This window comes from Cavia porcellus, unplaced genomic scaffold (genome assembly GCF_034190915.1).
Source record: "Cavia porcellus strain 051 isolate PalLab524CR breed Dunkin Hartley unplaced genomic scaffold, mCavPor4.1 scaffold_1, whole genome shotgun sequence".
NCBI lineage: Eukaryota > Metazoa > Chordata > Mammalia > Rodentia > Caviidae > Cavia > Cavia porcellus.
In genome coordinates this window covers 194,674,878-194,736,331 of record NW_026947484.1, presented here as the reverse complement: position 1 = coordinate 194,736,331, position 61,454 = coordinate 194,674,878, and the positions used below count along the sequence as shown (strand labels likewise).

At 46.4% G+C, this 61,454-nt stretch overlaps 1 protein-coding gene across 1 annotated transcript; it reads right to left on the bottom strand.

Annotated features, from left to right (window-relative positions):
- Nucleotides 1–10,027: 10,027 nt before the first annotated feature.
- B4galt1 (beta-1,4-galactosyltransferase 1) lies at nt 10,028–60,093 on the bottom strand. Its single transcript, XM_063226640.1, has 6 exons — nt 59,524–60,093; nt 31,018–31,253; nt 18,097–18,284; nt 15,250–15,372; nt 13,050–13,154; nt 10,028–12,839 (listed from the first exon to the last, which is right to left on the bottom strand). Exons 1-6 carry the CDS (start codon nt 59,948–59,950, stop codon nt 12,707–12,709), a joined length of 1,212 nt encoding a protein of 403 aa, XP_063082710.1. The 5' UTR covers nt 59,951–60,093; the 3' UTR covers nt 10,028–12,706.
- Between the last annotated feature and the right edge of the window lie 1,361 nt (nt 60,094–61,454).

Here is a 61,454-nt window from a genome sequence, read left to right as displayed (position 1 = left end):
TCACCAAAAAGTATATAAGCCAATAAGTAGTAGGATTACATTTTTGAAGTACTGAAGGAAAAATAACTAAAATTTGGGGTGAGGGTGTAGCCTAGTGGTAGACTGCTGGTCTTTCATGTGTGAGGCCCTGGATTTAATCCCCAGTGCTGCAAAACAAAACAAAACATCTGCACAATTTAATTTCTATATCCTGCAAGACTACCCTTCATGAATAGGACTCAGAATTTTAAAAACTGCTAAGTAGAAGCTGTAATTCAACGGTAGGGCATTTGCTTAGCATGCAGGACACTCTGTTGTTTGATCTTCAGCACTAAAATATGGACCTGGGTTCAATTCCCAGCACCAAAATAGAATAGGTTATAAAGTCTTCTGATTGGTAAGCCATAGACTCACCATCAGTCAAAATGTCAACAAATAGAATCAAGGTGGCAAGTGCGGGGCGGGGGGAGGTGTTGATGAGTTTTCTATTTAGATGGAAAGAAGTGTCCACCGTGTTGCCCAGATTAGTCTCAGACTCATGAGCTGAGCAATCCTCCTGCCTCAGCCTCCTTGAGTAGCAGGGACTACAGGCATGTGCCATCACATCTGACATTTTTTTGGGTGTGGATCTTGGCAAGCTAATTATGAAGTTCATTTAGAATCACAATAGACTAGACACTCATAAAGAGAAGATTCATTAAGAATCTACACTTGGGTCCAGGGATTTAGCTCATGGCATAAGCGCCTGCCTTGCAAGCTCATGGTTGTGAGTTCAATCCCTGGTACCAAAAAAAAAAAAAAAAAAAAAAAAAAAAGAATCTACACTTAATATAGTATGGTAGTGCCACAAGGATGGCTTGATAGATGATTGAGATATAGATAAATGATAGAGATTGATTGATTGACTGATTGATTGAAAATGAACTAGAATAAAGTCCAGAAATATCCCATCATAGTGATACAAGGGAATGAAATTCCTAACCTACTATGTCCGGTACAAGTTCATGTTCTCTAAAATCTAAGAATGACTTTTAGGAACAAAAGAGGTTAAGAGCCGAATATATTTCCTGAGAGAAAGAAAGTTTCTGTCTGAGAAAGAGACCGAAGGCGTCTGGAGTGCATTGCCAAGGACCCTGTCTTTTCCAGAGACTTTTATAGAGTAAAATCATGATGTTAGATGGGTCAAAGGTGAGGAAAAATGGGAATTTGCAAAGTAGGTATAAGGCAGGACAGAACTGTGGTTAACCAATAAGATTAAGAGCTCAGGTAAAATTGAATTAAGAGCAAATGGGAGGAAGTCACACAGTAAGCGGGCCTGCTTAACGGCAGTGACTCTTCCTTCCTGTAGGGGGCGGGATGCTGACTCCTGACTTCTCAGGGTGACACAGAACTCTCTGGACCGTGGATCCCTAGGATGTGGCTGTATTTGCTTTGCCTTTTGTCTTGAGATCTGGCCCAGAGCAGGTGACTGCCTCTTCCAAGGCTGCAGGGTATCTGGACCTCTGCTCCGACTCCTTTGAGGGCTCAGCCCTGTCTGACCACCTATAATATTCCTAACCGGTTCAGCTGCTTTTAACAGTAGGTGTACACACTTGCTTTATGACAAAGCTGGCCCTTTATCATAACAGTGGGGAAAAATTGACAGTCTTTTTGATTAATGGCACTGGCATAGCTGGGTGACTGCATAGAGAAAGCCATTTGCCCAGGGTCCCACAGTGGGTCTGGGATGAAGCCAGGCTTGGGAACCCAAATATGTCTGGCTTTAAAGTCCGTACCCTTTATACTCTGGTACCTGCCTTGTGATCTCCAGAAGCTATTGTGAGTACATACACACACACACACACACACACACACACACACACAGCATTATAGAAGTGACAATAGGGCCTTGACCAATCCCCTCAAGGCCCAGGCAGGTCACCTTGTCTCTTGAAGTGCCTAAGCACCTAGTCACCTTGGAAAACAGTGACCCCTGGCTGCCTCCAGGTGCGGCCTTGTGCAAGAGACTGCCTTTTCAGCCCAGATGCTCAGTAGCACAGTAGGAGAGGCATGTGCTGAGGTCCTCTGGGGTCTGCCTCAGGCCATGTTTAGGAGGAAGCAGGAGCCAGGCCACCAGAGATCCTCAGGACAAGTTTGATATCCACTTTTAAGCTGAACTTTATGTTTTGGCAGCTGTAGTCTAGGGTGAGGCGGACTGAGGGAAAAAAAGCAATAGACCCTTCCAGGAAAACTTGCAGCAAAGGTCTAGTTCCTTTTAGATTCTGTGTCATGCCCTTAGGGGTCCCTCCAAACAGCTAGGGACTGTCCCTTCAGCCCCTCCACCCAGCCTTGATTTCCTGCATTGGTAATAAAGACCTTTGTTTGTGGACTTGAGGTCTCAGGGAAGGTAGGAGTCCTAGCTTAGGCCTCCAACATTGACTTTAAACTGGCTCAGAGGCTGGAGGACTGAAGATCAAAAACACCCCGAAGAGCTTTCTTAGAATTACAAACTGGCAGCTTGGAAAGTGCCTCATATCCTCTCCACCCAGTTTCTAGAGCAGAATCTGAGGAGATGGTCTGACCATGGGCACTCAGGATCAGCCTGAGTCAAGGGCTTTCTACAGCTTTCTTCCAGAGTGAAGCTGCTCGAACAGTGCACTAGTCTGTGCCCTTGCCTCGGTGGAGAGGAGCTGGAGAAGGGCCTGGCAAGCCTTGATTTCCACGAAGAAAAGCCCTGAACAATCTCCTGGAAGTTGTGGGCAGTAAATCTGCAAAAGAGTGGGTGTAAAACAGAGGATGTCTGTGGCCACTGGGACAAGCAGGTCTGCTGTCCATCAACGAAACACATAGCCAGCCACGTGGACCCAGGGCCTGGGAGAAACTCGTAGCATAGAGTTAGATTCAGTGTTTGGAGCAGGCCGCTGGAGTCTGAGATCTTTGTGCAACGAAAAAATGGGTCATAGGAGAGACTTTTCCTGTCCTCAGCATGCAGGTCCTCCCTCTTAATTCCACAGCTTCATTGTGGCTAGGTAAATGTCTATCCAGACCGAACCACATGAGACATTCATTACTGAGGTCTGGAGTTGATGAAATTAGACCTATTAGCCTGTTTTCTGAGCTCTTGGTTCAGTCTGTCTAAAAATCATGAATCAGCAAACCAAACCACAGCCCCTGGTTTCACTTATGAAACTGCCATTGGCTGAAAACCACTGGGGCTGGGGGTAGTGTGCCAATCACCCCCCTTTTGAAAGGGAGGAAAAGTATCCAGAAGGTGAGGGAGAGCTGAGCAGGGATCTAGGTGGCCGTAGAGCTGCCTGTCTCCCGGCCTGTCTTTGCAGCCACAAGAGGATACTAAGCAGAGCCCTCAGGACGTGCGTGTTGGCCAGAGGCAGAGAGGCCGGGGAAGAGGGAGGAGCTGTGTGGTCTGTGAGTCTGGCACTGGGGTTGCTACAGACTCTTCCAGAGGCAGAAGGCTCCATTTTCCAGGTCCAGAGGTCCTCAGCCCTGAGGAGACTCACATGTTTCAGGATAAGTTCAGTTGCCTGTCTTTCTGGCAGAAGCATCATTAATGCCCCAGGACAGGTGATGCTGCCAAGTTACCTGGTTCCCAAGACCTCTAAAACCATAAAAGGAAAGCAAAACCCCTACCTGGGTGTGGTGTCACACTCTGGTTATCCCAGCATGCTGGGAGGCTGAGGCCAGGTGGAGGAGCACAAATTGGAAACCCAGTCTGAGCAATTTAGTGACTTAGCGAGTTCCTGTCACAAGAAAATAAAAAGGGCTGGGGAGGTAGCTGGAACCAGGGTTCCTCTGATCCTTTTGGCATCCATGCTGTGCTGTGGAGAGGGACAGTAAGACTAGACCAGGAGCAGGGTTAGTGGCCAGAGCCCTGGGCTAGATCTCTAGATGTCCAGATCAGATGCTAAACTTGTGCAACTGGGCAAATCAGGTAACCTCCTTCAGCCTAGGCTTCTAGTGCTGAGATTCTTGTAATGAATAACGCAGAAGAAGTAGGAAAATTCTGAGTGTTAAGGAAAGGAGTAAACTCGAGCAAGAGACTACAATTGTCAGCAGCTCAGAGTCTTTCTGCATCTTCCCTCCCTCAAGCTTTCCCTTCAGTTAAGTAGGGACCTAGAGACGTGGAGCCTTGGAGCTGGCCTATCTCTTCCTGCTGTCATCAAGAAGATCCAAAGGTGCTACAGGTGGGCTGGGGGTGGTGGCACTTACCTGTCATCCCAGTACTCAGGAGGCTGAGGCAAGAGGAGCACCTTGAGTTCAAGGTCAGCCTGAACTACAAATAGAGATCCTGTCTCAAAAATAAAGAAAAAAACAAAAACAAAAAACCATGAAGACGGAGAAAAACAAGAACAGCAAAACAAAGGTGCCACAGCCACAGTAATGTGGTGCCTTCACAGGCATGGAACACTCTGAAGGCCCCTCTGTTGGCTCAGTGGCCCTGACAGGATAACCTACTGTGACTCACCCTGTCTAATGCTCTCAGCAAAGGCAGCTCCAGCTGGCTGGGGCTCAAGAAACTGGTGGGGCAGAACTGGGCACACAGCCCTTGGCACCCCATCAGACAGGACTGAAGGACAGAAGCATGCACTCATGCTGGTCATCGCCTGGCACATGCCTTCCAGGCAAGGAACAGGTCCAGAAGCACAGGCCGATTGTCCAGTACTCACATCTGGCCCGGAAATGAGTCTTCAGCAGTGCCAGGCTCAAAGCTATATTAAAATCCAGATGTCAGGGCTTCCCTGGAAAGAATCCAGAGCTCCTGGACTCTGGAGCCAAAGCCCACTGGCAGTGAAGTCCATCTCACTTCCTCCTAGGCTTCTGTTCTTTCTAGGGCCCTGGTTAGGTGCCTCCAGCCAAACTTGCCCCTTCAGAGCCAGGGCAGAGTACTCCATTCTCAGCCTTTTCTATTCTTTAATGTTTTTATTATGCAAGGATAACAGGTACAGTATGAGGCTTCAGCTGAACTCAGAAAAGAGTGGCAAGAAATATCAGAACTTTTTTAAATCTGAAAAAACTACTAGATCCCTACATCCCGCCCCCTAGTCCTTGTTGAACTCCTGTTCAGCTTCCTCCACCACCATTGCCTCATGGGAGGAAGTCCTCGGGAGCAACCCAGGTCTCTCTCTCTCTGTCTCTCTCTGATGGGGATCAAACCCAAGCTTTGAGTCCTGCTGAGCCATATCCTCAGCCCCTCCACTGGTTCTTCCAAAGAGCCCAATACTCTCTATCAAGGCCTCAGCCCTCAGGCAGCTGCTGAAACCCTGAAAGTTGTGTTTCAGGGTTTCACTGCAGGGCAGCACAGCAAAAACTACACTCCAGACTGTGCAGAGAAATGAAAGATCATTCTCATATTTTCATTCATGGACTTGCTTCTAAAATAATTATAATGCCTATACTAAATTATTCATCAATTTCCCTGCCATGTATGAAAATTTCATTCCATAGATTACTTTTTCCCTTATACCTCTTTCCAATCAATAAATGTAGATCCACTTCCCCTCAGTGGTTGCATAGTACTTGTTTGAATGTAGCTCATGTTACTTAGCACAGCCTCCTGTTAATGGTGGCTTCTCATTTTTTCAGGGTTATGGGCAGCACCAGGGTAAGTGCTGCTGCCTATTCATATGAAGGCAGGGAATAGATTGTTTTCTTAGACTAAATTCCTAGAAGCTAAGTGGGAGCTGAGCAAAGATCCACTTTTAAGATTTAACCCTCTGCAATCTCTTCTCAGAAAGGTTTACAATGTGGCCACACCCTTACCAACTCCAAGTCATGGTGCCATGTATGTAGGGTGTCCTGTCCACCCTACAGGGCCTGACGCAGACCTAGGCTGTCCCTGCCGATACCAGGGAGCCCTCCTCTCCATCTTCACACAGTTTGACTCTCCGTTTTCACTCCCGGGTATAATTTGTGCCCAGCTTGATCATTTCTTCCTTTCAATAGTCTCCAGCCCAATCCTTAGTTTCTACCAACAATAAATGCGAACCATCTTGGGAATAAGTGACATCTTGCTCTACTAAGGTCCTACTTGAGTGCAGGTTTCTTCTTCTTAGGTCCCACAAGGGCCTAAGGGGTATTTGTGCCTACGTCATATCTTCACCATAGCCCAGTCTTCCTAGGAGAGGCCTTTTGTCTTGGGAAAATATAGTAACTGAAAAGCCATCCCTGGCAGTGTTAGCTGGATTCAGCAACCAGGATGAGTCCCTGTTGATGAGTTGTCAGATGGTATGTCTCAAACAGCCAGCCCTCCTCCCTTAAATCTCTTGGTAGTCTCAGACTAACTGCCGATCTCTGCTACCTCCGGATTAGAACAGATAACAACAAGCCTTGACCACAGGGAGCGTTTATTTGATTTTTTAAAATTGTGATAAAATGTATATGTAGCATAAAAGTTATCATTTTAACCATTTTTAAGATATAGTTCAATGCCATTGAGTAATTCATCTTGTTGACCTACCAGTACCACCCTCATCTCCCCTAACTAGAACCTTGCACTCGTGTAACACTAGACCCCTGTTCTCCTCTTCCCCAGCCCCTGGCTACTACCATTCTATTTTCTATGAGTTTGACTACTCTAGGTAACTCATGTACAGCATCCTACAGTCTTTTTTAAAAATCTCTTTGTGACTTTCTTTGCTTAGCATAATGTCCTGAACAACCATCCATTGATAAGACCCTTGGTATGTTCTCTTGCAGCTATTGTGAACAAGGCTACTACAATGATCTGTTCAGGTCCTGCTTTTGTTTGAGGGCATATATCTAGAACTGTTGGATCATATGGTAATTGTTTAATTTTTCATGCCATTTTCCAGGGGCAGTGTACCAGTTCACATCCCCACCAGCACAGGATTCCAATTTAGGCACATCTTTGCCAACAAGTAGTTCTGTTAATAATAGCCATCTTGATGGAAATATACCTTTGTTTTTAATTCTGTATTTCTATTGGGAGTCTTGTTTTCCTCCCCTTGAGGCGAGGGCTTCTTAAAGTTGAGAAAATCCAAATCCTTTTGAAGTAGGGCGGATGGTCCATCTGAAAAGGCCTTGCATATGGATGTGACTCCAACACCATCCTTAATCCTACCTCCTTCTCCCAGGAACTGAGCAGAGACTCGGCCACCCTCATCCTTCTGCTTCTCCAGGTCTCCTGGGTGTTCTGGAGCCCCTTGAGCTTGGGGGAAGATCAACAAGTCTCAGTTTTAACCCAAGGGAGAACAGGTGAAAGGAAAAAGAATGGAGACAAAGATGTGCCTCCAACGGGCAGCAGTCAGCCGGCGGGGAAAGTCCTTCCAATGGAAGAGGGTGAGGGCATCAGCACCATCCAGCCTCCTTTGTCAGGTGGAACTGATTGTTCACCCTTTGGTACCCAGGGAAGCCCTGGGAAGGAAAGAAGGAGCTTGCAGGGCCCGTCCTGCTATTTTACAAATGGAGACCCAGAGATACGTGACCACCTTCAGATCACAGGAAAGTTTAGCCTAGGGGTCAAGAGGAAAACCCAAGACCTAGTACTTGCTAGTAGGGGAAAGGGCAGAACAATGCAGAGTCCAAGGGCAGATTCTGAAAGCAATTCATAGAATAAAAGAACAAACTGAGGCCCACAGAGGGAAAATAACTTGTCAAGAGTCATCAGAGCAAGCAGGACTGAAATACACGCCATGATGGTCCCCGCATGTGTCTCGCTGAAGGGCGGAATTCGACATTCCTTTGATTTTCAGTCTGTTAACCTTATCACCCCCTAGCAACCACGCTCCACAGATTCCTCACACCATCCTCTCATCCCAGACAAGGTCCTGCAGCCCAGAAAAGGCAGCAGCCACCATGTTCCCTGCCTGAGATTCTTCCAGAGAAGGAAACGAGGCTTATCTGCATGCCCTGCTCAGCCAGATGGACCTCATTTCCTTTCTGACTAAGAACCATTCCAACTCTTAAGAACCTACCCACTAGGAATGTCTGAACGCCTCCTTCCTAGAAGAGCCAAGAGGACGGGAGCCTGGGTATGTGCTAAAAATTGAAACAAGAACTATGGTCATCTCATTTCCTGCTCTCTCCCTCACCCTCCCCGTGGACAGCTTGCCTCAGTCCAGAGCAGCAGATTCTCTTTGCAAGGGAAGCCGCACTTTACACGTCTTACAGATACCTACCTTCCTGGGCACCACAGCCTTGCCTCCAGAAAGTACTCATATGTCAGTGATTTGTCACCCAGTTCATATTCACCCATGGAAGTGGGTGCCCATCAAGTCCACTCTCATGGTCACTGAGCTCTGCCTGGCTCAGACTTAGTTCTGGGTCCCATGTGGAGTAGAAGTCAGACAGCATTTCTCTAAGAGACTGTCCATGGCCTCTTTCCTTCCTGTACTCCCCTTCCTTGTCCATTGGAGCCCATGACTGTGTGTGTGCACCTCTGTCCACTCAAGGCTACCATCCCAAACACCTTCACTCCGGTGGAGTAGGGGAAATCATTACTAGGGAGGTCCTGGGTGTCTCCAGGACAGTCACTCTGATGTTCACCCACCAAACTCCCATAGCAAAGTTAGACATGCATCTGAGGAGAGGAAAAAGGTCCCCCTCTGTCATGGTTTATGTCTGTGTCCCCCCAGGCCTCATGAGTTTGAATTGTACATTTGTTATTCATTCATTTATAGTGCTTGGATTGATGGTTAGTGCCACACCCACTTAGGGGTGGAGCCAGGATGTGATGTAATGGCAGGTAGAAGCTGTGTCTTGCTCTTTGCCTGTTCCTGTTTGCTGTTCACAGCCCCCATGAAAGGCGGCCCAGCCATGCCCACCTGTCTGGGAGCCAACTGAGTGTGGTCTGAAACCTCCAAAAACTGTAAGAAATAAATCTTTCCTTTCCCAACTTGGGGATCAGGTATTTTGTCTCAGCGACGAGTAAAAAGTAACTAAGACACCTTCCCTCGTGTAGTATACATATCTGTGTGGTATATAAATTCACGTACATGTCAACACAGTGCCTACAATCCTTTTAAAAAACACTACATGCATTTATAACACACTTTTTGTGAACAAGGCATATTCAAAGTCATTCATAATTATTAACAATGTTTTTGGTTGGTGGTGGATTTTTGTTTTTGTTTTGGTCAGTTTTTGGTCAGTTTTTGGAGACAGGATCTACGGGATCTGTGTAACCTCAAGTTGGCTGTGAATGGCTCTGTAGTCCAAACTGGCTCTGAATTCTCAGCCTTCCTCAGCTCTCAGGTGCTGGGTTACAGGTGTGGCCCACTATGCTATAGCATACCCAGCTGATGCTCACCAACTTGCTTGCTGGGAAGGAGAAATCACTACACCTGTGGTATTGGAAATGGAGTCTTGAGAATGCTGGTGTGCGAAAGAAGAAACAGTGGTCTTTCAGACCCTGTAAGGCAGCATTATGTCCAAAGGTCCAGAGGTACCTTGTTTAAAGGTCACATCTGAGTAGGTGCCACCCCTGCTCAGGCCTGAGTTCACCGGGGATTCCTGTAGCAGTCACACTGATGGACAGAGACAGCCAGATGGCTCTGGGGTGGTACTGTTTGCTGTTCACAGCCCCCATGAAAGGCGGCCCAGCCAGCTACGCCCTCAGCTCCTGTTTCCTAACGGTCACTTTTGAGCTTCATACAACAGGGCCTACAGCTCCCGGGATGTGGACTGCAGGGGCTGCCAGCTAGGCACACTCTGGTCCATTTCAGCAGGAGTGCCAATTCAACCCCAGCAGCACAGGACAGGTTGCTGATACTTACTGGCTGCTAGTTACTAGGTTAACAACTAAAATTAACCAACTTCGGAGTCCCTGGTTAACCCTCCTGGAAATCCTACTTTGGATAATGTCACTTAAATTATACCATAAACGCATTCTGATAGCTGTGCTGAACTATCCTGGAATTTGTTGAAAACAGCAAATATAACCAAAACTAATAGAGAAAATTCTACTTTAGCATGAAACTCTTAGCAAGACAGGCCAGGGAGAGGCACATGTTTGCTTTCCTCAGACCCTCCCACCAGCAGCCCCAGCCCCAGCTCTGAAACAGTCCAAAATCAGAAGAGAAGCCACTCACAGTTACAAAGATAGGATCATTTATTCATGTTATATTACTGGATTTCACAGGCAAAAATACAGTTGTCTGTTCTGAACACCAAGGTCAGAAACTGACCTCCCCCACAGTAAGTATACATATTTGCATATGCAAGAAATAAAAATACATAGCTCAACAGGTCTCAAGGACATGAAAGTTGTTTCCTGGTTGTGTGAGGCACCCCACACCCAGGCCAGTGCTCAGTGGAGACAATGGTCAGGCTAAAGGCTAGTACAGCATTTCTTTTGCTCTTCTGTGCCAACTTGGATCTTTCCCAAAGGCTACTTGACATGGGGTCACTGGCAACAGGATGGACAGACACAGAGAAAAGCACAGCACATGACAATTTCAAGGGAGTAACTACCAAGAGAAGGTAAAGGCTTTCTGAACTCGCAGCCCTGGAAGGTCCAGTGAAGAAACTGAACCGACAGTATTTCCTGGGCTGGGCAAATGTCACAGCTGTGCCTGGGGTTACCCCCTAAGAGCACTGGAAAGTCAGCAAGGAGGGAGGACAGGACAGGTGAAGCAGAATTTCCCTTAGTTCTGAGAATGAATCACATACTCATATGAATGAAACTGTGACAGGAAACAAACAAACAAAAAAGGAATATCAAGAGTGAAGGAAGTCACCATTCAGGGCACTGTTTCCTTTTTTAAGGCACTTTGGAAAAGTCAGGATCTAGGGACAGAAGGCCTCTGTATTTCTCAAAACTCTCTCTCAGTGCAGTCATTCTAAGTTTTAATAATATCATTTTAAGGCGTGGGGAACCGAGGGAGGAATACCCGCATTGCCCTGCCTGCTCTGCAGAGGAAGGAAATTTCTTACCAAAACAAAGACTTCTGGAAAAAGAACCAAGTCAGCATTCAAGATGCTCAAAGCAATAAAGGCACAGGTAGGATTAGGGCCTAGGCATCAGCTCAGCCTCTACACTCAGGGCTGGTGCCCAGAAGGGCAGTAAGCTTGGGTTCTGGCAAAGGGCTCAACCCTAGGATTAGGTAGCTGACCCTTAGGACCTCAGCCCAGGATGGACGTGGGGAGGCATTCTGTGGTAGGAGTGCCTCCTGCCCAGGAGAGGTGGGTTTGTGAAGGACCCCGTGTCGGGGGGAGCACCTGCTAAAACCCTGAGGGGGAAAGGGAGGCTTTAGGCACCAGAGGTCTCAGGAGGAGCTGGAGGTGTGGGTGCAGCTGAACTTTCTAATCATTAATTAAAAGGCACAGTCCTGCTGGAGAATGAATAGTCTTTTGGACCCTGAGTGCCACAGGCAAATTTTAGGGAACAGACAAGAGGCGAAGGAACTAAAGGGGAAAGAAAAGAAGAAAGGAGAAAGGCAGGTAGGGAGGAAGGAGAAGACCCGGGAATGCAGGGTGGGCCAGGAGTGTGGCCACCGAGGCTCTGGGGAGCAGTCTCTGCCTGAACAGAAGTTCCCTCCAGCTGGGGAGGAACAGGGGGCTGTAAACAACCTGACTGCCTTATTTACAACCCAGCAGCCTTGGGCCTGGCGTACTTGGTGGACAAGGCTGAGGCCCGGGAGCTGCCTACCTGGGGAGGGTGGGGAGGGAGAGTTCCACCCAGCAGGCCGAGCCTGGCTCTGGGCTTTGCCCCCAGGTCTGGCAGTATAACGCTGACCAGAAGGCTTTACCACATCAAAAGATCCAAAGGTGATTCTTCTCTTCATAAAACCTGGCCTGCCAGCTAAATCAAGAGGCCCATTTGTGGCCATTACAGCATACATTATTTGTTTTCTCCTAAAAAAATGTTCAATCCCCTCCCACATTTAAAATGCCACAATAAAAAAATACATAGGCAATTCAAGTTTAGATAACATGCCCAGAAAAATAAATTGTCATGACTTCACACTAAACAGTTATGCAAATGTGGATCAACACAAGTAGCAAGATAGACCATAATTAGAACTTGATTTTTTTCTTTAAAATACTACAAGCTGCTTCTTTTAAAAAAAATCTTTACATTCAGAAATCAGACAACTTGGAGACAGGCACTGTGAGAACACCCAAGGCCTTTGCTCTGATGGCTAAAGTTGCCCTGGGATTCATACATAAGCAGGACAGAGGTTCAAGGCTCAAGTTTTAAAACTCCTTTTTTCTGAAAAGTCACACAGCACACACTGATTGTAATAGTTGTACACCACCGAAAGATGGTGGGGGGAGGGGACACAATGAGAGACTGGTTGAAACTTTGGGTTTTTTTGTTAAAACTTGACTACCGAAAGATATCATACCAATCAATTTTAGCAGCAATTTCCAATTTTTCATGAGGCCATAAAAACATCCCAATTTAAAGCAAAATTCTTACCCATTTCACAAGTCAGCAGTTTCCTCAGTGGGACTGAGTCCAACAGTCACCAATTCTGAGCTGCACAGTTCAGAGGCTTTGGGGTGACATTCTGAACACGTCAAGAAGCCCCCACAGGCTGACAGTTTCTATACTGCCAACACCTTGTACTGCTAAGAAGTCACATTTGGCCAAGTCAAGCTGGAGACAAAATATTCCACTCCTCCTGGTCATCTGGAAAGGCTTCTGTGGGATGCATGAAGGGACCTATCACTCAGGTTGTACGATGAGAGGGACCGGCCCAGCAGCCTGACAGTCACACAGCAGGGTCCCTGGCCACTTTCAGTCTCTTTTATTTGGATCAAACTGCTAGCTTGGTGTCCCAACGTCCACTGTGATTTGAGTATATAATTGGTGTCTCTCTATGCCCAGCACCTGGTAGGTGAGTGAGTTCAGACCATCAGAGTGCATTGTCTCCTTTGTGTGTGCAATTCGGGAAAACCTGCAAGCAAAAAGCCAGGGGGAAGGAATCGAAACAGAAACGTCAGGAAATGATGAAAAAAAGTCTTTTTCCCACCACCCTTCTCATTGGCCCCTGTTCACAGACTGGGCACCTCCATTTCCCCGGCAGCACAGAACCCCCTCTGCCGCCTGGGCCCTGCAGCCTGCCCCATCGTAAAGGGAAAAAAGAGAGGAACACAGACAAATTCACCTCTGAGGATTGGGTTCATTTTTCTTATCTCTTGAGTGGCGGATCATGCGACATCTCCCAACCACAGCATTTGGGCGAGATATAGACATGCCTTTAAAAACCAATCTGCAAAGAGTGAAGGGACAGGTCACTATCACAGAGCTACCACCAGGCATCAGTACAACAGGCCAGGTTACAAGGCTGTTCTTCCAGCCACTGGTCTGCTCCCTGTTCTTATTCCACCCAACTCCAGCAGCATGCTGGGACCCAGCCCAGTACAACATCTGTTAAAACTCACACTTGTACTCCAGGTCTTTTTATGACTGATTCTGCAGTTTGTGGCCCTGACCAGCACATGCCAGGCCCTGAGCTGTCTGTGCTCATAGAACTTACAGTGTGGACGCTCAGACGCTGCCTTCAGAGCCAGACTGAAGGGGAAGGGGAGTCAGGATGGCAGAGAGTGAGAGGGAAGAAACTCCGCTGGATGAAGGGCAGAGCAAAGTTATGAGGAAGAACAGGTGGCTGCCAGGACAGCGCATGCAGAGGTACCGGAGGGGAGAGCAAGGGCACATCCTCAGGGAGCAGTGTAAACTTCCAGGTGCCGACTGAAGGCTACAAGGTAGGAAAGGGCAGGTGATGCAGCTGAAAGGAAAGACCAAGGCTAAATTGGCCCTCGCAGAGTACACTAAGCAACAGCATCAGGGTCAGGGGGGACAACGTGCAGTGTTTTCCAGATGACTCTGGCCATGGCGAGTGCCTTTGGTGCACAGTTTGAGAATGGAGTGCAGAAAGCAAGACCAGAGGCAGAGGATTCGGTGTTGGTCCAGGGAAAGGAATGAGGACCAAAATCAAAGCCTTGACAGTACAAATACCAAAGTTAGAAGCAACACTGGTTGATCCAGGATGAGCTCAAAGTTCCTGGCCTTGCTTTCACCCAAGTGCTGATCTTATGCCTGGCACTCAGTTAAGTAGGTGCATAATCAGCTTACTATGGTTGTGCCACACATCACCAATCCTTCTAGTCCCACAGCCTTTGGGTGTCAGTTCCTGATGTACCCTCCATCTTTAGTCTCCCTGACCCTTCAGGTCTGTGGAATTCAATCTGTCCTATACACTCTATAGCAGCCCAGAGTGCTCGAAGAAGTCTGACTCTGTGCAAGTGGGCTGGTTTCTGTCTGGGCCCGGTGTCCAGGGAACAGTGTTCTGAGTGTGATGCACACTCAATATGGGCTTTTTCTTTTCCTTTCTTTTCTTCCCCCTGGTACCAGGGATCGAACTCACAACCTCACACTTGACAGGGAGGTACTTAGGTCACTGAGCTAAATATGAGGCTCCCCTACTTGCTCAATACGTAAATGCTTGATAATCAGTCTAATAATCTGATAATTAAGCTTTCTTCAAGGCCTATATTGAAGACTTGGATCTGTCAAGTTCTCTCATACAATGGGAATGTCAAATGACAGGTTTTGCTCCGACAGACATGTTCGGTTACTTGATCAAATAAATGCACTCTCACTCAGGAAGGCTGCACCTGGATATATTTTGGCATCAAACACAGTTCAACCCAGCTCCCAAAGGCAGACGGTATTTCTGATCTGCAGCTGGCAGAATGGAAGGTTCCACTGCCAGGTAGGACCAAGCAGAATGTGGTTCAAATGCCACTGACAGACAGTTTTTACCACTGTGATGACAACCCGGAGGATAAAAATTTACCTGTTAAAAAGAGCCCTGGGATATGGGAAGGACAAGACTGGCTAAGCAGTGATGGTTGTGAACTAACTGTGTCAATAAGAGTTCATTAGATTAGCTTTTTTTGTGTAAAATAAAAATACTCCAAAACACAAATATAGGACAAGGTTTCTATGAGTGAAATTAGGAAATACTTCACACTGAAAGGAAAATATAGTAAGACACTTAATTTTTAAGAAGGACATAGATTGCCTCCTTCAGTACAAAATGGCATGTGGCAAATCAAAGCAGGTTCACCCCTCCACTTGGTTTCCATTTCACATTTTCCAAAGCTAATCCAGAAATTCAGAAGTTAATTTTTCTATAAGCCCTGCTCAGCACCTACAAACCTACAGAAGTACACACCTCAGGATCCTGAGCTGTGTGGGACCTACGTTACTCCTGAGAATCAATCACTGTAAATATCCATAGAGATTCAAAAACTGACAGTGGGATTGACAGGAAAGAAGCAGTTCTAAGCTGTAGCTATTACCTGTTAAAAATATCGTCATCTTCTCCTCCCCAGCCCCAGTAATTGTTAGGAAATCCATTGATGGTAAGAAACTGTTGTTTACTTAAAGCAGAGACACCTCCAAAATACTGCACATAAGGTAGTCTGGGGAAAAAACAGACACAGAGACCCACGGTTAGTAATTTTTGACATTCCCCAAATAAAGCACCAAAATAAAGCACCCCAAAGTATAGCACCTCTTTCATTCTCTGGAATCCTTTGATGGGGGTTTATAAGAGGTTTTTTGTTTGTTTTTGCTTTTATATCAAGGTTCAGATTATCTTAGAGAAGATACATATCAAAGTCCAGGGAAAGTAGTACACATCTGTGATCCTAGGGCTCTGAGAAACTGAGGCAGGATTATAAATGTGAGTCCGGCCTGAGCTATATAATGACTTAGAGATCCACCTCAAAAGACTTTAAAAAAAAATGCAGGGGCTGAGGATTTAGCTCAGCGGCATAAGCGCCTGCCTTGCAAGCAGGCAGTCGTGAGTTCGATCCCTGGTACCGATAAAAAGGAAAAAGACAAAAAAAAAAGTAAAGGGCTGGGGACGTCGCCCAGTGCTAGGGCCTTTGGGTCAACCTCAGGGCTAAAAATACATACACACACACACACACACACACACACACACACACACACACACCTGTTTCGGAGAATACAGTGTTTCTGTGATTATTTGGAAAATGCCAGTGACAAGAAGGGGTAGAAGCCCAGTTCCCCCACTGCAGCTCAGCTTTCTGCTTCCTACGTGACCGACTCTTGTGAGACAGCCTCACCCAGAGGTCCTGAATCTGCCACTGCATTAGTCTCCCACCTGCCTGCTCCATTGTGCCCCCCTCTCCATCCTGTCCTGTCTACCAGTTTAGCTTTCTTTCATCCAAGGATGCACTGACTTGAACACTAACCCTCACAATTGAAGCAGAATCCTCAGAATTTACACATCTAAAATTTCCTTTGAAACTTTTACTTTATCCTGACTTAGGAAAATATATAATGGTAAGTCTATTTTTTATATATTTTCAAGAAGCAAGGCATCTGGGTTCTCATCCTTCCATACCTTTTTATATCTCAATATTTTAATGGTTATGAATAGTGGACTCTTAAAAGACACAGAGAAAGCATTGATAGGAAATGTCAAGCATTCGAATGTTCCCCAGAGGCCATGCAGAGATCTTCCTGTGGGTTGTCCAATGCCTTCTTTGGTCTTACGTTGACCCCAAATGCAGTTCCAACTACACTTAGGCTCTCACTGCATGCGTGTGTTGCTGCCTTCTGTGTCGACTGGGAAATGAACCCAAAGGAACTAAAACCCATCACCATAAATTAAACTCTAGCTGAGATTTTGAGGGGGGGAAGTTAGCCAAGTCACACAGAACACAGGAAATTAAAGACAATAATTTTAAAGAATATCAGAATTTGATTGCAAGTATACGCAAGCAAAGGGCCCCGGGGGCCTGCTTTCAATAGATTTAAAACAGTACATTTGCAGTTAGGTGCCACTGGTTAGGGCCCACCCTTTATATTACCTTACGCCTACACCTTGAATGTTAGTGTTTAAACTAGAGGTGGATAGACCAATACAGTGTGCTGATAATCACTTTTTATAGACATAGATCCTTAGTCACTTCAGTGGGAATACATGCTAAGCTGAGAGGATTAGGTTTTATGGTCTAAGTACAATCCCGTCTCCTAAACCTGACTGGTTCTCTGTGAACCAAACAAGGTGTAATGGTAAAGAACTGAGCTGAGTGGTCACTCAGGTCCCATCGTGGCTTCCCAAATGCTACAGAGGAGAGACAGGAGGGGTCAGGGTGCAGACCTGTGCATTTCAAAGCCATGAAGATACACAGAAAGGGAGGGAAGAGCTGAGATTTCTGAAGAGGTTAAAAGTGATACTCCAAGGTTTCTCTTTCTAAGGCAGCAACTTAACTATCTCACAGCCCTCAGGCCCTTAGCGCCAGACAGTAGGGAAAAAACCATGAGAAAATGGTAAAAAGTCACTGTATCAACACAACAGGCCTGCAGTCTACACAGGCCAAACACTCTGGACACTCAGCCTAAACCAGAGATACATAATCCACAGGGCACCCCACAGCATAGCTTCCTGGAGCTTCAGGTTTACTTAAAGAAAGGATGGGAAAGAGTATGTTACTCAACAGATAGGTTATAAATTTTTTATATTAACAGAAACATGGATAAGTAACAGCAAAATAACTGATTCACTTTTTTTTTTCAGGGTAAAGCTAGAGATCAAACCCAAATCCTTATGCATGCAAAGCAAGCACTCTGCTACCAAGCCACTCCCCCATCTTATTTATAACTTCTAAGATAAAACAGTGGACTAGAAGCCACGTTCCCTGTGTGTCAATATACTTTGGATTATACCCTCTCCCCTGGGGATGGGTGTCATTGGTCTCTCAAAGACCAAGGGCACACTGGTGGAGAAAGGCTCTGTGTTTAAGCAGAAGCCTGTGCTGTGCTGGGAGCCACATATTCCTGGATCTTTCTTAAAGGGCCAATGTACATCTCCTGAGGGGTCTCACTTCAAGAACTGGGGGGAGGAGCAATTTCTTCCAATTTGCTTTCCAAACTACATGGGGCAGCAAGGAGCAAAAAGTAGAAAATCACGCAATTGTTTGGAGTCTAAAGATGAGAGCCACAGCAAACATTTAAAAATGGTTCTTGTGTGGATATGCAGAGAGTACTGGGATTTCTGATCTCTTCTTTCATCCTCAAAGAGCTCAGAGGCACTCCAGGGCAGAGAAACTTCATTTTCCAGGCGACACGGAAGGTAGCAACACATGCAAACTCTGGCTAACATCTCTTACCTAAATCCAAACTTGTCCATGGCGACAGAAATATGTCGTGGCTGTGGAAAACATCTGTAGGCGTTATGATCGTCCATTGGGATGAGGTCCACATCGCTGAACACAAAGCAGTTGTAGTCATAGTCCTTTAAGGCTTCTTGAAAGCCAATATTGAGAAGCTTAGCACGGTTGAACATACCATCTCCAGCCTGGTGCAGAAACAGAAAAAGTGAATCAGACATGATAAAAGCTTTGAGTGTAACACTCAGAGACGCTGGTAACTTGTCTGCTGCACATGATCAGCAGTCAACTCCCGGGCCTCATTTTCCTACCCTTAACTTCACAAACCAGTCCTGAGTGTCAATCCTCAGGTCAGCAATCCTACTTTTAGGAGTCTGTCCTATACAGAAAGCCTTGCAGCTGTGAATAGCTGTAGTATTCACTACAAGGCATGCACCACAGAAGAGTACAAACATCAATATAAGCAGCACTGGGGAACTTGTTAAAAAGTCATGGTACAGGGCTGGGGATTTAGCTCAGCGGCATAAGCGCCTGCCTTGCAAGCAGGCAGTCGTGAGTTCGATCCCCGGTACCGAAAAAGACAAAAAAAAAAAAAAAAAAAAAAAAAAAGTCATGGTACAACCATTAAAATGGAATAATAGAGCTGTAAAAAAAGCCAAAGAAGTTCTTAAAAGAAAAGGTGGGGAAAAAAAGGCATTTAAAGACATGTCTTGTTTATTTTTGTCATTTACTGGTGACTAGCTCTAGGAAAGGTATACAGGAAACTGGTGATGGCTGGATGCCACAGCACTTTTCATTTCTACCCTCTTTATGAGGTTGACTATGGTTTTATAACCACATTGTGTACCTTCCACATGTCTCTCGGACACTAACCTGGGAGCCAGAGAATTACAGCAAACCTAACTCAGTCTCTGCTTCACATGCTCACAGAATAGGGCAGGAAGCAGTCTAGTACACATCATGACAAAATAAGGACAAACGAGAAGGAAGCACCAGCTGCAGGGTGCCGGGCACTGGGGCCCAAGGCACCACATCTCTAGGTGCAAAGGCAATTCACATTTTAATTGACTTATCTTGTTTTCTTCTGTTGTACCTACAATAAACTTAACGAAGGCTGAGATCTTTTCTTTTTACCTAGTGCCTTACCATCAGGTAATAAGAGCTCAGTAAGTAGGTGCTGGCTGGATGAATGAATGAGTGAATGAGTGAACAAATGAATGAGAGAATGCACTGATGGGTGGATTTCAACACACAATGACAGATGGCAACCACTTCTGGGGAGACACAACCGAAGTGTGCTATCAGTGATTACCACATTGTGGGGAGGGGTCTACGCCCACCAAGACTTAGTGTCCTAGGTTAGCAGGGATGGTCCTGACTTTGATACTGCCGCGCCTTTCACACGGCTGTTCCTGCCACCCTCACCCACTACTGTGAAGACCCACTCTTTTTGTTTCTTCCTAGTCTAACTATGCAGTATAGACAAGCCTTGAACTCCCTTACGTAGCTCAGGCTGGTTGCAAACTCACACAGAAATGCTCCTGTCTCAGCCTCCCAAGTGCTGGGATTACAGGCTTGAGCCACCAAGCCCTGCTCGAATCAGGGTCTTTTATTTTGAGGAGAAAGTGTTCCACAAGGCCTGTAACCCATCCAGATCCTCAGAACTGGAATGTGCAAAATCCTCTTTCCATGCCCCCAAAAGAAAATCTGGAACCCTTATTTCACAATGCTGCCTGTGTGTGCAGAGAGCCCAGATATTCCGCTGCCACTTGGCCACAGGTGGGTGACTCAGAAACAAACTACTTAGACTAAGAGCAGTACCAGGAAATGAGAAAAGCAGCCAAGAGAATAGCAAATGCATTAAGGAAACATCTTGCACACAAGAGTGCCTTTCTTCAGCCCGTGACAAAGCTTTCTAACCATGCACGGTGAAAGGCAAAGGCTGCACCCAAAGGCACACTGTGTTCTTCGGCTGTCCTGCAAGTGAAGAGTGGATTTGGAATGCTAAGTCTGCCTGATTCCATGCAGGTCAAAAAACAGTTAAAGTTTAGAAACTGCACATGAAAACTGTAAAGATACTGGAATTATTATTGTAACAACAAATTGCTAATATTCACTGGGGGGGCATCATGTGTATAGCAGGCATGGAACAGGTGTTTCTATAACCAAGGTATTATCAATCATCTTGACAGCTTTTTCATAATCCTTACCCCAGCCAGACTTAATTGTCCTAACACAAAGCCCCAACCATTTTCTAACAGTGCCTTTTACACCTCTGCAGGAGAAGACCCCAAGGGTTGCTGGCTGCCCAGCTCCTGACCTTGCCACTTTTCTTGGTATGTACCCACAAACTGGGGCAAGGGGTCTTGGTGGCTGTTCGATCTCAGCAAATGCCTAACACCAAATTAAGCAACCTTCCCCTTCCAAGGACCGGAAATTTAGAATCACGAATGAGCCCCTCTGGTGCCAAGGCCAAGGAACAATGGCAGCTAGCGAAGCTCAGACAGATCTACTCCCCCTTTACCCCCCCAGCTCCTGTAACTTCCCTGGTGACTGAACCACACTTAGAAGCAGTCAGAACAATTTTCCAAATAACCTGAATCCCTGAACCTCCTACCCTGGGTTTATCTGCAGGATCCAGGGAAAGCGGAAGTGCATGTCACACAACGGCAGTATTATTATCCACCAGGGCCCTTACAAACACTAGACCGGTAGAAGGGCAAAGGAAGAAATGTGTATTCCTCTTTTTCCCTTGGGATTCCAGAACAGTAAAACACTTTCTAGGCTTTTTGCATGAACTGCTTGTGCATTCACCTTTCTGAAAAGCAGCAAGGCTAGCAAGTCCCGCCCCACCTCCACTACACAAAGTGCTCAACCTTACCAGCTCGCTCCTCAGCCCCATTTCATGCCTCCTCTACAGGCACAGTCACTGCAATGAAGATGAACCTCTCAGTGCCTAAACTGCACCCAAACACACTTCCTTATCGCAACTGCAAGGTGCCAACACTGCAATTAAACCTGAATACTGAGGTTTTAGCTTAGAAAAGTTACTGTTAACTGATGCTTGGCTGTTGGGGCAACAGGGCTTGTGTGCTGACAGACAAGGCTTTGCTGGGGCATCAGTGCCATAGGTTCCCCACCTAAGGCATCTGCTACTTCATTCACTCAAGTACACTGATGAAGCATTTGCTGTGAGGTCAGGTCATGTTTTTATCCCCGCAATGCCAACTTCTGCATATTTTTATCCCCGGAATGCAACTTCAGCGAGGTGACTTTGAGTAAATCACACCTCCTAAGCCTCAATTTTCTTCATGTCATGAGAATGATACCAGTTGGGTTGTGTTAAGTACACAAGGTATGAAGAGACTTTTCACACAGCTTGGGACAAGTCAGTTATTGTCATGGTGATAACAATAGGTGTTTATCCACCCTGAATGTCAACCCTTTCAAAATACCCCTCAGGAATGGAACCTGGACAATAGCTTTTGCTTGTTGTCTGTGCCAATCAGTCTCAAGATTTCTCCCTTAAATTGCTTCTCTAATGGAGGGAGAATTTCTAAAAAGGATTAAGGCTTAACTGAATTAGCCTGTGACTCACATGATTAATCTCCAGCAGCAGAAGAAAGAGATCTTTAGCAGCTTGCCAAGTGCACTGGAGACTACAACTGGTGAAGAAGGTGCAGCACATTAGGAGCAGGTGTCCTTCTGAAACACTTCCCCCACATACACCTTTCTTTTTTTGAGACCGTTCGGTAACTTAGGCTGGCCTTGAACTGGTAGCAATCCTCCTGCCTCAGCCTCCGCGTGTTGGGATTACAGGCATGTGCCACCATGCCTGGCTGAAAGACTCAATTTTTAAAGATTGATTTTATCTTATATTGGCAGACAAGACTTATAGCTATTATCCTTGCAAAATTTTAGGGCAACTGGCTGCTCTTAGAAGATACAAAGAAAGAAGAAAGGCCACAAAATATCCAAAAATCCCCGAATGAGTAAACAGAGGCTACTGCAGCAGAATAAGACCAGACAAACTGAGAGCAGCAGGGTGCACAGAAGGCAGTTCAAGCAGCGGAGAAAAGCTCTACATGGTAAAAGCATTTGCAAAAGTTTATGAAAGACAGCATGCACAGAACTACTAGAAATTCAGAATGGGTGAGGTCACAATGAGACCTGAACATAGAGGTGAACCAAATAACGGGGTGAGGAAAGCCAGGCACCTGCTGAGCTGCTCTGTCTTTATTTAGGTCATAGGAGTCTTAAGGCACGAAGGACTGCATGTCAGGGAGGGATCTGTGCCTAATCCAAATTAAGGCAAGGAGGGCAGTTAGGAAGGTGTGGTACGATCCACAGGAGAGACACAGAAGCCTGGGTAATCAGATGGCTAAGCAGAGAATGTCTCCCCAGGGGCTCCACAGCTCCTCTCATGCCCTCTCCTGCTCCCTGGGCAGACACATTGCATTTGCAGGCACTCTCTGGCGCTGGGGGGGGGGGGGGGGGGTCTAATCTGGAAAAGTATGACTGGTTAAGGAAGGCAAGAGTGACTCTCCTCTGACTGTACCAGGGACAAATGAGGATCAACTACTGAAAGCCTCTGCACAACTGCCTAGTCCAAACATCCTCTAGAAGATCTGTTCTCCCTTCACTGGAAGGCAGGCTCTTGTGCATTTGCCAGCAAGCAAATCCTTAGACAAAAATGGCCTGGAGTCAGACCATATCTAGTCTCTCCTCCAGCAAAAGACATAGAAGCAATGAAGTGCCACCAAGATTCTTAGTGAATCAGGATTTCTACGTGATGGGAGAGATGCTATTGCTCCCCCTGCCACACACACACACTCTGATCCTCGCAAAGCTATTCTCACCCACCTGTCCACAGTTACCCCACGTTCTCAGCACCACAGACCCAAGGGCAGGTCTGAAGCTGGTGGGAACATTTGCTGGAAATCCCCTGTGCTTGCTTTTCTAGAACAAGTGTGCATACAAAGTGTACATGGAGGACAATTTTAAACCCCAGCTGCACAGGAGCAAGCAAGACACTTGCCTCTCTCCCTGGGCCAAACACACTGAGATTTTCTGCCTTCTGCAGCATACAACACGATTGTAGCACTAAGCATTGCCCGGATATTTAAAATACAAGTTGGAGAAAAATACTTTGGCAGATAAAGGGTTCTCTTTCAGAAAACAATTTGGTCATTTGCATTCCGAAATATAAAAATGTAGAAACAGTTTCTGAACCCATCATCTCACACCTGAAAACTCAGCCTAAGGAAATGACATCAAATGTGGAAGAGACCAACACAGAATATTCTTCTGCCTCAAAAATGTTCATTACAGTATTATTTACAGTCTACTACTAGAGGAAAAGCTAAACTAATTCTGGCAGAGCTCTATTATGAAGACATGGAAATTCATGAATATGAAGACTATGAAATAAAATGCAAAGATGCTGATGGCATGGAATTTAAAAAAAGCAAGACATAAGTATTTGTATATATACAGTATGAGCTCAATTGTGGTTTAATTTAGAAAAGGCAAAATCTCTTAGATCTCTGCATAGTTAGGTGGCTTCCAGCAATCTCAGCGTTTCCAGGCAAGCCCAAGAGGAGACCCCAGGGTGGGAGGAACACACTCACAGGACTGTCCACACAGCCTCCCCTGACCAGCAGGGCCTCAGCTCTGGACGTGACTTGAGGACATTACCAGGACAGTGGCGGTAGCAGCGGTGGCAGCAGTGGTGGTGGTGGTTAGGCAGTAGTTAGGTCGGCCTTCCTCCCGCTTTCTCGCTTTCTTTATAGGAGGTGAAGAATACAGAAGAGAAGGTGGGTGTAGAGTAAGAAGTGGATCACAGAGAGGAATTCCTCCTCCAGCTTGCTTTGCTACAGACAGGATTAACAAGTAAAGGCAAAAGGCCCCCACTAGAAGGGAAAAAAAAAAAAGAAGGATGGATATAAGGAAGGACAGTAGGGGAAAGAGGCATAAATGTCAAGGCTGCAAAGGAAAAGGGACTCATTCTGACCACCTTCTACAAGGCAAAAGCAAGGTCGTAAAAAGCTGCAGTTCCTTATTACAGTCAAAGATGAGCAGAGGGAAAAGCATTTCCCAGAACAATGTCCAGGTAGGCAATTTCCCAGCAACGTGAGTGCCAGTTAAGTGTTTCAACATATTCCCCAGCAGAATGGAGAGGCATGACCAGGGAGGGGAGAACAAGGCAAGGGGAAGCAGACACTCCAAGCCCTCTCACACTCGTCCTCCCCAAGTTTAATGACCATGAACAACCACAGAGGAAAGTAGATTGTCCTGCATTGTTCCTGGAAAAGGAAGTTATCCTCAGGGTGACATCACAGGCAGCCTGTGTGTGCTCTGTTCAGCAATGTGCAACTTTAGGGAAAGGAACCAAGGAGGCCAAGGGACACAGCTGCCCCATCCCTCCATGAGCCCCATCTTGACAGGAGCCCATCTGAGCACAGGCAGATGGAAACAAAAGCAAGGGTGGGGTAGCATACAGATGATCAAAATAGAAACCAGACTGGTGGGGGCACAAGCCCCATAGCTGTCATCACTGATAGGGCAGCTCTGTGCGTCTGCTTCACCCCAACAATCCTGACTTCATGTAGGAACCAGCTGCCTGGACCTGTGACAGATGCTCTCGCTCACTGTACATACAAAGAGCTTCTCCAAATGCACCCACAACAGCCTACACCAAGGCACAGACAAACAGGAGAAGGAAGAAGTTTCAAAGCCAGACAAAAACTCCTGCAGGCAGTGAGCTGGGCCCTCCCTCCTTCTCCCCCAGCCCTTCAGGCCAGGGTCTGCCCAGGGTACGGCTGTGAGTCAGGATAGACTCACAAGCAGGGCTCCCAAGGGCTTGAGGGCTCAGTGACTGCACCTCAAACACTGGTGCTCCCTCTCTGTGACCTACAGGACCTGCAGCCCTGGCCAGGACAGGTAAGGTGTTCTGGGAATAAACACAGCAAGGTGGGGCGCTGCTGAGGTGCCAGCTGACCTCAGTCCAAATTCCAGCCCTGCTCCATGTGCTCTCTCTTGCAATCACCCCTGTGAAGAACAGTAAAAAGACCCATTCGCCCCACTGGAGGATTGTAGTGGTCAGAATTTAAAGGACTATTAATGACTTTGATGACCATGAACAACCACAGGGCTAAAATAGGTTGTCTGCTTTTTTCCTGGAAAGGGAGGTCACCCTGATGTCACAGGCAGCCCAAGTGTGCCCTGGTCAGCAATGTGCAGCTCTGAGGGGAGGTCCCAGGGAGGGGGTCTGAAAGTTCTCCACTGGTCCATGATCTGGCCAGCTGGAAAAGGCTTCACTTCTAAGAGGCACACACCCAGCAAGAGGCCTGGAAGCAAGGGATCCTGACAGTGGGTATAAAAAGGGGGGCAGGCGTCACAGAAAGATGCTGCATGCTCTAAATCCTGACCAAGTCTGCCCCGCACTGTGGATGTGTGGCACGGTTAGGGAGGCAGACCTGGGATGAGGCGCACACAGACAAGCACCCTTGCTGGGAAGCGCCACGTGGCCGGCAGCTGCAGTCAGGGAGAGGTCAGCTCCAGTCTCCAGAGCTAACGAGGTACACACATACGTGTGCGGTGGGGATTGAAAGATATCCAGGGAGAGAGTCACTGGGGGAGGCATGCAGACAGAAGGAACAGTGTAATCAGGGGCAGGAAAGGGGAGGACAAGTCTCTGGGTGAAGATAGGGGTTCCTTCCGTGTGACTGTGAAGGGGAAAAGGAGGAAGTGGCTGGAGGCAGATCAGGGCAGGACAGCATGTTCTCAGACACCAAGCCTGAGACTTCGATCACTTAGATCTTTGGCAGGATGCAGTGATGAAATGCTGAAGGATTAAAAGCAAAGGAGGGACACTGTGAGAACCAAAAAGAACTTGGATAGCTAAGGTAGGAGACCAGAAGGTACATCGAGAGAACCGGGACCTCAGGGGCAAAGGGCCAGCATGGTTATGACACATCCACCTGGCCAGCCGTGGCTGTGTTCCTTGTCCTTCTGTAGTCTTTATAGTGGTTATTACTATACCTGCCTTTCTTTGTCTGGGCTAGTGCTGACAGGTGACAGCCTGCCTTCCCTTGACTTTGGGTTTTATAGTTCCCACTCCTGAATGCCTGAGAGAACACAACATACACTTCCTGTTTGTCGGCTATGAGTACAGCGTACCTCCCCTGTGACCACCTGGTATCCATCTCCAGACCAAGGTCCTGGTGAGGAACTTAGGGTAAGGTGTTCATGTTTCAGAATGGTACCCTCGGCTCCAACAGTGGGATGTGCTAGGACCCAAATAAGATCTCCTGCTAAAGCAGGAGTGCAGACCCTCAGGAACAGCAGGCAGCTTGCTCTTCTCTGTCTTAAGGTAGAGGCCCACTCCCTGCCCTCCAACACACTATTTTTGAGATAGCTTTCATGTGTTTGGAGGATCACACACCAAACAAGGTGAGTGAACAGCTTCCTGTGGACAGAAATAAGCCGTAAAACTCACAGAAGTTCATGTGTGTGTGTGTGTGTGTGTGTGTGGCTTGAGAAACAAGCGTCCTCTGAAGATACTTGTTCCCGAGTCCTCTGAGCTTTGTGACCTGACACACACCAATACTCAGTATGCTTGGGGCCATGAATGCCACAGCAAATGGGAAGTACCAATGCTGGTACTGAGTCTGGGTGAGGCAGAAGGCAGAAAAAGCAGTGAAGAATTTGTCAGTATGGTACCAGGCAGGAACAACAGAGGGTGGAGGGGAAAGGCGCAAACAGCAGTGGTGACTGCTACTGTTTACTAAGGGTTTATCACTTGCAGGTACTTCTCCACCCTTGAGGCAGACACTAACCCTTCTCCCTTCTCTGCCTCAGGGGCAAGTGAAGTCTGAAGAGCTTGGGGCCCTCACTCAGCGTCACTGACTGGGAAGTGGCAGATCCAGGGTACAACCCAGGGATAGAGATCACGCAAAGCCTTAGAGACCAGACTTTGACACACACCCCCAGCAGAGGCTTAAATGGTCTCCAAGCGAGCAGCTGGTGATACAGGGAGAGGACGCTGAGCCTGGGAGTCAGGGGCTGGGTCTGAGCCACAGCTCTACTGTCAGTTACTCATGCGATTCTTTACTGCCATTCTCCCTCTGTGCACCTGTTCCCTCTCCATGACACAGAGCGGAAACCTTCACTGCCTAGCCCCTGACACCTGGCCAACACTGAAGGGGAAACTAAGGAGATGGGGATGGGACACGGTCCCCACTTCAAAAACACGACTACTAAGACCTGCTCTAAATGGGAGACCATGACCTTCAGTGGGGCAGGAAAAGATCCTTTACTGAATAACCTGTTTGGTACCCCGGACCAGATATCTCAGCCTCAGAGGTCACTGCTATCTTCATCTTTAGTCTCAGGTAGGGAGTGGCAGTGAAGAGTCAAAATGCACAGAAGTTTGGACAGGAGGCTCAGCAGCCCAGGTCTTTCTGCAGAATGAATAATGGGCAAAAGTCAAAGCCAGGTTTTGGAGTATCTCCGTCTTCCTCATCTAGAACATAACCGTACAGTAGAGAAGACGACGGGAAATCCCTAATTTGTAAATGGGTGTGCTCTCACGGGGGCAATCCCCCATGTCCCACAAGGCTCAAGTCCCGGAACCACTTCATTGGGTAGTAAGTAACATTCTTCACTGAAAAAAATAACACAAACTTCAAGTTACTTCCTGACTTGCTTATCTGGACTCTGACTCTGTTTTTCAAAAGGATCATCTGGGAAGGATTAGAACAGGAGTAAGATCAGTTTGGGAAGAGAAACTTAATACGTCATACAAAATGAAAAGGAGGAGGAGGAAGAGGAGAAGAGAGGTTAGAGGGAGAAGAAAATGATACAAGACTAGGAAAAAATGGGTATATATGTGTGTGTGTGTATGTGTGTGTATTCGACTAATTGATTAACTGGAACTCAGGCTCCAACTCAGGGCCCCACCATATCAGGTAAGCACCTAGCACTGACCTACATTCCCAGGTTCTAAAAAGAAAATATTTCAGATGCTGAGTTGCAAGTGAGAAAAGAGAGATTAGAGGGAGAAAATGGAGTTCCTAGTACACTATGAAAAAGTGAGGCGAGAGCTGGGGATGTGTCTCAGTGGTAGGGTTCTTTCTGCTTGCATGCACAGGGTCCTGGTTTAATCCTCAGCACCACCAAAGAAAGGAAAGTAAAAAGGAAGGTGGTGGTAATTCAGGCAGTGCCCCAAAGTGTGATCCCCAAACACTGATCCCTTGAGATGAGTCTGGGGAAACAGCTCGCTGGTTAGGAAGCCAGGAAGCTCGTCGGCAGCAGGTCACAGTGCCCCAGTTCACTGAAGGCACTGCGAGAATGACCAAGGCTTCCTCAAACGTGTCTAGGAACCCCTAAACAAGATGTCTCAGAGGCCACTCTTATTTTAGCTTTCTAAGGCTCTGATCTCAAAGTGGGGGCTGGGGGTACAGCTCTCAAGTGGAGTCCAGTGTTCACCAGCACAGTGGTACCACTGGGCTAAGCCGCCTTGGGTATACATTTGGGGCAGGTAGAATTGTGTAGCCAGTACGAGAGATCCAAAATTCCGTTATTTTAAGCCCAGGGAAGATCTGGATAAACTGTATTATAGAAAGCTGTCTAAATCTTACTGCCCAGTAGTTGTTTCACAAACAAGGAAGTCTCATATTCACCAAAATCCAACACAGCTGTAAATTAACCTGTCCCGCCTTTCTTCACTACCTGACCTCAACTTCAGTATCATCTCTCACACTGCCACTGCCCTTTGCCCACAATAATCCCCTAGCACTGAATGAACCCATGGCCTTGGCACTTAGCTACATCCCCTCGCCCCCTGCTTTATTTTTAGTCAGGGTCTCACTAAATTACATGAGCTGGGCTTGAGCTTGTGGTCCCCTGTCTCCTACTGCTGAGATTACAGATGATTCTACTGAAGAATGGAATTCAGTTTCTTTTATCAAGCACAATTTTTTTTGTTTGTTTTTGTTTTTCATAGTGGGGATCGAACTCACGACTGCGCGCCTGCAAAGCAGGTGCTCGTGCTGCTGAGCTAAATCCTCAGCCCCTTTACTACACATTTTAATAACTGTATGCCAAGCAGAGCACAGCTGTTAACTTCTGCTCTGGCAGATGAGAAAGGGGGCATCATATGTGACAATGCTTGGCCTACGATATATTATCCAGGTCCCGGTATAGTAACTATCACATGCAGCTGGCATGGGCTGTTCTTCGTAATTTTTGCTGGGTCCTGGTGAGAGTGGCTTCCTCTTCTACGTGCTCAGTACCATTGTTTTAACAACAGGCTCCTGAATGTATCATCTACATAAGCTCAATGGCATTGGACAAATGTTTATCAGTGATAAGGCTTTTCTTAAACCAATACTTATTGAAATGACCTGCGTTCTGCAGGATCTTTACCTGTTTGTTCTTTCATTCTCCAGTATTCTCCAAGGTGAACCACGGTGCATAACTATCCTGCTTGCAAGTGTTCACAGGACCCTGGACTGGCTACCAGCCTCACGCTGACTCACCGCTACTTCCCTAACTGAGCATGGTTTCTTTGTAACGGTGCATCCACTCCTTCCCTGGCTGACAGGCTCAGCTCCAATGCCTGATCCCAGGGCCTCTGGTACCTTCTTACCTCAACACTGGTCGTTTCCATCTCCAAGAACATTCAGGCTCCTTTCTTCCCTAACGTCCCCATTCACCAGTCCTGGATGAGAGGCCCATCTCTCCCCCAAACTTTAGAGCCTAGTTTATATCTTAGCTCTTCCAAGCTGCTGCTCTTTCTCCTTCTCAGTTTTCAAAGCATTTCACAGCCATCACCCAATCACATGCTCTTTGGAAGGCAGTTATGCTAACTACTTATACCACCAACGCCTCTGTTCACTTGCTATGTGGGATTGTTAACAAAGTGTTGCCTGGGAAAGTCCCACTTGCCAAAAGTGGGTTGGAAGCCTCAGGACAGGCAGATGTGAGAACTTGCGCTTCTCCAGAATCTCCTTTCATAACTGACTCAGTTCCACGCACAGCAGTTCTCTGCAATGCTGGATGGACAAACTGTTGTTCCCAGTTTCCCTGGTGGTCCAGGGGAAGGTGCACAAAGTCAGTCAACACTGATGGAAATGGTAAGCTGCCAATGACCTTACACCTGAGGCAGACCCAGGGTTTGGCTTTGAACACATGAGCACTCTGTCTCTTCAAAAAATGTCACTGTACTACAGTCTAAGGGCATGAGTCTTTGAGGGTAAACTTGAATTACTAAAGTTATACTCTTGGAAAAACAACGTTTCTCAAGCAGACTACAATAAGAAGTTATTCCAATAGAAATCGCTCTTAGATCAATCTGATTCTTCACACTTGGTGATGAAGTTGACCTGTCTTCATCATTAGTCAAAGATCAAAACACACATGGGTCAGACATATAGTGAGAAACATTTCTTAGACTTGCCAAACCCCCAAGACTCTCAGGTGGCCTGGAATCAGACTTTCCCAGACACTTCACACCTCGGACAACACCGTGACTGGGTAAATTTTGATGATGTCTTAAACTCTAATGTCCAAACAGCAGTTTTATTTTTCTAAGTTACAAAGGAAAATCCAAAGCTACCAAAAATAGGGAATAATCAGTGCTTTATTTTGAGATAATTAGGGCTGTCTTTTTCCTCTCAATTTTGCTGGAAAGCACGTCCAAAAATCAAACACACACACCAGCAAGTTCCTTTGACTAACAGAGTTGACAGCAATGAGCAAGCACATTGCTTGGCGTTTAATTGAACAGCACTGGCACCGTTTAAATAAGAGCTGGCTGCTCATTCAACACCCACTCTGTCTCCCTTGGCACTCACTCTACGCATATTTGCACGCACATACCCTCCCTCCCCTTCACACCACCTTCCCAAACCTCACCTGGTTGATAACATAGATACCATAGTCCAACTGCTGGCGCTGCAGAATCGGGTGCAAGTAATACAGCCAATACTTGAGGTGCTCCTGCCGGTTGCGGAATGGAATGATAATGGCCACCTTGTGAGGAGAGATGCAGTCCTTGGGGGTGTACCGGCCGCCCATCCTTATCTCTGGGTTCTGCTTGGCCAAAAGCTCCAGATCCACAGGAATGTTAAATTCAATCAGCATGGGGCCAACTGGAGAGGTGGAGGAAAGAAGAAGTTAGGAAGCCCCAGGCCACACACTGCACAGACTATGCCAGGTGACCAAGCCACAGCTGGAGAGGAGATATCTCCTTTTGGGAGGCCACGTGGGCATGGAAAGGATGCTCACCCTGTCTAGCAGCAGGGTGACCATCTCAGGAAACCCCTGGGTGCTGAAGAATCTTGCATTGCAGGAAATCCTTCAGTGGTAGGCAAACCGAGGTGGTTGGTTGCCCTGCCCAAGACCCCCTCCCCAGGCTGACTCTACTGTAAAACAGAAATAATTCCTGCTCAGTCCTCCTGATGGGCTGTGGTAAGGATGAGTGATCCGAAATGTGAAAAGACTTTCTCAGAAATCCTTACAGAGATTGATCTCTGCCACCTGTCAACTGTGGTCTTGGACAAAGGACCGAAGCTATGCTACTAAAAGGTGTGTGTGTAGGTCAGTGGGGAGAAAATCAGCATCAAATTAGAATTTAGTGGAGAGTAACAGACCTGATGTGAACCTAACTCAATGGGGTGGGATGGAGGCCACAGACACTATAGGAGAAAGAAAAGAAATTGCAGGGAAGAACATCAAAGAATGCTTACTAACTACAGGAGTAACAGTAACCAAGGGGATACAGAAAGGTCTGGGGTGAATTCAAAGTTTCTGGCCTAGAAGAACATGGAGTCAGATCAGAGACTAAGTCAGAGAACTCCTGGTTCAGAAGAATTGATGAGGTGGTAGACACTGAGGAAGCAGCAGGTTAGGGTACAGAGAAAAGGGGAAAGTCAAAGTCCCTCACAGGGCATGTGGCATACATGGAATCATGCAGCGTACAAAGGGAATCAGAGACAGAAGCAAGACTTAAATCTACGTTCACAGTACTCCCTGATCTTCAGACTTTCCCAAAATGGGTTCCCAGAAACATCAGATCCAGAAAGATGCTGGTGGAAAAACATAACCCTGGTCAAATCAGTAAGGGAAGTCTGCATGCTAAATCCTGTTTGTGCAAAAGCATAACACACACCAAAGGCTTTGAGGAACAGTACAGTCGGGGAACCCCTTTCATTTTGTGAACTATTTCCCACACTTACTTGGTCACAGAATCATTTTGTCAGTGAATACATTTTGGGAACTGTTACTATAGTGTAGCCAGATTCACCTGTGAAGCAAACCAGCCATTAGAACAAAGAAACCTACAGAACAAGTGGGCAGGCTAGCCTCGAGCTCAGATCACAGCTCACCTGGAACACCGTGGTAAAATCCACCCACCCCTGCCCAGACCCAGACTGGTGACCTCAGTCTGTCCTACTGAGAAAAGCACACGGCTTCCCACGCACTCCATGTGCCCAGGGATCACTCACCCTCCTGAAACAAAATAGCCTGAGAAAAGGAAACTTGCCTTCTCCTTTCTAACAGCAGTGCCCCCTCCCTGCCCTTCCCCAGAACAATCTTCGCTCCACACAACCTTTCCTGCCACCAGCACAGTTCCATGCCACAGGATTGTTCTCTTCATTTCTTCCGAGACACAATTTTGATCATTCCCACTAAAACCGCCCATGGCTCAAGGCTGTTTGGTCTTGCACAAGGTAAGGCCAAATCCCTCAGCTAGGCAACAAGGCCCTCCAGTGAGCCTCCTGTCTGTCTCCACCCCTATGAACCATGCCTGTGTTGCCTATGTCCATCTGCCTTTGCCTTCCTTTGCCCTTCCTTCTCTCCTTAAACCTGCTAACTTTCATATTGAGAAGTCTCAACGGGGTTTCGCCCTTTTATTTTCATTATCACAATATTCCAGCAGCATACCTCTAAGGCAAAGAAGATCCTCAAACTGCAAAAGTCCTACTTCCTCCCTAGTCAAGACCTGCCTCTCAGAGGCCTGGAAGATGAGTCTCCCATGGGATTGCTCTGCTGACTCAGTTCCGGCCTCCCAGGATGCCCTCAAGGGAGCAGGCGCTGTGATACATGACTAAGTCAGTGGTTACCCTGGACCAGTTTTCCCCAAACCTATCATCAGAATCTCCTAAGGAAATGAATATAGAGTACCAGGCCCCTCCCCTAGACAGTCCAACTCAGCCAATCTTGGGAAGGACTAAGGTGGATGATTAGTAAGGCCTGGTCAGCAATGGCAAATCCTGTAGAGCTGTCCTACTGCAGACTACTGCAGCACCATGCTGGAGATTCATCACCACTGGCATAGGCGACTATAACTAGGCCAACTGGGCAATAGGGAGCTGGATGGCTCATTTTCACAGGCTTGAGGCTTTCAGGCCAGTAAGAGTCCTTAAGGATTCCCATCATTTCCATCCTTTCCCACAAGGTCCGTCTGGCCTAGGCTGTTTAATTTCCCACCCTGGCAAAAACCTCTAGAGGGCCCTTGATAGAATGAACTCATGAGATCTATCACTAGACCCCTCTCACTTCAGAGGGCCCCTCAGCATCTGCAAAACAGCCCCTCTTTTGTTCTAAAGACATTACTAAACATAACTCATTTTCGGAAACCCAAGAAGCATCTGGACTGTTACCCTAAGACTCACTCATACCTTCTGAAACCAGCCCAGAACCCTGGCATTCACACGTGGCCTGCTATCTTCCCCAGAGCAGACACCTGCAGGCTGGAAAGCATCCAAGTGTCTTCCACATACAGGCTGTAGAAAAGCGGTCCTGCGGTAAAGAGTCCCATGCAAGAGCAGGTATGTCTGGGTCCTAGTCCACCCGTACCAGTGACTTGCTGGGTGGTCCTTGGACAAGTACCTCCATTCTCAGGATACCAGTTTCCTCACTTCCAAACTGCGGGGATTCAACTGAATGAACTCTAAGGTTTCACAAAGCCCTGGCATGCTCACAGATAGCAGGAAACCAGAAAGAGAACAAGGACCTGAACAAGATCTCCTGAAAACTGTCCCCTAACCCTGAGAGGATATGAATGATTAAGAAGACAGGAAATGAATACCTGGGATGGGAGAGGCAGAAAGCAGACCTGATCACCAAACTCCACACCCACCCAGGTACCCCTACTATTTATGCTTCTTAGCCCCTTTCCTCGATGTCCATCTTTGCCACTGTCTGTTCCCATTTTCTGATGGCAGCCTCCACAACCCCAGGAATCCTGCAGCTCACATCACTGAGACTGAAGGGCATACAACAGCACCAGATCTGGAGTTGAATGCTTCTTGGGTTCAGAGCCAACCAGGAGGCCTCCCAGAGGGCCCTGCACCTCCAAGTGAAAAAATTCAGAGCTCACATTCCAGGAAGAGAAGAATCACCACTGTTTAGACTCATGCTACCAGGTCTCAAAGTCATTGCCTGGGGCTCCAGGGAGACCCATAGGAGGGCGCAAAGGGCAGAGGGCTTCGTGACAGTTCTCAGGCTAGCCAAGGCAACCTTACTGTGCAGCACATGGCGTGTGCTACTACAAGCCCTCAGTCCTGCTGGGCTGGCTTGTGTGTTTTCTTGGCTTGGGTATCTGGGAAGCAGGGTTACATAAGCAGATGAGCAGATGTGAACTGTCCTCGGCTCCCCTAGCCCAAGTCTTGCCACGTGGGTCTCTCGGCTGGGAATCTAGGTCATGGCCTTGCATGTAAGTTGCTCAATAACTTCAATGTGTGAGCTCAACTCATACAAATTTCATTATTCACTTACCCAGCATGGCAACCCAAACACACATGTAACCCTCTATCAAAAGCCACACTCACCTAAGCCAACTCCAGCGTGGACTCCTGCCTTGTCTTCATGCTGGATAAGCCATAGTTCAATGCTTTAGCCTCACCGAAACAGGCTGACAGCCCAGTGAGGGGTTCAAGACACCAATCCTGCTCTGAGGTTGGACTGTGACAATGTTTCACAAAGCAAGACGAAATATTAAAAGTAAAAAGACCAGCAGGTGGCTTTCATCAAGCTAGCAAAATGCAGTAATGCCCTTTCTCTTAATCGCGTGCTTCTTACTTTTTAAATGATAAAATATGGTATTCTTTTTTCTTACTAACCAACCATGGTAGATTTTGACAGTGGCTTTTTAAATTAGGTTCTTTGGGGTTTTAATCCTTTGTTGGCAGTCATGGGTTAGGCCACCGAGTTTTTCGGAAAGTGTTCTGAGTAGGAAATTAAAATACTTGGATGCCGGTTGTGGTAGCACACCCTTATAATCCCACACACGGAAAGCTGGGACAGGAAAACTGCCTCGAGTTCAAGGCCATCCTAACTACATGGTGAGGCCCTGTCTCAAAAATGAAAGAAAGAGAGAGAGAGAGAGAGAGAGAGAGAGAGAGACAGACAGAAAGAGAGAGAGAGAGGGAAGGAAAAAGAAAAAGGAATCTTAGAGACACTGGGGAACACAGGGAACTATGCAATGGCCAGAACATTGTGACTTTAAAAGTTGGGCGCTGGAACATCATCTTCCTGGTCAGGTCTCAGAGCTGTTGGCCCAATGTATGGCCCGTGTGCACACCATGTCCCCAGATACGCGCTGTTCTTTAGGCCCATGTGGGCGGGTCATTTCTCTCCACACCAGCTCCAAAGGAGTGCAATGAATTAGGCTCCGCTATGAAATTCCTAGCAGTGGTTTTGCAAAAACATAGTGTTCCCTGTGGGTCCTAAGACTACAATTGAAAAGTACCAACTGTTAATAGGGCTCATCTCAAAACCTTCTCTTTAGTCCTTTGGGGAGAAGGCCAAGCTCTCCAGAGGTACATCAGGACTTGGAAATCACCAAATCCAGTAGCTACCTGGCCTTGGCTCAAATATCCCTCCCCTAGGAAGCCTTTCCAGGGCACTTGAAGTGAGGTTTTATTCCTTTTCCACATATCCTAAGTACTAACAGTGCCGTGTCCATTCTAACATGGACCCAGTTGGTACTCACCATGTGCCAGGAGGTGCTAGGCATGCAGAGGCAGGGCCTGGTGTATAAGTCTTTGCCTTCAGGGGAGCAGGGAAACCAACAAATCAAATGCTGTGGTAAGTATGACAGTGGTGAGAACAAGCTGAATGGGCACAAAGGCAGGAAAGTCAGCTCCAGGGCCAGGGCAGAGAATCAAGGAAAGCTTTGCAGAGAAGCAGATGCCTCAACTGGGCCCTTTGGCTCTTCCTGGGCAGGAGGGAACACAATGACCAGTGTCCATTTATGAGAATGGGAAAGGTGACGCCCTCTATCTTCCAGAGAAATTGGTTCCCACAGAACAGGAATTACTCATTTCTACTGCTGATATGATATCTCTTTAGCACACATAAAGAACACAAGTTCAACACCCGCTCATGGTTCTGCCAACTCATAACCCAAGCCACCACTAAACCTCCAAAAAGAAACACTTTTTCAACAGGAAACAGAACACATCTGTGGTCTCAAAATCGTACATCTTGGAAGTGTAGAGAAAAGCAAACTATTTGCTCAAAATGTAAAGGAGGCTTCCAGAAGAGAACACCACAGCTGGGCCAGGTGGCCAGATAGGGCCAGTTGCTCGTCCACACTCAGGAGCAGCCCTGCCACCTGCCTGATGTGCCTCACTCTGCAGTCTTCCACAAGATGACCCGAAAGTGGCCACCCCAGTGAAGAACCACCAGCCCCAGGGGACCTGCCATTTCTGACACCTTGTCTCCCTCCATTAAAGTCATGTTCTGCCTTCCAAGGCTGAGCACTCCAGCTGACTTTCATACTGCTGGTATGAAAGTCCTGTACTCATGTTGGCTCTCAAACCGCATCATGCAAGAGGAACCATTCGGAGAAGCGTATGAAGCTGGATTCTTAACTTCTCACCACCAGAGATCCTGATTAGTCTGAGACTAGGGCCCAGAGCTGCATTTTAACAAGCATTCTCAATAATGTATCAAAATTAAATTTATTTTGGTCCTAGGGATGAGACCCAAGGCCTTACACTGAGCTACAACCCCAGCCTCAGCAGTCTGGTTAATTTTAATGCAAGTTCCCAGACTATAATTTAAGAAATGCCAGCTTACAGGTTGACTCATTAGCCACTACCTCCTTTCCACCTTTATAAGACTCTTTAAATACAATATATCATGAAAAACAACTTGGGGCTGGGGTTTCAGCTCAGTGGTAGAATTCTTGTACAGGGCCTTGGGTTTGCTCCCCAATGGTGGAGGGAGGGAGAAAGAATAACAAACCACACTTCAGAACTACTATCTAGTTCTCCTCTCTGATACTGTGTACCGTGAAACACAAAATGCTTTGCTTTGGGCTTTTGCAAAAAGGTCAGATGCAATGACCATGTTGGGATGAACGACCTGAATATCTACATTTTAACTTAAGTCTTTTCAGTTCTGTTTTTTCTTTTTCTGATTTTAACTTATTCATGCTGGTCCTTTTTAGGGTATTTGTTCTTATCGGTCATGTCAAAAACTTGTAAAAGAGGTAAAATAACAACCTTTCAGAGTCCAAGACAAATATCATCCCTCTTCAAAACTTTCCCCAAGCCTCCCCAAGGCAGCCTTTGCAAGCTCGCCATAAGCCCAGCTAGTGAGGAGAGGCTCCACTCAGTCTATCTGTGGCCTCCCCCAAGACAGGGAATTGTGTCCTGTTCTTTCTGTTCTCGGGATGGGTCCTGGCAGAGTAGGATAAAAACCCAGCACTCGTTCAACTCAAGAGTTACAAAGCTGAGCTACCAGTGCACAGAACCATCCTGCCGTTGATGGCTTAGGGTTTTTTGTTTGTTTTTTTTTTTTCCCTAACTACATATCTGCAACCAAAGTGGGAGCACAAAGGCCCCTTTCCAGGTCCAAGGATGCCTTCTGTTTCCAGGTATAGCACCTGATTCATCAGCTGCAGGCACATTTCTGCCCTTAATTTAAAACTAAGTTTTCTGCAGGATCTAGTCCCCTAATTTTAGAGTTTTTGGCAATGGATGACCTAACCTCCTAATGAAAATGTTCCATTTCCTCATTAAGCCTCATAATGCCATACCATACCAACCTTTCACCCAGTGCGACCTGTTCCTTAAGAAAATAAGCCTGCAGTTCAAAGTCTGCTGTGAGTTGTAAGATCACCCAAAAAAACTCAAGTGGTCACTCAGTTCAGGATGCTGTCACAAAAGGTAACAAGGCCTAAAGCTAAGGATGCAAAGTGATGACCAGGATCCACCTCAAATCCAAAACTAAAAATATCCCTGCAGATCAGAGTTAGCGGTCTCCAGAACTACTGCTCATGAAGGAAACTGAAGGCCCAAGAGGCCACAGAATTCCATAAGAACACTTTAGATTCACAAAGAAGCCATCCTTACCTCCCCTGTCACGTGCCTTTGGGGTTTTGATGCTCACAGAAGCACCCACACAGGACACAGCAAATCACAGTACTTATGCTTCCATCTTCCCTCCACTGGGATTCTGTCTTAGGATTCTTCTCAATCTTTGGTTCCAGAAGCCAACTTGTTAAGGTGGCATAAAAGTAAAATCTTGCTAGGCTACTGGAGAGGCCAAGGGAAAAGGACCACAAGTTCAAGGCCAGCCTGGCCAGTTTAGCAAGACTCTGTTTCAAAATAAAAAAATTAAAGCGGTTAAAGCTCATTTTCTAGCAAGGTATTTTCTAGCAAGTGTGAGGCCTTAGGTGGGTTCAATCCCTAACCCAAAGAAGAGGAGGTGTACTTTATTTGATGATATCATTAATCTAACCCCCATCTCTTCTTGCTCTGTGGTTGAGCTGCTCTTGAACTCACAATTCTGCCCCAGCCTCCCAAATGCTGGGATTACAACCATGTGTCACCACACCCAGCTTTAATGCTTAGTGAGTGTATTTCTTGGTCATAGCTCTGAAATTTAGCGGTGCAATAGGAACAATAAGAGACGGCAGGAAAAACTCTAGGAGATCTCAGAACAGGGGCAAGACAATTCTCTTTTGTCCTGGAATGACTCAAGGAAAAGGTTTCCACCAGCAAGGAAGCCACAGCTAGGCTTGGGGATCAAGAAACAGTGCCTGGAGATGCCAGTTTTTACAGCCTAGTTAATAGCCTCCCCAGTGTTTGGCCCTTATGGGAGGGGGAAAGTCCCAGGAAAATTTATGTTTTGGTCCCAGAACAAGATAGATTTCTCCCACTCATTTCTTTAGCTGGAATTTGTGGAAACTGGACCCGCCCCGACCAGTTACTCCTAGGAAAAGACTCCTAGAATTCCCACATTAGCCTCAGAAGAATCCAGCTGTATCTCTTTCCTCCCAGGACCACAACACATCCTGTGGGGGAGAGTTTGAGCTTGCAAAAGATGAGTCTCAGACAGGCATGTAGCGCTTTATTTTAATCCTTCTAGGCTGGGCAGTCCCTCTGCCTCCTCTGGGCCATCTTTTCAGCCTGCAGCCAGGACTTAACCAAGGCCTACCCCTTGAGGACTCAACTGCCTCAACCCTCTCCAGAGCCCCACAATGCCAAGTAAGGGTGCTGGAAAGAACGCTTTGCTCTGTTATATCCCTGAGCCATTTGCCGGAAGAAATGTAAACATTTGACAGTCTACAGAAACCAATTCCAATTTCCAAGGGAAGCTGCATGGTAGAAAGCAGTCACAAACCCAGGATTCAAACCACCGATTCGCCTCAAAAGCCACAGGTGAGTTTTATAATTCACCTTGTTGACGACAGCAGGGGGTCCTACAACATGTATTTGCTGCATAAATATATGAGCAATACTTGTGGGCAAGTCTGATGCGTCAAGAGGCAGACAAGTCCCACTTACTAAAATTTAAAAGAGGTTAGACATCATAAAGACAGTATATGCTGAGAAGTTAGCTAAATTTAGCTATAAATACTGGCATTTCAAAAACATGGAGTGTGGGGCTGGGGATTTAGCTCAGCAGCATAAGCACCTGCCTTGCAAGCAGGCAGTTGTGAGTTCGATCCCTGGTACCGATAAAAACGAAAAAGAGTACTTCCGGGAAAACATGGCAGACAGATAGCAGCAGCTACGGAGGCTCTCTGAAAGACCCAGCTTAGAATTCAGGAATGGTGCGGAGTAAGGAATCATAAGCAAGTGGAGATATGCCCTGCTGACCCAAGAACGAACTGGGCTGAGAGAAACCAACTGGGAATGCAATCCTGGTGCTATAATAGGAACAGAAAAGCCTCAGTGTGGAAGCTGGAGCCCGCGCCACTGGAAGCCGCGATTTGGGTTTCCCACTCTGCTGCTGCATCTACATCAGCTTGGCAGGGAGAGAGACGCACGAAAGCTCTGAGAATGGGAATCGGTGAATGGAGTTGAAAGCAGGACGGATGGGGAGCTGTGCATTGACCTGCGGTGAGTGAGAGAAACTGGAACTCTTCCACAGTCTAAGGAGACTCCAACAGAGGACATTCTGGGACCAGGCAGACTTGCGGGAAGAGAGCACTGCAGTGACTTCAGTTACGTATCCCCCTCTCAAGCGGGAATGGTGAGCAGTGCCTAGCCTACGTGACACTGATGGCTGAGACTCAGTAGGCTAGTACAACCCAGGTCCCAGCACCTGAAGGTAGATTAACCTGGAGGGGCGGGCCCTGCATAGGCTGCCTAGTCTGCAACTTGCTGGTGCGCTTCAGTGGGCGGAAAACCTAGCTGGCAATTCAATCAGACTGTGGCTGACAGGGAAGGAAGCTGGGCCTCCTATATACGCTTGCATATATAAGGAACAAAGAATATGGGAAGAGGCAACAACAAGAAAGGGTCCTCGGCCCCCAATCCTGAGAAAGAGGCAATAGCAGACACAGCACCAATAGATATAAAACACTATCTCCAGAGCCTCATAGACAAGTTCAGGAATGAAGTTATTAATGACCTGAAGCTAGACATTAACAGAATAGTTAGAGAAATGCTAAGCACCACCCAAGAAAAAACAGATGGTGGAATGGAAGAACAGAAAAAGAGGGGAGAATAGTTTGATGGAAAAAATAGAGAAAGCATAGAATATGTGAAGCAGGTTCAAAGAGATTACCAGGAAACTAAAAACTCTATCGAAAACTGGCATAACAGCTTGAAAGAAACTAAGGACAGATTATCTGAACTGGAGGGCAGATTTGTAATATGGGAGCATGAAATGAAAAGCTTCTTAAAAATAACAAAGAAACAAACAGCAATAATACAAAGACTAGAAGATGATAAGAGGATCTATAACTTAAGAATTAAGAACATAAAAGAAGAAGTAGAGACACAAACAAATGAACTACAAAAGCTACTCACAGAAATAATCCAGGAGAATTTCCCTAATTTAGCAAAAGGTAAAGATACTCAGTTGTATGAAGCATACAGGACCCCAGCCACCTACAACCCAAACAGAACAACACCCAGGCATATAATAATTAAAATTCCAGATATCCAATACAAGAACAGAATATTAAAAGCCATCAGAGACAAGAAATAGATCACTTACAAAGGAACACCCATCAGAATTACAGCAGATTTCTCGGCACAAACCATCAAGTCACGAAGACAGTGGGGGGAAATAATTCTAGCTTTGAAAGATAATAATCTCCAGCCAAGATTGATATATCCTGCACAACTATCCCTGGAAATTGATGGAAAAACAAGGTGCTTCCAGGATAAAGAGGAACTAGGGGAATATGTAACCACCAATTTAACTCTACAGAGAACACTGCAGGATATTCTAAAAACGAAAAATACGAAGAATCCAGAAATAGTGGCAGAGAGGCCACAATGAATGGAGCAGAAAACAAAATGAAGAAGACAAACTGACAACTAATGACAGAAAAAGAGCTCAACAGAAATGAGACAGAGAAGATTGGATGACAGGAACAGCTATTTTGGAGAAAACGACGTCATAATAGGTAATACTGATTTAGTATCATCTTGTTTTGAAGTCTCATCAAGCTTTTGTTCTTCTGTCTCCATTGGTCTAAACAGGTTGTATCTTATTGGATTTTATTATATTATGATAGTATAAGCATAAACTTTTATAGACAAGGAAGTTATACAGTAACCATTGTTCATTTTATGTTAGTTGATTCTAAATACCCTGTAATACTGTCATTCTCTTAAATGGCTTTACATTGTTTTGATATATTTGATGCTACAGTATACGAAGTTATACTCAAAGAATTCAAGGAAAGAGACAATATAGTAACTACTTTTATGTCGGGATTATCTTGTGGTGAAACACTATTTTACTTAAATGGTTATGTTTTGATCTGCGCTGTTTTGCTGTTATGCCCTCTTTTATCTCAATCTCCATTTTATTATTTGCTTTTTTATTTTTATCCTTTTAATTAAGGGAAAAATAAATAAAAAATAGGATATATTATAGTAACCCACTTTGACTTTCCATTATCTTGATTTAAAGCCCTGTATTGCTCTCACCATCTTGTTTTGACTGATGTTCCTCTATTCTGTTTTGCTTGATAGTACCAGGTTCGAAAGTTTAGGCAACAGCTGTGAAAATAGTGGGATTCATTATTTAATGACACCTATTCTGGTTGACTATTATCTACTTTTGAAGACCTATAATGTCTCCAATGTTTTGGTTTTGTTGGTTTTGTTCTTTACTGTTTTGTTCAATTTTATTATAACTGATGATATAGGCAATTCAATTAGAGATAGCGGGAGGCATTATGGTAACCATTGTTGATCACCTTGTATTATGCTTTTACATTATCTATTATGTCCACCCTTTTGATTTGCCGGACTCTGTTCTGTTATGTCACATTTGGTTCTACTCTCTTCCAAAAAAGTAATAAGAACTGTGGGAGTAACAAAACCCAAAATGTGTAATAGTCATTGTACAAAAGAGAGGAAAAGAAAGTGCTCTAAATGATATAACTGCATGTATATTTACGTGTATAAGATAGATAATGATATCACTGAGTTTTGTTGGATCATTGAACAGAACTGTTTGCAGTCTCACTATTTGAATGTCCACTTTATATGCTTTAATTTTGTAACTTGAACAACTATTTCTAAGATGACAATATGTAATCCATTAACTAGTGATTTCCTACTGTTTATTTTTTTCTGTAAATCTGTATAACTTGTATTCTTTCTCTGCTTTTTTTCGCTTTCTCCTTAAATAAAATTAAAAAAAAAAAAAAAGAAAAAGACAAAAAAAAAAAAAAAAAAACTATGGAGGAACAAAAGTTAGTTACAGAAGAGTATGAGAAATTACACAAAACAAAGCAGAGGAGTTTTATGTTCAAACAAAATATAGCATGGACAAAGTGAAAAGACAACTGATTCAGAGAGGAGAGCTATAATGTATCAGACCAGCACAACAGCCAGGTGTGCCTGTAACCCCCAGCACTCAGGAGGCTGAGGCAGGAGGATCACCTCGAGTTTGCAGCCAGTCTGGAATACATAGTGAGTTAAGGATCACCCTGAACTACATAGTAAGATACTATCTCAAAAAAAAAAAAAAAAATGGATCAGGAAATGAAGTTTGATGGCTTCACGAGAAGGAAGAAAGGAAATAAGGGAATAGTAGGATGGAGCTGGGTATGTCCTTACAGTGGATCCTTTAGACAGAGACCAAAGGTCCCTGAGCTAAGTCTGCAGCACTGTTAAAGATGGATTTGTCAAGACTTGACAAAGAAAACTCATCCTTACCCCAGCCTTTGACCTATCAGTTGCCTGATTATACTGGGCTCTCCTGGTAGGACTGCCTGCAGCCAAAGAATTCTAACCTACTTGACAGTTCTAATTTTCCAGTAAAGCAGCAACTTATCACCCAAGCGCATGTCTGTCTCGGGGGCGGGGGGGCTGGGTTACTCGTCAGCTAGTCCTCTGATCAGTTCTGGAGCCCTGATAAGTGTCTGGAGCTGCAATGCTAATTACAAGTGCTGTACTGTACTATGTGTCCTCCTCACTCCATCTAGAACCAGACCTTGGTTACAGGAAGCCCAATGCCCCACGCCCTCTCTGGGCAAGCAGCCAGCTATGCATTCCTGGCACTTCAAATGCAGCCAGTTCTAATTCCTTCCTCGAAGTGGTGGGGACAGTCACATCTCCCTCTTAAGTGGCAAGCGAGGTAATACATATACAATATGTATCATAGTGCTGGGCACTAACAGATGTTCAACAACTGTTACTTTGCTTCTTTCCCCTTACTCCAAGGAACTTGAAAGCCTACAGGTTATTACAGCTTTATCAATACAAGTAGCTAAATTTTCACATTTCAACTCTGAACCACTAGCCTCAATGACAACTTTGGAAGACCCCAAGGCTATGACACATGAGGGTTGAACAGGTACTTTGTTCACTTTTTATTTTCAAGGATAAATACTAAAACATTAAAGAACCGCAAGTATGGGAAAAGAAATTTTATAATCTTGGGAAGATGAATTATTTTTCAAACTATGCAAATAATCTGACATCATAAAGAAAAAGTATTTAAATAAACAAAAATTCATAATTTCTACCAGAAATACAGTTAAAGGGCAAGTGACAGGCTGAGGATGTAGCTCACTGTAAGGCACTTCTTTAGCACATACGAGGTCATGAGCTTGTCAATCACCAGCAATAGGAAAACATTTTAAATTGAAAAAAAAAAAAAAAAAACCCAGCCATACCTTGACATTTGAATGTTTTGAAACTCAAACAAATGTGACGCATTTTGACATAAGTGTGTCGACCTGATACTTATCATTTGTCGGTACTGAGGGCACAAGCTAGAACTTGTCAGCGTTGTTTGTCTCCTGGCTCGCCACCCCTCCAGCCAAAACAACCTGCTCAGCATTCACTGCTTTTGCACCTAGTCAAACCTCCCAGAACCCAAGGTACCACTACGAAAGACAAGTGGTAATTTCCACAAAAACTAACAAAAGTCAGGCCTAGGTGAATTGTACCAGATAAGTAATTTACACAAATCAACCACAAAGTCTTCCAAAAAATAGAAGGGAAACATCCCTACTCATCCTCTGAGGCAGTATTACCTTGATAGGTAGAAAAGACAAAAATACCACAAAGAAACAAAACTACAGACCAATCTCTTATGGAAAAAAAAAAAAAATCAACAAAATGCTAGAAAGTCAGTCCAGAAACAAATAAAAAGCATTATAAATCACGGCAACTGATAACTTATTCCAGGTATGCAAGACTGATTTAATATTGAAAATCAATTATGTAATAATTTACATGAATATAAAACCATACAATAATCTCAACAGAGAAACAGCACTGGACAGATTCATCAACTTTCATAATAAAACACTCAACAAACAGAACTTTTTCAACTTGAAAAAGGACCTTCATGAAAAACCCACTGCGGACTCAGAATAGTGAAAAACTGAATGTTTTCACCTTGAAGAATTCAACATTGTATCAGCAGTTCCAACCAGGGCAAATAAGTTTAAAAAAAAAAAAAAAACCAAACAGAGCTACTCTGAGAGTTAATAAAAATAAATGCACATGAAACAATTTCTCGTGTGTGGCATCTATTAAGCACAAAACAAGCCTAGAACTCTGTATTCACAGTAGTTCCCAGTGACGGGGTTTTCACACTGACCAGCTTATCTACCCATTCCCTGGCTTCTGCTTTCCTGCTTAGGACTAGAGTTGCCAGAAGAACTTGAAGTTGGTGTATGTGTGGACTTCTGCAGTCAGTCAAACACAATCCTGAGTCTCAGAGCCTACTGACAATTACCGCAGGTCTACATGGCTGGCCCTAGCAGAGACAGCAAGCATTCCGCTGGTCTGCAATGAAGCCATTTAGCCACACCAGGTAAAAGTGCATAGCTAGGCACCTGGGAATGTGTTTAGTGGTAGGGTTCTTGCCTTGCATGCACAAGGCCCTCAGTTTGATCCCCAGCACCATCAAAACAAAACAAAACAAAAAACAGAAAGAAAAAGAAAAAAAGTGCACGATACTTCAGCATTCTCAGGCAGAAAGACAATCCAAGGAGCAACCGTTCATTTCATTCCATAGGTGGGTAAGCTGAGGCCCAGAGACAGCATGACTTCTCTCAGATTACTCAAAAGGCTGCAAACAGAGCTGGACTTAAGGACTTGACATTTTGGGTTCTAACACCATGCAGGTTTTTCCACCAACATGCCGGGCCCATGGCCATACCAAGTTCATTACATCCAGCTTCAATTTTTAAAACTTTTAACCAGCTACCACCTCTCCTCCTCCAGCAAACACCTAACAGCTCCTTTCCAGCGCCTCCTCCTCAGGTGTTTGTGGTATAAACCCTGACAGATTGTGTCTGCCTTGAAGGAAACACAATAAGCAAAACCCGGCATACCTGACAGATGGCAATCACATCCAAGTTCCCAGTGTGGTGGGTTCAACAAGATCGTCTTTCTCCTTGACTGGGGGAAGGTTTATCCCAACCGCCATGCCACAGTGTCCACTAGACACTAGCACAGAGTCACTTATCCTTCAGTTGTAGTCACAATCTCACACTTCTTCCTTTATCCTCCTCTTGCATCTGCCCAAGGTCAGGTAAGAATTCTACCTGTGGTTTACTGAACTGAACACAGGTCTTCTGTGCCAAAGAGGATGGGTAAGACATCAATCAAAAGATACTCAGAGCCCCGATATTATCCTGTGCCTTATCTCATTCAGCTGCTTGTTTTTTGAGACAGGGTCTCACTGTATAGTTCAGGCCAGCCTTGACCTCACTATACAGCCCAGGCTGGCCTCAAACTCATCAGGATCCTCATGCCTCAGCCTCCCAAACGCTGAGATTACAGTGACGTGCTACCACACCAGACTCATGCAGTCCTTTTATCAACTCCTTACAGAAATGATCTTCCTCATATGATGATGACAATGATGACATCTGGCCTTAGGTTCTCTGAAACAATATGCTGAACAGCAGCTCTGACCTATGAAAGTGAACTGTGAGTTCAGGAGACAGCAGGACAGACAGAGTGGCTATAAAGGAATGGAAGGGCTGTCACAAGTTGAACCTGGCCCCCTTTGCTCTATCTGCATAAGCATCTGGTCACTGAAACCACTGGCTCTGAAGTCACCCATCATTTATCCAATTCATCAGCTCCTATTGGTCTACAAAGCGAGGCATGTGTGGGGCAGAACTGATGCTTCGTATTTATAGACTTTGGGCTATTAGATCAACTTCTTGTTACCTTTTTTTGTATCAGAAATCAAACCTCCAACCTAGAGTTTGCCAGGCAGGCACCTGTGGCTAGTGAGCCACATCCCCACCCCTACTCAATACAATTTAAAAACCTTTCTTAATTAGGGTTCTGTTTTTGAATCCCAAAAAAGCCATCACATGAGAGTTTATCCTTATGAATTAGTCAATCAGGTGCCCGGGTTGGCCTGTGAGAAACTAACACGGTTTCTATGGGTGCCTGCACGTAGTGTTTCCATCAACTGACACAGAAAAGTTTAGATCAACACCGGTTTTTAAAACCAGGGTCCGACTTGACTCTACAAGTTTGGCTCTACATACAAAGAAAGAAGGAAAGAAAATGCTTATCTTGCAAAATATATGGGGTGTTTAAAGAATTATAAGTAGGCTCCTTTCCTGGACACTGAGTGACCACTGCAGGTGCCACCCACAGCCAGTCATTAAAGAGAAAGCTTCACATCTAGAACTCACAGTGCCTCCACTTAGCAACGACCTCCTAAATCCTCTCTCTCTCTCTCTCTCTCTCTCTCTCTCTCTGTCATACACACACACACACACACACACACACAGCTGGAAAGTGTACACGTAGGGCTCCAGATAGATTCAATTTTCCCTCAGAATCCACATTCTTTCAAAGCTAGGAATTTCCAATTTAGAGCCTGTGAATGATTCCAAACTTCTTGGAAAGCAATGTGACAGAAGAAAGAAAAAAAGCGCTGTAAAGATGACTGACCCTATGTGGCCCAGAAATTTCTCTCCAGGAATTCAACCCAAATAAGTAATTCAACTCAAGCAGAGACCTATACCCTGTAAAAATGTTCATCAGGACTATCTATGATAGTGAACTGTGAAATGGAGAATGCTAAAGATTATAAGGATTTAAGACAACGGCAATAAAAGATACAATCAGGAAGTGGCCAACTAGCCAGTAGTAGAACATTTGTCTAGCATGGCCAAGGTTCTGGGTTCTGTCCTCCAGCACCTTAAAACTAATGAGAGTTAAAAAACAAAAATTGAGAAGATATTGTCACACAAAAAATAGCTAAAAATAGTTTCATGCAATAATTACAACACAGAAATACATGTGTGCATTTGGACAGTAACAGCAAGTTTTGTTATAGTAGTAGGTAAAATTTCTTTAACATCTAATGTGATAACCTAGTATCTTCAAAAAAAAAAAAAAGGAGGAAATCTAAAAGCAAAAGCAAAATCACAAACAAGCACTACCGCAGTGCCCCCGTGGTCAGTTTCACTTCCCAGTTTTGTTACCTCTGTTTCAGTTGCTTACTGTCATCAATCAAGGTCCAAAAATAGTAAATGAGAAATTGCAGAAATAAGCAATTCACAAGTTTTAAATAAACTTTGTAACAGTATGTTGTTATTATTCTTCTATTTTTATTAGTTATTGTTGATAATCTCTTACTGAGCCCAATTTAGAAATCAAGCTTTATCATAAGGTAAATCTGTATATATCTCATGGTACATATGGGGTTTAGTACTGTCTACAGTTTTAGAAAATCTCCCAAACACCCTTGAAGGTGACCGCCACAGATAAGAGGGAGATACACTATTATTACTACCAATCTTAACTCACACATATTCAGAGCTTATTATGCGTTAGCCACTTTCATGGCCATTATCTAAACTTTACAACATCTACCAGTATGAAGAGGTTGTTATTTTCCCTGCTTCACTGGTGAGAACAGTGAGGTTAGACACAATAAACCTTCACAGATCACACAGCACCTAATTTCTGTGACAGAAACATTCCTTGTGCCAGTTCTAAGTTAAAATCTTTATGCCAGCTTAGACAGACAGAAGATCCTCAAAAAAAGCCTCACCACAAAGAGCTCTGAAACAGGGCGTGGCTCGTGAGCTTCATGAGGAATTTCAGAGATCTTTCGTGCTGCAGATATAACTAGGATTTCACACACACACACACACACACACACACACACGCCCCAAACCAGGCAAAAGACAACACAAATTTCTAAAAGGTAGCATGGATCGAAAGTCTACACTTGCCTAAAATGTTGTAATGAGTTAGAAGCATAAGGACCAGAACGCAGAACCCTTACCCCAGTGGCCTTTGAGACTTGCCCTATGCAGACCATGAAAAGCCTTTCTGGAGCTCTTTTCCCTCTCACCAGTCTCCCTTTGGGCCTTCAGCCTTCCACTGTTGAGAGCAGTGCCAACGACAGCGTCTTTTCCCTTCTACCATCTTCCACTCACTCTGCCTTCATTTCCTTTCTCCCTTGCCCTGCGGGTCCCTGAATGTAAGAGCTGGGACAAAGGCTATGTGACAGCAGCTAGAACTCACAAGATACTTAGAACAATAGAGCCCTGCCCTTCCCAATGACGGAGGCTGTTAAACACGCCAAGACAGAGGCACTGAGACAGGGGTATTTGGAAGAAGGCCCTTCGTTTCAACTCTGACCCAGACACTGACAATGTGGCTCTCCATAAGCCCTCCGTGCCTCCAGAATAACTAGGTTTCCTTGGTCGGTCCATGCTGCACTGGAGGAGTCTGTCAACTGCTAAGCGGCTCCCCAAGAACGGGAGCCGCCCTCGTTCTGTCTCTCTGCATGCTTTGTACTGTGTGGTTACCAATAAAAATCCAATGACTCAGCAAGTGAGTCCCTGCTTGTCCCCTTCTCTGAAGCCCCTCCTGACTACAGGTGATGACTCAACTCATTCCTAGCCAGTTGGGCTCCACTCAGGCTGCCTAGTATCACGTGCACGCCCGCCTGCAGCCATGAAACCCCTAAACATCAAGTCCCCATGCTTTCATAACTCAGATACCAGCTTCTGCAAGTCTCCCTAATCACAGCCTTTCCTGTTTTTCAAGCTGGCAGTGTCCTGCTACACCAACAGCAGCTCTGTGATTTCAGGATGTCAAAGGCAAAGACACAGTATGCAAAACAGGAAGAAACTCTCAAAGCAAATGTTCAAGGCATTTTTAGAATGCACCCTGTCACTGAAGCCCCTGCCAAGGCCCCTTCCTCTGAGGAGGCCCACATGACAGGGGAGGAAGGAGCCTGACCTCACACTACTGGCCTGGCCAATCTGACAGAATCCTGCCCCTTCTGGAGCACTCTCACTCCCTGGCTCTGTGCCAATGATCCCAGGCAGATTTTCAACACCAAACTATCCTTCAGCAAAGAATTTGTGCTGGCCATAATAGAACTCTAGAAAGCAGAGGCAGGAGGATCACAAATTCAAGCTGGGCAATTTAGCAACTTAGCACAAATGTCCAAATGACAACAACCAAAGGGCTGGGTGGCAGGACTAGGGATGGGGGTTTGTTCTGTTGAGGACATTCAAACTGGAGGAACTTCAAAATCCACTCCTCAGCAAGAGCCAGGTAAGCCAGCCTAAGGCCTCGGACTTAACCCATGACGTACTAAGAGTCAGCATCTGCTGGTTTTTGAGGCTTTTCCCTAGAGAATGCCTGGAAAACTGAATGTTCTCATTCCACAGCCCCTTCCCGGAACTCAGGAACACATGGAGGTAGAAGAGCCTTGCTTATGTTTCCAAATCTGATTTGCTAGTTTGCCTCCACCCTTCCTATGTATCACACCTCGGTGACGTCAGTGGCCCTGAATGAGCTCACTCACTTCACCCAGGCCAGAGCCTGGAGCCACAGCAGGCCACCAAAGCCTATCCAGGGACTTGGCTGCTAAGGAAACACATGAAGTTACTAAGAAAGTGTCACGGGACCTGTTTTTCATTCTGTTCAGAGCAGGTCTCTGCTCAGTCACATGCTAAGGTAAGTCCTACAGTCCCTACCCCAAGCACTTCCTGGACCTGGTTTCCTTTTTTAATCAGAATTCTGGATACACCACTTAGCAATAAATTACACTCACCTGCTAGCACTAAGCAACCCTGTAGTAACTTCTGATGGGTCCATTCCTTTGTAAGACTCGCTTAAAAACCCAGACCCTCTCAAAAAAAAAAAAAAATTTACTCCATTTTTCTTTTTAGAAAGGTCTCCTAAAAAACCATATTTAAAAAAATAAAAAGTATACAAAGTTTTATACACAAGCCTCACCACCCCACTAAGAAAAAAAATAAAACTCTATGCATATGTTTACAAACAGCTGATTAATAAACTTATGTCAGGCATATTCGCCCAATGGAAGATAATATAGCTTTTGTGGTTTTTAAAGGCATAAGACTGTGACAGAATATCAAGTGAAAAATGCTGTACACCGGGGCTGGGGATTTAGCTCAGCGGCATAAGCACCTGCCTTGCAAGCAGGCAGTCGTGAGTTCGATTCCCAGTACCGATAAAAATGAAAAAGTCAAAAAAAATACTGTACACCAGGCCAGGTACATGAATTTATATCAGTCTGTACACCTGTAACGATATCAGTCATATTCTTAAATATGTAACCCCTCACCAAAGGGAAAAAAAAAAACAAAAAAAACTAGCAACGTTTCTTTTATATGACAGGAACATGTGTTTTTTTTTTTAAATCTCTCTCTCTCTCTCTCTCTCTCTCTCTCTCTCTCTCTCTCTCTCTCTCGGTAATAGGGATGAACTCATGACTTCATGCTTGCAAGGCAGGCGCTTGTGCCACTGAGCTAAATCCCTCGCCCCAATCTTTCAACTTTGCAAATCATTGTCAGTGAGCCTGTGTTACTTTGTCTGTCCCGCAGTGCTAGGGAGCACAGCCAGGGGCCTCAGCATGCTAGGCTAGCACTAGACCACTGAGCTTCATCCCGCTCCCTCTATTACTTTCCAGGAAGACAGGAAGAAATCAGCTTCACTGCTCACACACACAAGAAGGTAAAAATTAATTCACAGCTCTCTCCCCGGCGCCTCTGGGAGGCAAATTATTCTCTTCTCTCTGGGTTTTGTCACTGGCTTTGGAGAGGCTGCATGGAGGCTAAAGAAACAGCTACAAAACACACCCAGACCAGACGTTAAAATCACTGCCAAAGAATTCAGCAACAGCCAATTATATAGCCCCTGGCTTCCATTTGTGTAGCAAAGGGTCGGGCTGAGGCCAAATTGAAACGTGGAACTGGAACCGCTGTGCTGAATGTGTGACTCACCCCTTGTCTAAGGACAAATCCCTTTAGGCCACGTTCACCCCAACAAGCTCCAAGCCGTGTCCAGATGCCCAAGCCACCACAGCCCTCAACCTGGAAATCTCTGATTTGCAGAACATCTCTCCTCAGATGGACGAGGACCTCCCCTTACTCTGAGTAGACCATGTAAACACAGAAGCATCCATGGCTGAGGTCTTTACAGATAACAGTCATGCCTTCCAGGAGCCCTGCCCACCTTCAGAGACAGCAAAGACCTCATTCAGCTCTAAGCCCAGTCCCAAGCTCTCCCAGGAGTCATGGTCTGGCGAGCTCCTTTACAGCGACCTCACAACCCAGAGACCACAGCAGACTGTGCCACAGCCAAATGCACAACGGCCAGGCTCTCAAAGCATTTAAGCCAAAAGGGTCGCCCGATTGTCCTAAAACAACTGAATTCCATTCCATTGGATAAGAAAAACTGGAATTTCCAGGTGGATGTGGATTCAAGCAGATTTCCAATCCCTGCCTCTGAACAGGAACAGGCAGAGAACAAAAAGTAGAAAAAACATACAGAAGACACCAGGTAAGAAGGCAGCAGAGAAATCAGCAGGTTTAACCACTGAATAACAGAGCCCTTACCATACACAAACAATTCACAGATGAGCCCAAGGGACCTGCTATCAAAATTCCTGGTATAGAATCTATGAAAGAGCTCAGCTGCCTTGGCATAAACTGCCCCTCATTCTCAACTCGTAAACTAACCCAGTCCTAGCCTGGAGATCCCTACCTCACTGCCATCCAAAGACCACAATACTCAGGCATACGACTACTGATGTCTCATCATAACTACTGTGAAGCACCAAGTTAAGCTTACTCAGCAGAACCACTGCATAGCTTCAGAAATTAGAGGAAAATTTCTGTACAATTAATAAAACCCTGAAGGAAGTGGACATTAGCCCTGAGTTTCTAAAGGAGGTAAGTGGTAGGGAGAGGGAAAGGAAAAGGATAAAACACACACACACACACACACACACACACACACACACCAGTTTCCCTAAATTATATCAACACTGTTTAATTATGTTTCCCTTGCCTAAATTGTGAGTTTCAACAGGGAGAATATTCCATCTTCTTAATACAGGCACATGGCTGTAACTCAAACAATTCAAGAAGTTACCAGATGCTTGGCACATCAAGGACTTCTACAAAAGAATTTTCAGACAGAATGGACTCACAGACACACCTTGCAAGGATCATCTGCTTCCCAAACTCTAGGCTACATCAGGTCATTCCTGAGTGTCTGCAGTGGACATCCACTGGGTAACGGTCTTAGGGAAGAACACAGGATAGTCTTCTTCTGGGATGGTACGGTCCCAAGAAGCTGTAGTCGGAGTCCAATCCCACGTTCAGCTCATGATCTCTGGGGCCCACAGGCTTCGTTCTACCTGGTTCATCTGACACCTTACTGCAAAAGGAGAGGGCTCCCATGTTGGCCTAGAATCTGGGGTAAATTAAAACTAAGGATCATTTCTACTGCCATCAGGTCATATGGAAATACTGACGAGGTTTCATCACAAAGTAAGCCAGACAGTCCTGGAGGAGATTATGATTTGTGTCTGGATGCCTCCCCCAAACCTTAGGCAGTCTTGGGGCTGTGCTTCTAGAGTTTGTGATTCATAGTCCAATGGTGGGTGAGGATGAGTGCTACATTCACCTGCATACAACGTAAGGGACAGAAAGAGGCTTGCATTTCACTCCACCCTTGCTTCTTTTGCTGTCTTCTGCCAAAACCATGAACTGTGGCTCCTCTGCCATGTGCCATGGAGCCAGCGGAGTATAGAATGAAACTTCCACAAACCGTGAGCTAAATAAACCTTCCCTCCTTTAACTTCGGGTGTCGGATATTTTGTCTCAGCAATGAGAAAAAAGTAACCAACACAAAATTTGGTATCAAAGAAGTGGGGTCATTGTTGTGACTACTACCCCTGACCACGTGGTTCAAGAATGTTTGGGAATGGTTTGTGGGAAAAGTTTATAAAGGTTCAAAGATGTTGCCTGAAAGAGTAGAGCTGGAATTCGTTAGGCTGTTCTGTTCGAGAGATCCTAGTCAGAGCTTCAAAGACCAGAAGGCTGATAAAAATGCTGCCAGTAAAGGCCAGACTTAGGAAGTTTCTGCTAGGAAGGAGTATTTGCTGTTGGGACTCCAGATGATGTATTATGGCTTGGCAGAAAGCTTGTCTGCATTTTGCTGATGTCTGGAGATTTTGCCTGAGACTAAATTAAAGGCAGAGAACTAACTAATCTGGCAGAAGAAATTTCAAGGCAGTCTAATGTCATGGTGGTGGCATGGCTATTGTTGGAGGCTTTTAGCCAAATAGATTTATTTATTTTTTTATTCCCAGTAACGGAGATCACACTCATGACCTCGCTCTTGCAAGGCAGGTGCTTATGCCGCTGAGCTAAATTCCTGGCCCCTTAGCCAGATTTATATTGAGAACCAAGAGCAAAGAGCCCAGTAGAATGATTTAAAATGTTGAGTCTGTCCAAAATAAAAGCTACTGACTGCAAAGGTAGAGCTGAGGAGATCTTGATTGCTGAGAAGCAACAGAGGAAAAATAGGAAAGATAGCCTCGGGGTGTCACAAGAAGCAACAGGACTCCACCCTTTGCAGCCTCAAAACTACAAAAGTGAAAGACTGTTTTGAGGAGAAAGCTGCAGAGCACCATGTTCCACAATAGCAGTGGCCTAGAAAACTTATTTCTCAGAAGTGAATCTGGAGTGCTCAGCAATCCAGGCACACAGGCCTTACAACCAAGAGAAGCTAGTCTGGCTCCTGCACCAGCTGGCAGCAGACCTTGATATCATCTACATGGTGCTGGTTTTAGGTACAGGTACAATACGAGCATTCTGAGGTTAAAGGGGCTTCCACTCAGATTTCAGAAGACGGCCTGAGAGGCCAGGCAGTGCACCCTCAAGAGGGCAATGTCTTAAGATGTAAGTAAGGGTGAAGCCAAAGGTGCAGTGGAGACCCTAGAAGTTTGGAAAAATCAGAAATATGGATCATCTAAGGAAACTTGCAAAGAGGAAGCAGAATAAGCCCAAGAGACAACTGTGGGAGCTACAGTTGCATGCAGTGCTATAGGGGTGGAGTCACCCAAGCCTTTCGAAGCTCACAATCTGCCACAGGTTGCGCTGGACACTGTACATGCTGGATTTTGCACTTGCTTGGATCTCAGTCCTCTGTATCCCTGTTTGTAGCTTTTGGAATGGTAATGTTTATCTTGTGCCATTGAATGTTGGAAGTGTTCAATTTTTCAGGTATAGGGGCTCACAGGTAAGAGTTTGCCTTAGTTCTTGGAGGCGACTTGAGACTCGGACTTTTTAGCAATGCTGAAACTGTTAGGACTCTGGCAACTCTTAGAGATGGACTAAAACATCTTTTGCATAAAGAAATGTGTGTGAGTCTTTAGGAGGCCCAGGGTGGAATGTTACTGTTTGTATTTAGGTGTCTTCCCCAAAGCTCCATGCAGACATGAAGACGCGCTTCTAGAATTTGTGATTGATTCATGGTCCAGTGCCAGGAAGACAGGTATGAGTGCTACATCCAGCCTTGGGTGGGTAATCTGCATACAGCATAGAGGAGAGAAAGAGGCTTGCTCTCTCGCTCCTTTTTGCTCTTGCTGTTTTTGCTATCTTCTGGCACCATGAATGTTGCCCTCAGGCCACACTCTGCCTTGGAGTCAGTTGATTATGTACTGAAACCTCTGTAAACTATGTGCTAAATATACCTTTCCTCCTTCAGTCTTGAGGGTTGAGTATTCTGTGTCAGCAACAAGAGAAAACTAACCAAGCCTGAGGGCATTTCTGAATCTCAGTCTGGTAAACAAAGAATAGCTCTGTGTATATCAACAAATTGTCACCTCCCCCCCCCCCAAAAAAAAGCAACAGGAAAAAAAACTGATAAAAATGACTGGTTGTCTAAACTCAAATCTTCAAGACTTAAACAGGTGAATATCTGTTTCCTCCAACACCCAGGATGAGATTCCACCCCAAGTTGGAAGGTGATAAGACTCTTAAGATTTACCCCAAACTGAGTAGGCAAGAAAGAGTCCTTTCCCAAGCTTCAAAATATACTTTGCCTATGCAGCCTGTTTGTGTCCATGTGTGTACAAATGGGAATAGTGGACAACGTACCGACAGAACAAACTCAGCAGAGACCTAACGAGTGCTTTGTCTTCCATCAGCGTAAACCACAGTAGAGCCAGAGAAACTGACTTACAAACAAGCGAACTCCTGGAGCCCTGGCCACCTATCCTTGCTGTATGCTGGCCCAGGTACTCACCTTTGGATAAGTCTCTTATTTCCTGAACAAATGAGGGCTGTTTCCTCAAAGCACGCCAGGTAAGAAGGGGCCTCTGGGGCTAAAGCAGTTCAGGACTAACTCCCTACCCACTTGAAGGAACTGCACTCAACTACCATGTGCCAGCTAAGCCCCCAGACAGCCCTGCCTTCCTCCAGTCCAGTCTGATGTGCTGCCCACCTCCCCCACTCCACCTCTCTTCAGACTGCCTGTACCACAGCCAGTCAAATCATGTTGAGCTGCCGCCAAATCTGAGCAGAGATAAACATTCCGGGAAAAGAATTACAAGGCTGCTACTCCTCCCATCTCAGGCAAATACCCAGGTGGCCACAAAGGAGGCCTCACTGCCAGGGTCAGTAGAGTAGAGCCTGCATGGACTCCTGCAAACCTAAGACAGGAGCAGCTGTTATAAGGAGACCCACACCACCTGGGCGGAACTCCTTGAAGAAAAAGCCCTACTTCCTCCTCTTAGCACATACTCCAGGGGGCCTCACACTAAGCGTTACCACCTGCCACACCTGCCCTGAATCACACAGCTGGTATACACAGAGAGGAATTCTAACCCAACCTTTTGGAAATCTCTTCCAATGCTTCCACAACCCATGGACAAATCAAACAGTGCCCCATCAGTAACCCAGTATGGTGTCTTACAACCTTAAACTCACCAGCTTTGAGCTAAGAGGGATCAAAGCAAAGCATCTGGCCCAGACCTCTGGACACCAGAAAGTAGAGCGAGGCTGGGGAAAGGAACTACAAGTAGTGAAAAAGCCACAATTCTAAACCCCAAGGATGCTTTCTCCCATCAACCTCAAAACCACCCCACACAGGCTTTGGCTGACACCTGCCCAGTTGAACAGATGGGTTCAACTCCCAGCCCACACACTCCCAGGCAGACTTTCAGCTTTCTCAAGACCCCTTCTGGCCAGGAACCTCCACTCTAAGAGTTGCACCCAATCACTCAAACCTACAGGCTCAACTAAAATGAAGCAAAGACTTCTTTCTACCTTTCTCGGGTTGCCATCTCGGCAGCAGCCTTAAATTTCACAGTTTCATGTAAGTCACATGAAAGCAGCAAAACCAGAGAAGGTCTCGGACCTCTCTACACACCCTCTAAAATGTACTGCTCAAGAAGTCCTTCCCAGCAGACTATTTCAGGATTGATTTAGCAATACCACAAACTGATAGTAGGTTGGTCACTAGCACACCATGTTATAAAACACAGCAGAACTACTGTCACCACTGTCAGACTTCATCAAAAAGACCCTACACCCCAAACAACAATCTAATAAATTCTGGGGCACTTTAATTTATGCATTAATTTTTCTTTCTGCACATGCCTAAGCAATGATCAAAAACAAAAGCAAGAAACTTAGTCTCTTTATGTTCTGGGAATTCTTTCTCCACCCTCTCTACTGCTCAGGGCGATTTTCAGGAGAGCCTGACAAAATGGAACTTTAAGGTCTTTGACAAACCATATTACTACATTAGTTTTAGCTGTCAAGTACTGAGTGCTACTACGTAGGTGCCATGTATTTAATGTTCACAATCTCAGTCCTAAAAATAATTCTGTAAGGTATGTGTCCACTTGACACATGACGAAAAAACGCTTTAAAAAACTAGAACAAGTCAAGACATTTAGCACCGCAGCAAAGATATAGCAGACCACTCTGCTTCCCAGATTAACTATCAAGTCCAAAAGATTTCAATTTTCTGCCTTCAAGCAAAGGCCCCCTCTTTACTACACTTCACCGTCAGACCTATTCCAGGAGGTCTCTCCGAATCTGATACGAAAACACTGAAGTATTGCAGAAGTTGAGCAAGAGCATGTAGAAAGGCTGGCTCTGCCAGGGCTCTCCGGAACGTGACAGAGCAGTTGGCAGCATGCCTGCCTGTCTGCCTGCCAGCTTGCCAGGGCCCCTCACCCAGAACAACATTCTTTAAAATCTGGCATCAGAAATGAGCAGCCACCTGTCTTCAACCCGGGAAGCAACCTGTGGCTGCCTGCTACAGGTCAAGGAGAGGTCCCGGCAGGACTCAGCCTCCTGACCTAGGAATGTAAACCCACCTCCCCAGCTTCCTGCCTATGTTGAAACAGGCTAAAGGCTGGGCTGGATCATCTGGGCTGGCAGTGCAGGGAGGAGGCAAGGCCAGGCTGACTGGTTACATTTTAGCCCTCCAGCCCCCAGGGTACACGACTCAGCTGCCCCTGAGAGGGCCCCACTCACTGGGGTTTGGGGAACCTACAGGAGGAAGCTGGGGGTGAGGGGCAGGGATCTATCTACACAGAGGAGGAAATGAACACAACAGTAACAACTGCGAGTTTACCCTCGTTAATTAAACCCTTTTTACATTGTTTCGTTTACTCTTGAAAACAGTCCTCTAATAGACACAATTTATTACCTCCATTTACCAGAAAAGAAACGGAGGTTTAGCGAGAAGTGAAGGCCCTTGCCCAGAGGCTTTAGAAAAAGTTAACGCACGTGAGAAGACAGACTTGGATAGGTCAACTCTGGTCCCCTCTCGGGACTCTTTAACAGTGGCTCTCTCTGCTTAAGTTTCCTTCTAGAGTTCACATGGCAAGACTGCTCCTAAGCAGCCCCAAACTCCAAAACTTCCTGGCCCAGAGCAGGGAGGTCTCCCCGGCCTTCTCTGGTTCCTATGGCCAGAGGTGACCAGACAGCTTCCCTTGGGGTCGGGGCTCCAGCCTCCAAGACGACACCACCCAGCCCCTCCGGTGCACCAGCGCGGGCCTCTCTGGGATTCGGCACTGTGACCCGGAACAAGGAGCTGCAGCCGTGCGGGCGGCTGGGGGACGCCCGGGCCATCGTTGCCGAGAAGCGCGGGGAAGCCCGTCCTCGCAAGGCGCAGGCGGAGTCCTTACCAAGCCGCGGAGACTCCTCGGGGCAGGCGGGCAGCGGCAGCGCGGTGGCGGGGGCCACCCGGACCGAAGTCAAGTTGCTCGCGGGGCCGGGCTCGGAATCCGCGCCCGGGCCGGGGTCGCGCCCTGGGCGAGGCTGCGCGGAGACGCGCGGCGGCGGCGGCGGCCGGGCGCCCCCGGGCTGGGGCTCCCTGGGCTGGGGCTCCCCGGGCGGCTGCCCGCTGGCCGCGGCGCTCGAGCTGCCCTGCTGCACCGGCGTGGGCACCCCGATCAGCCGCGGCAGGCGGCCCAGGTCGCGGCCGGCCAGGTAGTAGAGCAGGGTGACGCCGAGGTGCAGCGCGCACACGGCCACGAGCAGGCGGCAGGCCCGCTGCAGGGAGGCGCCGGGCATCGCGGCGCTGCCGCCCAGGAGCGGCTCTCGCAACCTCATCTTCCCGCCGCGGCTTTAAGAGGGAGGTGGGCTGCAGGCGGCAGGGCGGCCCGCCCGCGGGCAGCCAGCCAGGCGCGAGGGGCCACGGCGGCGCGGAGGGCGGGGGCGCGCGGAGCCGGGGCTGCCGGACCGGGGCCGAGGAGGGCGCCGCGGGCGGGGCGGAGTCACCGGCGGGGCGGGGCTTTGGCGGGGCGGGGCTTGGCGGGGCGGGGCCTGCCAGGGGGTGGGGCCGCGCTGCCCTGCAGCCTCAGGTTGGACTTCAGCCCTGAGTCCGCCGGCTCGCCTGTCAGGCGCTGTGCTCTTTGCGAGGCTTTGCGGGACTTAGGTCCTCGCGGAGACGCGCCTCCTGCTTCGCCCGGCTGCCCCGAGAGGCTCGCCACTTCCTGGGGGATATCTGCGCCGGGGTGCGGGGCTGCGCGGGCGGGAAGAGGCGGAGAGCCTGGAGGACCCGACCTGGGGATGGCGGCTGCCCCGTCCAGCCTCGTCCGGCCAGCGGCTTTGGCGGTCGGGGTGAGCCTCGCAGTGGAGAAGGGTTGCCCAGGAAACGAGCTTCCACGCCCGCTAGGGCTGGGACCGCGTGGGGGGAGCTGCTCCGTGGGCCGTTGGAAATCCCCGCTCCTGCCTGACTAGGTCCCGCTGACCCAAGGAGAAGCCTGCGATGAGGAAGGTGGACGGAGCTGCCACTTCTCACCTCTCAGGATCCGCGTGTTGGCCCACCAGGGAATCGCTGAGGCCGGCCTAGCTCCGTGCAGCCTGGCCTTGAACGCACTTTGTAACCAAGCGGGTCTTGAACTCATAGCGATCCCCCTACCTTAGCCTCCCAGGTGCTAGGATGACAGGTGTGCACCACGTGGCCTACCTACTGTATTTTGGGTTTGCTGTATGCCAGTATGCGTCCTGAAAAAGGCATTGTTACTGTCTCCACAGAGCAAACGGGCTGAGGAGGGACACTTGGTTGTCATCATAGGGAACCTTCAGTCTTCGTTTGTCTTTCTGAATAGCAGCTCTTCCAGATCTTTCTCCTTTTATTGGTACTCTTCCACTTCCTTTTAGAAGTTCACCAGTCCTCCCCAGTTGTTGGAGAAGGCCCCAGGCCGTGTGCCTTGCGCTCTTTCTGTCTACTCTCACTGCCTAGGTATCCCTTATACCTAGGCTGTGGGCTGAGGGCTCAGGTTTGTTTCCTACCTCGAGCCCCTCTTTGACCTCCACACTTAGATACCAGTGATTCACATTCAGCGCATCCTGTCCCCAACAACCTAAATCCCTACACTGCCCTCCGCCTTACCTCATTCAGGGAGTGAGGCCATTGCCCTTCTAGTTCACCAGGACCAAAACCTGAAAGGTATCCTGGATGTACCTCTTCTTCTTAAATTCTATTTTCTGCCCTTTAACAATCTTGTCAGTACTACCTTCGAAATACCAGAATTGTAGAGTAGTTACCTGGCATGTACAAGGCCCTAGGTTCAATCCCCAGCACCCTCCCCAAATTCACTTCTTGTTAATT

Excerpts from the sequence above, each read along its gene's own strand:
- B4galt1 (XM_063226640.1), bottom strand. The coding sequence starts at position 59,950 with ATGAGGTTGCGAGAGCCGCTCCTGGGCGGCAGCGCCGCGATGCCCGGC. Across the intron at positions 31,254-59,523 it reads CGAGGAGTCTCCGCGGCTTG|TTGGCCCCATGCTGATTGAA; the intron begins GTAAGGACTCCG and ends CCACCTCTCCAG. Across the intron at positions 13,155-15,249 it reads GATGACGATATTTTTAACAG|ATTGGTTTTTAAAGGCATGT; the intron begins GTAATAGCTACA and ends CACTCTTTGCAG.